This window comes from Pristis pectinata, chromosome X, assembly GCF_009764475.1.
Source record: "Pristis pectinata isolate sPriPec2 chromosome X, sPriPec2.1.pri, whole genome shotgun sequence".
Classification (NCBI taxonomy): domain Eukaryota; kingdom Metazoa; phylum Chordata; class Chondrichthyes; order Rhinopristiformes; family Pristidae; genus Pristis; species Pristis pectinata.
In genome coordinates this window covers 8,252,500-8,324,588 of record NC_067450.1, presented here as the reverse complement: position 1 = coordinate 8,324,588, position 72,089 = coordinate 8,252,500, and the positions used below count along the sequence as shown (strand labels likewise).

General features: G+C 43.6%; 1 protein-coding gene across 1 annotated transcript; it reads left to right on the top strand.

The window, feature by feature from the left end:
* Positions 1-28,685: 28,685 nt before the first annotated feature.
* Positions 28,686-44,558, top strand: LOC127566912 (fidgetin-like). Its single transcript, XM_052009431.1, has 2 exons — positions 28,686-28,771; positions 42,355-44,558. Exon 2 carries the CDS (start codon positions 42,366-42,368, stop codon positions 44,556-44,558), a length of 2,193 nt encoding a protein of 730 aa, XP_051865391.1. The 5' UTR covers positions 28,686-28,771; positions 42,355-42,365.
* Positions 44,559-72,089: the final 27,531 nt, after the last annotated feature.

Sequence of the window (72,089 nt, the reverse complement as noted above, 5' to 3'; positions counted from 1 at the left end):
TAACTATTGAATTAACCCCTTCCATTCATATTGTGAACAGGCAAGAGAGCAGCTTGCAATAAAGGGCTCATAATTGCTGAGCATACAATATTAATCACCAAATCCTGCACTCTTAAAGTTCTAGGGGTTAACATTGACCAGGAACGTATCTGGACCATAAAGTCATAGTCTTAAAGCACGGAAACAGGCCCTTTGGCCCAACTTGTCCATGCCGACTGTATTGCCCAGTGAGTTAGTGCCATCTGCCTGTGTTTGGCCCATAGCCCTCTAAACCCCTCCTATCCATGTACTTATCCAGATAACTTTTAAACTTTACTGATGTGCCCGCCTCACCCACTATTTCTGGCAGCTCATTCCAAATACACACCAGCCTTTGCGTGAAGAAGCTGCCCCTGACGTCCCTTTTAAATCTCTCACCTCTGATCTGAAACCTATGCCCTCTTGTTTTTAGCACCCCCCTCCCTGGGTAAAAGACTGTGTGCTTTCACCCTGTCTATACCCCTCATGATCTTGGATACCTCTATCAGACCAGATACATGAATATTGCTGTTGCAAGATCATGTGCATTCTGCAAGGATTGGCCTTCGCCACTCTTCCCCACAACCCCGGGGGGAAAAAAAGATTAAAATGCAAGAAACAGAAGCAAGTAAAAATTGGATGAACAACTTCTAAATAATGATGGCTTTCAGTCGTATTTGACTGTGGCCATGACTGATGATGGAAGCAGTTTCCACATGTAGGATTCAGGAAGCGTGCAGGCCAAGTGGGTATCTACGTTCCCTGTACAGAACTCTTTCAGGTAGTTGATGGCTGTCCCAGTGTATGACATGACTGACCAAAACCTTGGCCTCTGTACCAGCACAGCTTCCCCTCCTGGCATGGCTGTTGGTCACAGTACTTCACTGTTCATGACTTGTGTCAGACCATTTCATTCCCATTGTGTTACACAGGTGACGTTACTGCAGGCAGTAAAGTTTATAAGACCATAAGACGTAGGAGCAGTATTAGGCCATTAAATCGTGGCTGATTTATTTTTCCCTCTCAACCCCATTCTCCTGCCTCCTCCCCATAACCTTTGACGCCCTCACTAATCAAGAATCTATCAACCTCCGCTTTAAATATATCCAATGACTTGGTCTCCATAGCCGTCTGTGGCAATGAATTCCACAGACTCACCACCCTCATTCCTCCTCGTCTCTATTCTAAAGGGACGTCCTATTCTGAGGCTGTGCCCTCTGGTCCTCGACTCTCCCACTACTGGAAACATCCTCTCCACATCCACTCTATCCAGGCCTTTCAATATTCAGTAGGTTTCAATGAGATCCCCCCCCCCCCTCATCTTTCTAAACCCTCCTCCTTATGAGTTGGTGATGGTAAAGAACACCTATCTCTAAAAAGTATTAGGAGACCAGGAAGTGCAACCACTCTTTAAACTTGCCGTTTTGCCTAAAGATTGACCTTTCCTTCCACTCGTCCATAATTTTTTTCTGTTTGCAGCTGACCAAGAATATAGGCAGCCAGCATTAAGTGAAAGGCACCAGAGAAATGCAAACTTCATTTCCTGTGATTCAGGCCTTAGAGCAAACTTTTTATGCCTGCGATAAGTTCAAACTAGCAGGGGAATTTGGCGAAAAGGACAACAATCCTTCCTCAACATAACGGGACAATCCTTTCTGGTTGCAGTGTATTCTGAGGTGGACTGTGCACTGTCTTGTGGAGCTGATAAGTACCCTCTACAATAGGTAGAGATACCAGGAGCTTCGGAACATGGGTAAAGACTCTTAGCAATGAACACTGCTTGCGTCACTGTTCAATTAATCCCAAAAAGGGCCTCAAATCTTCAGGTAAGCCCTGTTTCGGTGTGAATGCCTTTCTCTCAGTCAAAACATAAGCCAATCTCCACAAATTATGTCAAGGCATGTGTTGCATACACATTGAAGCCACAGCAGATACCCAACAATTAATAGAAATGTCAAGTGTATAGAGGGCCTGGATTGGATATCCGGAAGAGAACTGCATGTGCAGCTTGGTGATCAGTTTTAGATGACATTCATCTGCACAGCACACATAAATGTTGTATTGCATTAAAAGCATTTCCAGCCCGCTGTTGCTAATGATATAATTTCTGTGCTGTAGGGTTTTTTCCTGTCTGAGAGGGAGATGCAGTACCTGTGTTACTATGTGCCCTGATGAAGTTGGGATCTGTTTTAAAAAGTAGTGTGTTGCCAAGAATGGGCCCAGCCCTGTTGCCGTGCAATGTTCCAGTCAGTTGTACAGAGCCGAACTATCTGTCCTTGGTGGAAAGGTTCTTTCAGACAAACACCTTGGACCACAAGTCCACCAGGCAGTGGTCAGCATGGCACTTCCTGCAGGCCCTGTGGGAGAAGGGCACGGTAGATCCAGTGGGATGGTTCCCCAAGCAGACTGTCAGTCACTTGGCAGATTGCCAGAACTTGCCAACAAGCACCGAGACCTCACTTGACTGCCAATGAGAGGAGCCCTCACCATTAGATCCTCCCCATGCAGTCAGAGTCTCGCGCTTGCCTCGTGCTGCCCTCATGGTGTGGATGAGGTGATCATTTACCACCCTTGTGGACTCTGCATCTGATGCAAAGGTCCTTGTCGAGCAGCTGCATAACAGAGAGGACTCTCTGATCTATGGGCTGTTCCTAGGGACACACACTGAGACAGACATCGTATTCTGCTGGGATGTCATCAACTTGGTGAAAGTTTACCTGAAACCTTTTGGTGTTCCAGTATAAGGAGATGCCTGCAAGGGAATGCTGCTGACTGGCACATTCCAGGGTGCAGGAGCACGTGCTGAGGGACGTACTGAAGCTCAGTGCGGCCACTGCAGAGTCTCTTGGGGAAGGACTGCAGTCTAGGGTCTTGCTGTCCCTTGACATTGAGGGACTGGGCCCTGTGGAATCGTCCCTGTGTACCGATTGCATTTACTGTGTATATTTTACAGATAAAATGTATTTAAGTCTAGTCTGGTTTATTGTCATGTGCACAAGTGCGGTGAGGTACAGGTACAATGAAAAACTTGCTTATAGCAGCATCGCAGGGACAGACAACAACACAACATAAATGAACATGGAACATAGAGCATGACGGTGAAGAGAGAGAGAATAAAAAAAACCTTGCAAAAACAAAACCTTAGTGCAAAAAAAAAGACACCGAGACAAGTCCAGGGCAGTGCAAGAGGTGGTCCGTAGTGTTCCGTTGCTGAGGTAGGGTTAGGGTTGTGCAGGTCGGTTCAAGAACCTGATGGTTGAAGGGAAGTAGCTGTTCCTGAACCTGGCGGTGTGGGACTTCAGGCTTCTGTACCTCCTGCCCGACGGTAGCAGCGAGAAGAAAGAGTGCATCAGTGTGGAAACTCTGTGCATTTTAACAAACTTCTCTTTAAGTCAATTTGTGTACCATTTTGGTTGCTATGGAAACTATGCTGGGTTCATGAAAATTTTCATGGAAATATAAGGGTTGGAATTCCAGTACTTTTCAGAAGCTTCAAATTACAACAGATTATGTTTCATTCATTCATCATCGCCAATCTGTATTAAAGAGACAAAGCTACAATAAAGTGTTCACCTGAAAGGAGTCTTGATTGAATGGATCACAGCAAGAGTTAATTTATTGCCCCGAAGACAGGTTAGGAAATCGTGATGTGCTTCTAACCCTTGTTGGTTGCCTAGGGGGTAAGCAGCATACAAAGTTTACTTGAATGCTGTGTATAATTGCGCTGTTGAATGACTGTGTGTCAGCAGTGGGACAATAAAGTACCTTGATTATTTGAAGCCATCAAGACTTTGATTCGCTGGAGGTGAGAGGGGCTCTCCCATTCAGATCCTTTCTGTACAGACAACATATCACCCCCAACACATGCTACCCTCGGGACGGCCGTGGTGGGGAAGAAACAGTCACCCACCTCTTTGCAGACTGTGGATTTGCTAAGAGGGTGTGGAGACAGATGCGAGGTTCTGTGTCCCGGTTCATCCCCAGCAGCTGCACAGCAGAGAATTCTCTGATCTCCGGGCTGTTCCCGGGGACACACACCAAGACAGACATCAAGTGCTGCTGGAAGGTCATTAACTCGGTGAAGGATGCCCTTTGGTCTGCCTGAAGTTTGGTCTCCCAGCACAGCAAGATGCCTTTAAGGGAATGCTGCTGACTGGCACAGTCCAGGGTGCAGGAGTACGTGCTGAGGGATGCACTGAAGCTGGGTGCAGCCAATGCTAAGGCTCTGTGGGGAAGGACCACAGTGTGGGCTCCTTCCACTACTGCACATGGTGGGGCTGAGTCGGGTGGGGAAGCCCCCCGAACAGTGAAAGGGTGTCCCACCCCAGAGAGCTACATAGGTGGCAATGATGCTATGATAAATAAGAGGAGTTAACCACTACCGAATGTATTGACCATATGACATTAAGAATGTAAAAAGATTTGCACTGTTTATTCTTTTGTGTATATTTTTATTATGAATAAAGTTTATTTTTGAAATTAAAAAAAAAATTGAAGCCCTCCCTGCTGGAACTTTTTCTTTGCTGACTTGAGGCACGCAAACGTCACTGGCCATCTGCACCAAAATCGGCCTTAATTGGAGAGTTGAGGCCTTTTTGTGGTGCTACTTAAGGTGATCACCATAAGGTTTTCCCACTCCACCACAGAGCCCAAACCAAGTTGCACCTGACTATGTCCTGAGCACCAGCTGCTCCAACTGCTCTGTGGTCGTGCCGAGGGACCGGGGCTGGAATAAGAGTCCCTTCGTGACTGAAGCTCTCGAATGGCAGATGTCAGTAGGTCCTGGGGTGCCTTCTGGACCTTTGGTCTAAGCTGGAAACCATTGAAAATTGGCACAACATGGTAGAGAGAGAGCAGGTCCTATATCGCTGACAGCTCTCGTGTAGCTCTTAGAGATGTGTTCTATCAACGAAGATAGTAGGAGCAAATAGACACTGAGGTCAATGCCAGGACTCAAGCCCTGAGGATGTGGTTGCATTGGTCAATGATCTCAGATGAGTGGTCAATGTATCTTTGAATCCCATATCCCATAAAAACACCAGTAACATTGGCCGCTGTTCAATGCACCACACGGCCATCAGTTAACGACCGACTCTCAGAACTCTCACCTAACTATCATAGGCTCACCTCTCATTCTCACAATTGGCATGTCCACATCTCTCAGTGGACACAGTGCCAGCTCTGCAACTGGTACATCAGCCAATTGCATTGACTCATTTCCTCTCTTGCAGGATAAGGACAGGTCATCCCATATGTTAACGCCTTGCACTGCCACTGCATCTCCACCGCCGATCCCCCAATGTAGACTGGCGCATGTTCACCCTCCTCCCCCTTCCTGAACTATTGTTTTCATCTCAATTGTTTTGACTGTATCCGGCAATGGGGCTGAAACAATAGAAAATGATGGTACCCTCCCTTGGGCTAATCCACCTCCTCATCCCACAATCTCCTCTGATTTATAAGCTGTCGATGATTTAATAGTCTGCTTTTTACTTTTCACCCCTCCACTCACCACAGCTCTGTTCCTTCTGCCTCTCTCCTTTCCTTGGCCAAGGACTGTGGGTGGAACAGTGGCGCAGTGGGTAGAGCCACTACCTGGCAGCTCCAGAGACCCGGGTTCGATCCTGACCTCTGGTGCTGTCTGTGTGGAGTTTGCATCTTCTCCCTGTGACTGTTCTCCCGTCGTCCCCAAAGGCTTCCTGTCAATATCTTCATAAGTCTCCTCTGCACCTTCGCCAATGCATCTTTCCTGTAATGATATATGCAAATAAAGAATATTCTTTGGGCAAGAGGAATTAAGCAGCTGAAGTTTGCAGCTCATTGTTGGTTGTATATCCAATTGTAATAAACTGCTCAGGAGCCTGATCTGACCTTTAGCTAGTGTCCACAGTGAAAACATCATGACTTGGGTAAATTTGTGCTGTAGTATTAATAATTTTTCTGTTGACCATAAAGGTTCTGTGTGATATGCCCTGTATTTATTGATGAGTTGAGAGTAATTTACAGTGCCTGTATTCAGAATGCATTGTGTACACACCTCAAATTGTTCAATTGGACAGTGTTTAACATTACGTAGTTATTGCTTTCCATGGGACCCTTCCCTCACCACCTTGAGCATTTCAACCCTTTCAATGTAGTTTAAATACAGAAAACACAAATTACAATACCTGGTATAATGCTAACACTCCTTCAATCCCTTTCCCTCAATTTGCTGCCTTGCAGATTATTACTGAGGGATTTAAATGGAATAAGCAGTATCCCACTTTATTAGCACAGGCAAAACATCAAAGTGTTTGAAATGGACAGCTGTTTAAATTGGATCACGACTGTAAGAGCAACTGCGGCAATAAACAAACTGCTGGAGGAACTCAGTGGGTCAGGCAGCATCTGTGGAGAGAGAGGGACAGTCAACGTTTTGGATCAAGACCCTACATCGGGACTTGATTCTGCTTCTGGTCACTCCCATGATCACACTCCCCAAAATTTCTTGACGCCATTCCCTTTTCTATCAAATATAATGTAAGGAAACAATGGCAGGTCCAGTTTGCCCCATCAGAGGTCTTCCTGTTATTATAAACTCCAGCTACATTTTGATCATCCCTAATGCCTTTGCTTCATGCACACACCCAGCATTCTGCACACTCTTCGAGTAAAGTGTTTTCTAATATATGTTAAGTTTAACAAATGTAATTTTTTTGTCTTTACGGTTATGTAATTTGCTGTAGCTTTCTTGATGTGCTGCAAATTTACCACGTTAGCATTGCCATTACCTGGATGAGGAGACCAGGACTCCTCCAGAGAATTGTCCCACTGGACCCTCCAAGTCCATCACACTCGGCAGGGAAGAATTAGAGAGGGGGAAAATTGGCTACAGATGTGGAAAATAAGGTGACTGGCACAGGAGAATTTGTGCTAAATATCAAGAGAGTTTGTTTCTTTTTGCTGAAACAAAGCCTTTATCCTTTATGCAGTAAGCATTTTAAAGTCTTAATATGTTTTTTTATTAACTTTTAAATTTATGTTAATCTGACAAGAAATAATAATTAAATTACAGTGGTTAGTATCTCAAAGTAATCGTATAATGGTGATAAAACATGATAGAGGCTTTTAACGATAAGGGATGTGGCTACATTAAAATGACAAATGCTTTCCACTTATTCTGCTATCTCCTATTGAAAGCTTGCCTAAGATAAACCTTTGTGTCAGAGATTCCTGTAATTTACTCTCAGGTCTAAAACTGCAGTGGTCGAATGAAAAACACCATGATGCTGGAGGAACTCAGCAGGCCAGGAAGCACAGATGCTGCCTGGCCTGCTGAGTTCCTCCAGCATCTGCAGTTCTTTGTTTTTCTGCAGTGGTCAAAGTCTGGACATTACTGAACGAGCCAACTGGTGACCACTAGCAATGCATCCCCACTTCATTTAAGCTCTTACCAAATTAACTTTAGCCTGCAGCTCCATTTCTTCAACTGATGAGTTATACTCTGCTGAGGTGTCTCTGGTTAGATTTGCCCAATTTGTGCAATATGTTTCCAAGTACATCTTGTTCTGATTATTTTTGTTATGTCGGCTGCTTTGCTCAGTTGGTTAACGGCCAAAACGACAAGAAGAGCCAGAACTGGATTGCTGTCGGTTGTGTGACTGTGAGGGAAACAAGGCATCTGGGACCTGAGTGAACAGGGAAAACAAACAGGTCTTTCATTAGCTACGCACAAAAAGTGCTGCAGGAACTCAGCAAGTCAGGCAGCATCCACGGAGGGAAATAAACAGTCGACGTTTTGGGCCGAGACCCTTCACCAGGACTGGAAAGGAAGAGGGCAGAAGCCAGAATAAGGTGGGGGGAGGGGGAGGAGCACATGCAGGCAGGTGGTAGGTGAGTTCAGATAATAGGCAAGTCCAGGTGAGAGGGGGAAGGTAGGTGGGGGGAAGATGTAATAAGCTGAGAGGTGACAGGTAGAAGAGGCAAAGGGCTGAAGAAGAAGGAATCTGGTAGGAGAGGGCAGTGGACCATGGAATAAAGGATGGGGGAGGGGAGGAGAGGAGATGGGCAGGTCATCAAGGCAGGGGAAGGCAGCCACAGGAATAAGGGAAGACAAAGTAGTCGGGGGGGGTGGGGAAGAAAAGAAAGGGTGGGGTTTTCAATAACTAATCAGTGTGAAGAAAGGGATGTGGTAGCAATAGAGAGAGTGCAGAAGAGATTCACCAGGATGTTGCCTGGAATGGAGGGCGGCAGTTTCAAGGAGAGACTGGATAGGCTGGGCTTGGCCTCACGAGTGCAGGAGGCTGAGGAGTGATCTTGTAGCGGATTATATGATTATGAGGGGCATAGATAGGGTAGATCATCAGTCTTTTTCCAAGGGTAGGGGAGTCTAAACCTAGAGGACGTAGGTTTAAGGTGAGAGGGGAAATATTTAAAGGAGATCTAAGGGGCCCACAGAGGGTGGTGGGTATAGAGGTGGTTGAGGCAGGTATAATTACAGCATTTAAAAAGCATTTGGACAGGTACATGGACAGGAAAGGTTTAGAGGAATGTGGACCCAATGCAGGAAAATGGGATTAGTGTATAAAGGCATGTTGGTCGGCATGGAAGAGTTGGGCTGAAGGGCCTGTTTCCGTGCTGTATGAATCTATGAAGCAAACAGTGCAAGGATTGAGAAGGAAGTGTAAATTAGTGGATGAATTCAATGTAAAATAACGAAGGAATGAAAGATTGGATTGAGGTAGAAATAAAAAAAAAACAAAGGAAAAATAAGTTATTGTAATTTAACTTTTAGAAGTGCTACATTATTTTACATTACAAAAATAAATAAATAGTGGAAAAAAAAGGAATAACGAGGTAGTGTTCATGGACCGTTCAGAAATCTGATGGCAGAGGGGAAGAAGCTGTTCCTGAATCATTGAGTGTGGGTCTTCAGGCTCCTGTACCTCCTACCCGATGGTTGTAACAAGAAGAGGGCATGTCCTGGGTGGTGAAGGTCCTTAGTAATGGATGCCGCCTTCTTGAGGCACCGCCTCTTGAAGATGTCCTCGATGTAATCTGGGTGTAAATCCTGGAACTCCTCAGACGGCTGCTCTTTTGGAGCACCTCGAACAGAAGGTGCAGGAAGGAGATTCACCACCTTCTCAAGAATGGGCACGAAAGGCTGGCCTTCCAGTGACATCAACAACCGCCCCCTCCCCCCCCCCCCAAAAAAAAAAAGAACCAAAAGAAACATGAACACATATCCTGTTGCTTACAGGGACTTGACTGGAAATCTGCTCACCTTTCTGTGGTTAAATTTAGTTTGCATCAACTGTACAGACAGAGGTGCAGCACTGCACTACTGAATGGTGAGACAGTCAAAGAGATGCCATTTCTGTGAAGCTGAGAGCAGTGTAATACAATTAGGACAACAATTTCTGAATTTCTAATCGAGTATCTGCCAGTTGCAGTACAGATTGCACTGACCCTCATTGTCATCCTCGGAGTCCGAAATGCTTGGGTTTTGTTAATAACCTTGACAATCTAGTGATTGAAAAAGAACAAGCCTGCATTTTTAATTTTACATTTGCAAGAGGCTGCAGAGGGTTGTAGACTCAGCCAGCTCCATCACGGGCACAACCCTCCCCACCATCGAGGACATCTTCAAGAGGCGGTGCCTCAAGAAGGCAACATCCATCACTAAGGACACTCACATGCCCTCTTCTCTTTACTACCATTGAGGAGGAGGTACAGGAGCCTGAAGAACCACACTCAGCGATTCAGGAACAGCTTCTTCCCCTCCGCCATCAGATTTCTGAACGGTCCATGAACCCATGATCACTACCTCATTATTGCTTTTTTTCCCCACTATATTTATTTATTTTTGTAATTTATAGTAATTTTATGTCTTTGCACTGTTGCCGCAAAATGATAAACTTCACGTCATCTAAGTCAGTGATAATAAATCTGAGATTCAGCCTCTGTATCTCGATGGTGGGGAGGGTTGTGCCCGTGATGGAGCTGGCTGAGTCTACAATCCTCTGCAGCCTCTTTCGTCAAGAGACAAAATATACAGTATGCAGTCCCAAGTACTGACTACTTTTTATATTGACCCATATTTTTGCTAAACTGTCCCCCTGTATTTTTTTTTGACAGGTTTTCATTGGAGGGTTCTACTGCAAATTCTTTTGAGCATTTGACAAATGGTCAAGTACTGTTTATTGTTGCTGTGCTGGCTGTTAAGCTGTCTTTTTCAGCATTTGGCTTTAATCAGCATTGATTAAATTGTCAGTTCTGTGACTGTTAAAAGTTTTATAATCTTTCAAATGTTTTTAAAGACCTCCAAAGAGGAGACCATGAGTGATCTCAAAGAGCAAAAGTAGGCCAGCAAAGATTACACATTCATAGTTGGGTAGGATGGTGAGAGCTCCATTTTCCCAACACAATGGAAGCCCAGAGGCCAGGAGCAAACCTAGTTTCAAAACCTCAAACATGCATTGCTCATAAGATAGACACAGCCATTATCTTGATATGTTAGGTCGTTCAGTGACCCTCCCACAAGTATTGTATACTCTAAATGAAAAACAGCTTTGCAAAATAAATGGCTGATTTGTAAATATTAACAAGGTAAACAGAAGAGTCAGGGCATCTTAGCTGATTCAGTTCCATTTAACGAAGCTTTCATCCTTGCTTAAATATTCCCACAGTGTTTCCTCCAGTATCCAACTAGAAATCCATTCCAGGTTTTGATCACGGTGTATGATGAGCATCAGGCTTAGATTTGCCTATCATCAATTCCAGCCTCCACCCCCAATGCCCCTTTTACAAGGATGCTGCCAGGACTTGAGGGACTGAGTTATAGGGAGAGGTTGGACAAGGCTAGGACTTTATTCCTTAGAGTGTAGGAGACTGAGAGGTGATCTGAAAGTGGTGTATAATATCATAAGGGGCATAGATAGGGCGAACTCACTCGGTCTTTTTCCTAGAGTTGGGGTATCAAGAACTAGAGGGCATAGGTTTAAGGGGAAAGATGTAAGAGGAACATGAAGGGCAACTTTTTTACACAAAGGGTGGCATCCATGTAGAATGAGCTGCCAGAGGAAATGGTTGAGGCAGGTACATTAACAACTTTTAAAGGACACTTGGACAGGTACATGGATAGGAAAGGTTCACAGGGATTTAGGCAAAACGTGGGCAAATGGGACTAGCTTGGATGGGGGCATCTTGGTCGGCATAGACCAGTTGGGCTGAAGGGCCTGCTTCCGTGCTGCATGACTATATGACTCTTGTCATGGTCCTGTGAGCAGTTGAAGTGTTCCACACTTACTTTCTCCATATCACTTGTTGCCCTGTACATTGTCCCCTATTAATTGTCCCCTTTATTTTGAACAGGCCACATGAATGATTTCTGTGATCATCACAATACAAAGCAGGAATGGCTTAAAACACACAGACCTGCTCTAAACCTGCAGCATTGCTCTTCCTTACCCCATCCCCAATGTTCCACTGTTTCATTACAGTTCATCCCATTCACTGAGGAAGTGAAATACAAATGGATTGACAAAGGCACAGCAGGTGGAGTATGAGTGAGGTAAAGTTAGGAGCTGGTTGTCTATTCTTTTGATTGAGTTCATTCCATGACATGTCACCCCACAGAGTTATTCACAGCTCATCACATGAGTGTGGGCGAGCTGAGTTAGCAAGATGGGAAACACGCACTCACCACTTAGAACTTCTGCATCTTTGCTTAGTTCTGGTGAAGGGTCCCAGACCTGAAACATTTACGGTTTCTCTTTCCATAGATACTGCCTGACCTGCTGAGTTTTTCCAGCATTTTCTGTTTTTATTTGAGCATGTTTCAGCCGCTTCATGTTAACACTGATGTTGAATTCTGACCCTGATCCGATCCATGTTTGTGGACTAAAACCTAATTTATTTTTGCGGGTGAGTTGCATAGATAATGGCAGACATGTTGTTTCTCATTCTCTCTCTGAAATTAATGCTATTTTGCATTCAGCCAGAGTACTTAACTAAACTAGTAACTAGTTGAACTGAATGACTTAAAACTCTAGACAGTCCCTGTTCTGTCCCAGCATTAGTCTCTGATAGAAATTCTTCATGTACGGATCAAAGTAAATGCATCTGAGTGATTTGCTGGCCGACATCAGAAGTCAGTCACATTGGTGTGGAACAGGGGTCACATTTGGACAGACTGCCAGGTTTCCTTCCTTAAAGGACATCAGTGAAACAGTTGGAGTTTCAGCAAAGTTCCAACTGATTCAAAGTCCATTTAAAAGTCTATTTTATTTCCATTTTTTTCTTTTAAGTTGAATTCAAATTCTCAAACTGCAATGATGGGATTTGAACTCTGGATTACATGTCCACTATGCTATTGGCAGTTAGTGAATTGTTCCTGGAGGTTATCATTTACTTTTTAGCTATTTTGTCAGTTACTTGTACTAGTTTTAACATGCACACTCTCATTGGTGCTATAATGCAACTAGTCAAGTTTATTGTCATGTGCACAAGTACGGTGAGGTACAGGTACAATGAAAAACTTGCTTGCTGCAGCACCACAGGCACGTAGATACAGACAACAACACAGAACACAAGTTGTACATAAATTGCACGTAAAATTATACCATGCAGTGGGAAAGAAAGGCTGTGCAAAAGCAAGACTGTACTGCAAAAAATAACAAAGGCACAATCAGAGACAAGTCCATGGTAGTGCAAGAGGTGGTCCGTAGTGTTCCATTGCTAGGGTAGGGTTAGGGTTGTGCAAGTCGTTTCAAGAACCTGATGGTTGTAAGAAAGAAGCTGTTCCTGAACCTGGTGGTGTGGGACTTCAGGCTTCTGTACCTCCTGCCTGATGGGACCAGTGAAATTGTGGCGCTGCTTGACACTCAATTGGAAGTTCCTTACAGGAAATAAAATTTTGGGATGTGACAATAAATCTGATTTGGGAGGAGAATGGCTGACTTTAGAAACTCTGCTCCCATAACTCAGCATGATTAGAATGTTTTTATTGCTTTGTATATGGGTTTTTTCCAAGTTAATTGATAAATATTTATTTGGCAACAACTTCATTATCATTGAATTGCGTGACTCCCAGAATGACGGAAGGCAAACTAGATAGACATTAGTCATTTTTCATCTAATTGTTCCTAAATTCCCATAAAAGCAGCACAGTGGGTTATTTATTAGGTGTTCTGCTGCGTCAAAAGCGATCATACGCTTCATAAAACTATACTGCCTTTCACTAACGTCAGAAATGCTAATACAACATTTAGCGAACATAGCTTCATCTCAGTGTTCTTCCTGATGTCTTGTGCTCTCTCTTGCTGAATCCACTCTTTCATTCCCTCTCTTTTGTTCCTTTCATGCTGGTCTTTGGGCATGACATTGGGCATGAAGATGGCACTGGTCTTGCTATGCCCTTAGCAGATCGATGTTCCAGCAACTTGTGGCACAAACATTGGGAGGTGTTGACGAAGAGTGTGAAAGCTCAACTAAAGTCATTTGATGCCACAACCTTGCCACTCGGGCAATTTTTGGCTTCGTCGACAAGAAATGAGAAACCATCGAGATTCTTGTCGGTGGAAATGTTGGTGTATCAGTTTCATAACACAAAAGAGTATTCAGCCTTGAGTTCCATGGTTGAGATATAAGCAGCAGTGACATCAGCAGTTCTGAGTCAACAGGTTTGAATAAAGCAGATTAAAGACCAAACATTCAGTGCAGCTATGCTGTAATAATTGGTCCTAAATTAGCTTACAGTGTACTCAGAATAGGCTGTCCCTCCAGGGAATGTTGCCCACTGCTGACATTGCTGATTCAGATGGTGATCTTCATTATGTAGACTTCTAACTGTCATTGTAACCTATTTGCCATTAGTTAAAGTGAGCATTGATATAATAGAGATTTGCGGTTCAGAATCTGTGAAGATGTATGGTGTCATTTTTTATGATATTGAGAAACCAGTTGAAAGTCTGGGGTAATATTTTTGACACATTGAGGTTCAGGCAGGAAAATGTGTGAATGACATTGTGTTGGGATTGTGTAGCATAGGAGGAGAATGTTTGACTTGTCTGTTTGTGCTGGATCTTTGAAAGAAGTATGATTCCACCATTTTCTCTCTCTCTCTTTCTCGCTCGCTCTCTCTCCCTTGCTCTCTCGCTCTCTCTCTCTTCCTCGCACTGTCTCTCCCCCTCTCTCTCTCAAATTATTCAATTATAGATTCAATTATATAACTAATTGTTAGGAGGGCGAAAAAAGAGGGAAGTTCTGAGGTACAATCATCATGAAAGAGTTGACAAAATAAAGACAGACAATTGCCTGGTTATCCATACCTGCTCAGCGGGGAGGTTCCCTGGTGATGTGCTTTTCACTTTTGCACGTCTACGATTTGTTGCACTGGAGGTGAACAGAGTTCACAACTATGTGAAGTAGCAGACAGCAGAAAGAATGGGGCAGGTAAAACACCTGCCTCTCCTAACTCCACCCCAACGGTGTAGTCATTCCCATCTCCCACCATGGCATCAATGCACACCTTGAGTATTGTCAGACCTGCCAAGTGTCCCACATTGTGGGGAGACTCGGATGTCGATTGTGGCCTTGCGTACATCCACCTCAGGATCACGGTCCCACACCAACATCTGACCTGAAGCACCAGTAATTCTCAGCATTTCTCTTCTCTTCATATTGCTGGACTCCACAAAAACATAGATCACCTGAAAGCGGGGCTATTCTAGCACCTATTGAAGCTACAAAGGGGATCTTATTAAAATAGAAAATACTGGGTAGATGGAGAGGTCCTCATTGAGGGGTCAGCAGTGGAAAGGGTGAACAGCTTCAAGTTCCTAGGCGTCAACATCTCAGACGATCCATCCTGAGCCCAACACATGCAATCACGAAAAAGGCATGCCAGCGGTTCTACTTCATTAGGAGTTTGAAGAGATTTGGTATGTCACCAAAGACTCTTGCAAATTTCTATAGATGTATGGTGGAGAGCATTCTGACTGGTTGCATCACCGCCTGGTATGGAGGGTCCAATGCGCAGGATCGCAAGAGGCTGCAGAGGGTTGTAGACTCAGCCTGCTCCATCACGGGCACAACCCACCCTGCCATCAAGGACATCTTCAAGAGGCGGTGCCTCAAGAAGGCAGCATCCATCACTAAGGACCCTCACCACCCGGGACATGCCCTCTTCTCGTTACTACCATCGGGGAGGAGGTACAGGAGCCTGAAGACACACACTCAATGATTAAGAAGCAGCTTCTTCCCCTCCGCCATCAGATTTCTGAACGATTCATGAACACTACCTCAATGTTTCTTTTTTTTGCACTATTTATTTATTTTGTAATCTATAGTAATTTTACATCTTTGCACTGTATTGTTGCTACAAAAACAACAAATTTCACATCATCTAAGTCAATGATAATAAATCTGATTCTGAGCTATGGCAGGTCAGGAATACAGGGTCCCATAAAGGGTAACCCTGTTCTTCCTTAATTAAACTTGAAAGGTCACCTCCCTGAATGTCAGCGGTAACTTGACTACAAAATGTGAGGCTAATTACTTTGCTCGCTGGTCAAAGGGGTGGATCAAATTTGTTTGTAACAGGGTGATATTGCATGAAAACCTTATTTCTGATAGATGTTGGTTTGGAACTTGAACAGAAAAATCTCAGATTACACAAAGCATGTCCTACATACCGGGTGATAGTGTCAATATAGTCATGCTGAATTTTTAGGAAGCAGCCATATATGTTAGAGTTCAAGACCTTGTGTCTCCTCTTCACCTATGCATGTACTGAACGGACACTTAGTTCTTCGGTGATACCATGAAACAGACATTGGAAAAGCTCCAAAAAAACATAAGGAGTGAACTCAAGAATATTTAAATGATTCAGAAATGTACAAAAATAGCAGAAGTCCTTTAATCTAATTACCATTGAGGGAAAGCTTCTGCTTAGTTCAAACTGACTGAATAATTCCAATTACCGATGGGAGATATTTTGCAGCTGAGGTACCTTGGCTACAGCTGTTGCACTGTGTGTTATGAAGGGACGTTGCCTTCATCCAAAAATGCTTGGTCAATTTTCTTTCTCTGTATTTGTCAAAAGCCACAATAGGATGTGACAAATATTTTTAACTGTACAAAGTTTACTGAGGGATGTTTCACCCGTCTGCAGCTAAGTGGATAGCCCAGGCAAAGACAACAGAGAAGTCCAGAGTTTTATGGATTGGTTGAATTTTAAAAAAAAAATTTATTACCTTTTGAAAGCTTGCATTTCCTACTCCTTGTGAATCTCGAGATGCACCTACATTGCGCTGGTGATGTCATCACGCATGTTGCATGATGGCATATGCACGCAACGTGCCCGATGATGTCACTAGTGAGATGTGCATGCATTCCGGGACGGGTTTTCAGCGCCAAATTTTGGAGGTAAAACGAGCTACGGTAAGTTCATTCCTGGATGTTCAACAAGCTTCTCTCTTTCTGTTGATGTTGGGGACAAGCAGTTGGGGGATGAGGCAAAAATGCATTATCCTTGAGATCATTGTCAGTCAAATGTTGATCAGGGCATGAAGTGTAAGGACCGGAAGGGGTAGGAACATATCATCAGTTATAGAATAGAAGTTGGCTATTTAGCACAACTTGTCCTGCAGGCCACGAGCCTCCACATTGAGTTGTGGCCCAGTGCAGAACACGTTCATTCCAAGTCAGATGGTTCTGGCTTCAGGTCTTGTTTCAGAGTCTTGAACACAAAAATCTAGGCTGGCACTCCAACACCTTGTGGATGGAGTACCACACTGCTGGAGGTGTTGCTTTTTGGATGGGGCCTTATCCACTCTCTCACGAGGGCAGAGAAAAAGTTCCATTGCACAACAAAGCAAGAGCGAGCAAGCTATTCCTGGTGCCCTGGACAATATTTATCCTTCAAACAAGATCATTAAAACTAATTATCTGGTCATTATCATATTACCGTGAGGCAAGCTAACATGAGGAGTATTCATCAGCTCCCTCACGGAAATGAATGACTTTCAGACAATTGGACAAGTTACCAAAAAGTAGGATCCCAAAGTCGAACTTTTCACTGAGAGAGTCAAAAGTGATGAATCTAGCAGTGAATATGAGTTTAAAAAAAGGTAATTGAGGGATTTAGTGTAAATGCAAAGTCAAAGTCAAGTTTATTGTCATATGCCCAAGTCCATGTGTGCACAGGTGCAATGAAAAGCTTACTTGCAGCTGCATCACAGGCACATTGCATCAGATAAGCAGCATTCACAAAAAAAACATAAATTAAACATGAACTAAACACAATTTTTACAAGAAAGAACAATTAGAACAAAAAAAAAACAAAATCCATTGTAGTGCAAGGTGATCCAAATGGCCACTATACTGTTGCTATACTGGGGTTGTGCAGGTTGGTTCAAGAACTGAATGGTTGAAGGGAAGTAGCTGTTCCTGAAGCTGGTAGGTAGAATTGAGAGGGTTTGTTGGGAAGAGTTGATTTGAAGCTTATTTTCAACTTCCTGCTTTTTTTCAGCAGCTTTGTGAAAACTGGGACATTTTAAATGAGCTTCAGTGGATTAAAACCGAGGGGAGAACGGACACTTCCAATGCTAGTAGCTGATATTTCACCCTGACGAAGGTTAAACACAAGTGCATACGCAAATACAGCATAATCCTGGATCTGAGAGAGTTGAGATGTAAACCAGCTTATATTGGAGATCTTGCCCATACAGGTACAGTCCACCAGTGGAAAAAAAGATTTGAATTTCTGCCTGTGGGTTTAATGGATGTAGAGTGACTCAAGTATCTCAGTATATCAATGTTTAAAGATTTGGGCTTTTATTCCTTTCCAGTGCTTTATTTCCAGCTTGTTTGAATTCATTGCCTTAAATTATGTTCAGTGACTTACTGATTGTAATCTGAAAACATGATTCACTTGCAGAGATGATTGCATCAATAAAAGCTCTTTAAGTGGAAGTTTTGACCAAAAAGTAGAATTGTGTACCTCCAAAAAAGCAAGAAGCACTTAGCAATATCACACTTCATCCAGCTTTCCACAGTAACCAGTTACACAGTCTGGCAAAGTTAAGATATATTTTCCAAAAGACCACAAGACATAGGAGCAGAATTAGGCCATTCAGCCCATCGAGTCTGCTCCGCCATTCGATCATGGCTGATTTTTTTTTTCTCAACCCCATTCTCCCGCCTTCTCCGCGTAACCCTTAACTCCCTGACCGATTAAGAACCTATCAAACCTCTGCCTTAAGTACACCCAAAGACTTTCCCTCCACAGCCGTCTGTGGCAACGAATTCCACAGTATTCACCACCCCCTGGCTGAAGAAATTCCTCCTCATCTCAGTTCTAAAGGGACGTCCTTTATTCTGAGGCTGTGCCCTCGGATCCTGGACTCCTGCTACTGATTGGAAATATCCGCTGCACGTCCACTCTATCCAGGCCTTTCAGTATCCGGTGGTTTCAATGAGATCCCCCCCCATCCTTCTGAACTCCATTGAGTACAGGCCTGGAGACATCAGACACTCCTCGTACGTTAACCCTTTCATTCCTGGGATTGTGTGGTTTCCACTGCAAACGACTTCATTTGTTGGCCATTATTCCAAGCAGGTTAGTTATGAAATTAAGCTTTTTAATTGTAACTGAAAGCCTTGTCATTTTGCCAGTGGATTTGTGGTTCAAGTCCCCCTCCAGAGAGTAAGTCCAAAATTCTATGCTGACGCTCCATTGCATTATTGGGGCAGAGCTGCAGTGTGTAGGTGCCATTAGTTGGAGCAGATATTAGACCAAGCTGCCATCTGCTATCTGAAGTGGATATAATGGATCCCATGGCATAATTTTGAAAAAGTGTGGGGGGATATCCCTGGTATCCTGGACTACAGTTATCCCTGAATCAACATCAGTTTAAAGGAAAAGATTATCTGGTCATTATTGCTTTGCTGTTTGTTGAAGCTTGCTGTGTTTAAACTGACCACTGCAATTCCTCCGTTAGAAGTGATTACAATCACAGTACTTCATTGACTGTAAAGCATTTTGGCAGATGCTATAGCCAATACAGGTCCTATGTGTTGTATTTTTAAAACAGTACACTGAGCTAATCCTAGCAATACAGTGTGCTCATTTTTACCCTTTGAACAGTCAGACCCTATTTGACTGATTCTTAAACAAACACGTGCACGACCAGCTCCTTGCAGCACAGGTCACTTTTGAGGCGCACTGCTTTCGGGCTGAGTATGAGATGCGAGCTGTCTTGCCTGTTGTCCCTTGTCATTTTGAAGTGGGACTGCAGTTAATCAACTCAACCTCAGCAGTGCATGTCAAGGGCTTATTTTACTTGAAAGCCTGAACGTTGGCGGTTTCGATCAGAACTGCCATCACAATTCAACCTGTTGTTGCATACTCATAGATGCTGCCTGACCCGCTGAGTTCCTCCAGCATTATCATAATAATCTTGCTGACTGGGAACATTAACCTTGCAGCTGCTGCTACTGGTTTTTGGATTCTCAGCTCAGCAGTGACTCTGTTCAGAAACCTATTCCTTTTTGTCCATTGGCTTCTTTAGGATCCCAGATCCTTCAGGATCCTCCTTTTTCAGGGAGAATATAACCTAATTCTGTCAGGACGGTGGCCATTTGGTCTTTGATTCTGAAACGTGACTGGTCAAGCCTCCAGTCTTAAGGGAATTTAAAAATAGAAGAGGTTCAATTTTACTTCCTGACTTCATCAGGAGGACCCGCTGGTAACCTCTCTGCACGTCTCTGAACTAATGATCTCTCAGGCCTTCAAAAGCCACAGACAATTGGGACCTTCCAGAGGTGACAACTCTCTGAATACAACATTGGTCGATCCCATGCAGCTTGCAACACCCTTACCTGATAGTTTTGAGCTCAGGGCAAACTATCATGAGGTCCTGTAATTGCACCTTGCAAACCAGAGTGTTTCCATTTCCGTGTAATACACGTGCCAATTAACACGGATCTCCCTTCTATGGTGCATTCTGTTCTTCTGTCATGTAAATTTAATGGTAAAGATCTAGGGATGAAGAAGTAACTCAACTTAATTATCCATCTGCCGTGGCCATCTGCAGCTCCCGGTAGCAGCCATTTTAATTCCTGTCCCCATTCCCACACCGACCTGTCTCTCCTCAGCCGCCTCCATTGCCAGGGTGAGGCTAAGCACAAACTAGAGGAACAGCCCCTCATATTCCCCCTGGGGAGTTTACACCCTGATGACATGAACAGGGAATTCTCCAACTTCAGGCAACCTGCTCCCCTCTGTCCCTTTCTCTCTCCTCCTGGTCTACCCAGTTCCTCCCATACCCACCCCCAGCCCCCATCACCCTGTTGTAGGTACCAACGGTATAGGAAAAAAGCAGGATGAGGTCGTACAAGCCAAGTTTAGGGAGCTTAGAAGATAGATAAAAAGTAGGACCTCAAAGGTAATAATCTCAGGATTACTACCTGTGCCACGTGCTAATCAGAGTAGGAATAGCAGCATAGTTAGGATGAATATGTGGCTTGAGCAGTGGTGCAGGAGGGAGGGTTTCAGATTCCTGGAGCATTGGAACTGGTTCTGGGGGAGGTGGGACCAGTACAAATGGACGGTCTACACCTGGGCAGGACCGGGATCAATGACCTAGGGGATTGTTTGCTAGTGCCATTGGGGAGGGTTTAAACTAATGTGGCAGAGGGATAGGAATCCATACAGAAAGACAGAGGGAAGCAAATCAGAGACCAGAGCAAAGGTTAGAAAGAGAAAAGTAAGAGTGGAGTTCAGAAAAGTCAAACGCGAAGGACACAGATGTTACTAGATTCTAAAAGTACAATGAGTGTAAGGGCACTTTATCTGAATGCCTGTAGTATTCAAAACAAGGTCAGTGAACTTGTGGCACAAATCAGTACAGAGGGTATGATTTAGTGGCCATTACAGAAACGTGGTTGCAGGGTGGAGATGATTGGGAATTAAATATCCAAGAGGTATCAGGTAATATGGAAGGATAGGCAGGAAGGGAAGGGAGGTGGGGTAGCGCTCTTAATTAAGGATGAGATCAGGGCTATAGTGGGGACAATATAAGATCTAGGGAGCAGAATGCTGGAGTCCATCTGGGTAGAGATTAGGAATAGTAAAGGGAAAAAGTCACTGGTGGGAGTTGTCTGTAGGCCACCGAATAATAACATTACAGTGGCACAGGCAATAAACCAAGAACTATCTGATGCATGGAATATATAACATATATATATATATATATATAGAATGGAACGGCAGTTGTCATGGGGGACTTAAGTTCCACATAGATTGGGCGAATCAAGTTGTCGAGGTAATCTTGAGAGGACTTTCATAGAACGCATCCACGATAGCTTTCTGAACAGCACGTTAGGGAACCTACTGGGGAAAATGCTGTCTTAGATCTGGTCCCGTGCAATGAGACAGGTAAAATTTAACGATCTTGTAGTTAGGGATCCTCTTGGAAAGAGTGATCATAGCATGATTGAATTTCTCATACAAATGGAAGGTGACCCCCTACCCCCCACTGTCCCATCTGCCCTCCCCACCTCCCTTATTTGGTTTCCATGGTCCCTTCCTCTCCTGTCCAGATCCCACCATCTGCAGCCCTCTGTCACCTTCACCTCTCACCTCCAGCCTCTGTCACTGTCTCCACCCTCCCTCCTCCATCTGCCTATCCCCCTCCTCACCTGGATCCACCTATTGCCTGCCAACTCTATTGCCACACCTCTCCCCATCACATCTATATACTGGCTCTCTCCCCTCTATCTTTCAGCCCAGATGAAGGTCTCGACTCGAAATATTGACTGTCCCATTTCCCTCCACAGATGCTGCCTGACCTGCTGAGTTCCTCCAGCAGATCTGTTTTTTTTGCTCCACATTCCAGCATCTGCTGTCTCTTGTGTCTCAATTATTGACTTATTTATTTGGTTAACAATTAAATTTCAAACTTGTAGTTTTGAATCCAGGAATTTTTGGATGGACGTTTTCCACAATGGATTGAGTTTGTGATGTGCTACTTTGTGAGATACTTAATTGATTTGTTTTAATTGTAGTTGGTTGACTTGTATATCCTTTGATTTCAATTGAGACTGCAGCTCTCAAGGGAAGGGTTACTTTTATCTGGAGAAGCTGTGTGCTGCCATAGTTAGGTAAACGTTTGAAACTACTTTTATCTGTCAAGTGATTCAGTAAACACAAGTTGCTAATTTAGAATGATTGGCAAAAGAACAGAGTGGGACTATAAAAGAGAACTCTCAACAGTGTTATATTGGAGAACATACAATCTGGAGTGATTGAAGTCGATTACATAGGGACTTGCAAACAGCAATTAGACATGTACTTGGAGGAGTAACCTGGATGCAGAGGGGCAGTGGTTACATTGCCAGACTAGCAGTCAAGAGTTTGAATTCCATCGGGGCAGCTGGGGAACTTGAATTCAAGTAATTACATCAGTCTGAAGTCAGTAAAGAAGGTGAACTTCAATCATGGTGACCATGAAACTTGGATTGTTGTATGAATCAATCCAGTTCACTGATGTCCTTCAGGGTATGAAATCTGCCCTCCTCACCCATTTTTGGCCTCTATGTGACTCCAGACCCACCAACGTAGTTGACTTTTAAACACCACCTCCTCAGTTCAGGGGTAATTGGGGATGACCACAAATTCTGGCAATACCAGTGACATCCACATGCCATGAATAGATAAATAATGAAAAATCAGGTTTATGGAGAAAAACTAGGCAAGGTATTAAATTCAACAACCTTCAAAGCTTGTCCAACAGTCAAATGATCCCCATCTGTATTGTAAGGTTATGTGCTTTATGATTCTCTTTGAATTATAAATTATTTAGAACCATCTTATCAATGGGCAGAAAGCAAATAGTGAGTGTGTGAAGTTTATCCTGTCTTTCTGTTGTCAATATTTTATTATTGTGCCTGGACACTTGTCCAGAGCTACACAGGGCAATCTAAACTCAAAGCCACTGACTACCTGAGATGTGGTTGGGAATATCCTTTCATTTTAACTGTATCATCATCTGCCACATGTCTCCTGACCTCCAGAGAAAGGGCCATTCCCCTTTCTCTCTACTACCTTCTCGAAGAAGATACAGGAGTTTTGATAGCTTGGATAACCAGGATCGAGAACAGCTTCTTCCCCACTGCTGTCAGACTTCTGAACCAACCATCCCGTTCACATCCTCTTCCCCGTGGTGCTGCCATGTTCGCAAACCCTTAATCTACCTCTTCCGTTATTGTCACTTTAGCATTCCTTTTTGCACTGTTCAGTTTGCACTACAATCTTTGCACCATTCTGCTGTTTTGCACTCATTGTTGTATTTATGGTTACCATGTATACTCTTTACTCTGTGAGCTTCACGCGAGCAAGGAATTTCATTGCATCCTGGTGTTGTGACAATAACTAATCTGGATCTTTTCACTCATCCGAAAGACAAAGCCATTGTTAAATTCATACATATTGGCTAATCCCAACATAATGAATGCATGTCCTCTACCTGAAACACTGCATCAAATACCAGTACAATCCCACATCCTGCAGCTCTGATTGGTGGGTTTAAAAAGTAAATGTTTCTGTTGTTCATGTTCTTCCAGGTCACTGGCAACTGAAAAATATGAAGTACCTGTTTGGAAGAAAGACGCCTACCTGTCTGATGGCTTCCACAAAACCCCGAAATATCAATGGATCTCTTGTATTTTTACAGGTATGTATCTTAGATTAAAGTACTAGTATCAACAGATGTATTGATAGATAGCATTGACTGCCAGCCAAGCGTAATGGAACAAGATCACATGTGGTAATGCTGTCTTGCATATATTCCATCAGTCCAGAATTTGCATAGCTGACCATAAGTGGGCTCTCTTTGCATGAGTAATGGATGGATATTTGGGCAAATGGGATGTTTCATATTGTGGTGGTCAGTGATCAGTAACATGGTTGCATGGGGTGCACAGATATCTTGTGTGGCAACTGCATCAGGGCGCATATTAGCGTCAATACTGTCTGATACACAAAGTTAAATTGAGTTGGATGATGGTTATTCCTTTAAGATTATTTGGTGATGTAATACATATTGTGAAGTGGAATTAGTTTGAAAGGACTGGGAACTAACACTAACCTGGGTGGGTCAGACGAAACTGGATGTCTGGACATGAGTGTCTGTCTAATTTGACTGATTCATTCACTACATCTTTAGCTCAAGCCCTAGGTCATTCGAAGTAGGAAGAATTATATTGCTTATTTTTTCGTGAGTTGATGCATCCAGGAATTTAACAATAAACAGTGGCCAGAACTTGCCACCAACCTTGTCCCAAAATGTCTCTAACAAAAGGCATGGAAAAGAATAGAAGCAATAATTGTTTTGGGAACCTCTGCAGGAACTGCAGCATGAAATAGAACACGCATCATTGTGAAACCAGAAACTGGTGTGACAATACAGCTTTGGGATATGGACTAGCCACTGTCAGTCTAACCTCACTTGCTACAATTTTTCACTCTTTTCAGCACTTCCTCTTCCAACACTTGAATTTCTGTTTTTGTTTCTCTCTGCCTCCCTCTCTCTTCGTCTCTGTCCACCAAACTGTCAGTTGGTTGCAAAGTGCAGAGAGTTGTGGACACAGCTCAGCACATCACAGAAACCAGCCTCCTCTCCATGGACTCTGTCTACACTTCTCGCTGCCTCGATAAAGCAGCCAACATAATCAAAGACCCCACCCGCCCAGGACAGTCTCTCTTCTCCCCCCTCCCATCGGGCAGGAGATACAAAAGCCTGAAAGCATGTACCACCAGGCTCAAGGACAGCTTCTATTCCACTGCTATAAGACTGTTGAATGGACCTCTTATATGATAAAGGTGGGACTCTTGACCTCACATCTAACCTCATCATGGCCTTGCACCTTATTGTCTGCCTGCACTACTCTTTCTTTGTAACTGGTGACACTTTATTCTGCATTCTGTTATTGTTTTCCCTTGTACTACCTCAATGCACTGTTGTAATGAAATGATCTGTACGGATGGCATGCAAAACAAAGATTTCACTGTACCTCAGTACATGTGACAATAATAAACCAATTTACCAACTTGTCTCTCACTTAATCTCTGTTCTGCCAGGAATCTAAAACAGCTCTTATCCAAGTCAGCTGATACATAATTATTACAAAGAAGGAGGCCATTTGTACATCAGATTCAGGACAGTACCCCAGCAGAGCAATTCTGTCCACCCTCTTTATTTCCTGTAGCCAATTCTCACTCAGATGCCCGTCAACTCCTCGATGATTCTTTTGCCATATGCCTGCACTAGATATGGGAGGAAACTGGAGCACCAAAGGGAAACCAAACAGTCACTGAGAGAACATGCAAACTCAAAACAGAGCTCACCCAATGTTAAGATTAAATCTGGGTCCTTGGAGCTATGAAGCAGCAACGCTAACTGCCGTGCCGCCCTTGTCACAAGTGACGTCCTGCTTTCACTGTGTTCATTAGTGAGCCAGTCTCTCCTCCTCATTAGAGTCATACAGCATGGAAACAGGCCCTTTGGCCCAACTGGTCCATGCCAACCCAGATTCCCATCTAAGCTAGTCCCATTTGCCCACATTTGGTCCATATCCCTCTAAACCTTTCCTATCCATGTACCTGTCCAAGTACTTGTTAAATGTTGTTAATGTACCTGCCTCAACCACTTCCTCTGACAGCTCATTCCATATACTGACAAACCTCTGCGTGAAAAAGTTACCCCTCAAGTTCCTATTAAATCTCTCCCCTCTCACCTTAAACTAATGCTCTCTAGTTCTTGATTCCCCAACCCCGGGGGGAAAAGACTCTGCGCATTCACCCTGTCTATGCTCCTCATTATTTTGTACACCTTTCATTCTCCTTCTCAACTCTGCTCAACCTCTCTCCATAACTCAGTCCCTCGAGTCCCGGCAACATCCTCGTAAACCTCCTCTGCACTCTTTCCAGCTTAATGGCGGCTTTCCTGTACCACGGTGACCAAAACTGAGCACAATATTCCAAATGCAGTCTCACCGATGTCTTCTGCAACTGCAACATAACGTCTGAACTTCCATACTCAGTGCCCTGACTGATGAAGGCCAGCACGCCTCATTCTCCAAAGCCTCTTCTCTGTCAGAGAGATGGGTGGGATTATGTCCAACTGCTTTCATTCTTATCTGTCCAGCTGAAGCCATAGAATCACTTGTGCCTGCAAAGTTGCCTCTAGTGTTTCCCAATTATTTATCCTTGGGTCCCCTCATTTTCTGATCTATATTATTCTGCTTGGCAGCATCATGCAAAATCACGTTGTATTGGAATTGGTTTATTATTGTCACTTGCACCGAGGTACAGTGGAAAAACTTGTCTTGCATACCGATCGTACAGGTCAATTCATTACACAGTGCAGTTACATTGAGTTAGTACAGAGTGCATTGAAGTAGTACAGGTAAAAACAATAACAGTACAGAGTAAAGTGTCACAGCTACAGAGAAAGTGCAGTGCAGGTAGACAATAAGGTGCAAGGTCACGACAAGGTAGATTGTGAGATCAAGAGTCCATCTCATCATATAAGGGAACCGTTCAATAGCCTTATCACAGTGGGGTAGAAGCTGTCCTTGAGCCTGATGGTACGTGCCCTCAGGCTCCTGTATCTTCTGTCTGATAGAAGAGGAGAGAAGACAGAATGACCCGGGTGTGTGGGGTTTTTGATTATGCTGGCTGCTTCACCAAGGCAGCAAGAGGTATAGACAGAGTCCATGGAGGGGAGGCTGGCTTCTGTGACATGCTGAGTCCACAACTCTCTGCAGTTTCTTGTGGTCCTGGGCAGAGCAGTTGCCGTACCAAGCCATGATGCATCCAGATAGGATGCTTTCTATGGTGCATCAATAAAAGTTGGTGAGTGTCAAAGGGGACATATCAAATTTCCTTAGCCTCCTAAGGAAGTAGAGACGCTGGTGAGCTTTCTTGGCCATGGCGTCTACATGGTTGGACCAGGACAGGCTATTGGTGATATTCACTCCTAAGAACTTGAAGCTCTCAACCCTCTTGGCCTCAGTACCATTGATGTAGGCAGGTACATGTACACTGCTCCCTTTCCTGAAGTCAACGAGCAGTTCTTTTGTTTTGCCGACATTGAGGGAAAGGTTGTTGTCATGACACCATGTCACGAAGCTCTCTATCTCCTTCCTGTACGCCGATTCATCGTTATTTGAGATACGGCCTGAGATTTGAGATTCTGTGCTCCATGTACATGCAGATAGCATCCAGCTCCACATCACAACCTCTCTGGACAACCCTCACTCTTTCTGATCTGACACATTGCTAGCCTGACTCCGGTTGTGAATAAATATAACTTTTCTGTAATAAATATTGGGAATACCAACAATAAGAGGCTAAATTAGACTGTATTTGAAAACGGGGAGGGAATTCCCAATGGCCAATTAACTCTTGCCCAATAAATGCAATGCATGGCAACATGATGCCACCAGCTAATTACAATGATTTCAACCAGGCAACCTGCATCAACTGTGCTGTCCATTGGTTAGATGGATCAGAAATGGATTAATGGTACTAGTTACAACTAGCCTGTACTGGTTTAAACAAAGCAGCACCCTTTATATGGGAGATGCATTGTGGCTGGAACAGGTATTGGGAGTTGCACAAGATGTGAATTTGTCCTTGGGGAAAGTAGAAAAAATGGCATAACACGTTGATTATAAATTCTTATGTTTTCAAATATCTCCACAGCCTTCCCTTTCTCTGCGATCTCCATTAGCTCTACAACCCTCTGAGATCTCTGTATAACTCTGGCCTCGTGTGCATCCTTAATTTGAATTCCTTCATCACTGATAGCCTTGCCATTAGCTGCTGAAGCCCAAAGGGATTCTTGTACCTCCACACGACTTCATTTCTACCACCGTTATTCTTTAAGAAATGTCCTTTGGACATCTGTCCTCATGTCCTCTTTGTGGCTTGGAGTCAAATTTTGTTTCATTATAATTCCTGTATAGTGTGATGGGATTTTTGATACGTTGAAGGTGTTCATTCAAATCAAGCTGTTATTTCTTTGCTTTATCTCCATACATCTCTCCCTCTCTCCCTCTCTCCCATTTCTATGTCTCTCTCATATTTCCCTCTCAATCTCTTTCTGTTTCCATTTCTCTGCCGCTCTTTCTCCCTTCCCCTTTTCTCTCTTGCTTATTGCACCCTTCTCTCTCCCTCTTTCTCATTTTGTGATTTTATTGGAATCTCATACTTTACAAAAGTGGGGAAAATAGAAAAGGCAAATCTAATGTCAATCTACAAAACTGCCTTTGGGCAAATGAGCTGAGTTTAAGCAACAAACAATCCACTGGAGGAATTCAGTGGGTCGAGCAGCATCTGTGGGAAGGAAGGAATTGTCAACGTTTCGGGGCGAAACCCTGCATCAGGACGTCCTGCATTAATTCCTTTCCCCCCACAGATGTTGATCGACCCACTGAGTTCTTCCAGCAGATTGTTTGTTGCTCCTGATTCCAGCGTCTGCGGTCTCTTGTGTCTCAAGCTAAGTTTAAGAATGGATGTGTTTAATACCACAGCATGAGTGCAAGGGAGGTTGATTGTTTTGGCACTTGAGGACACGCTCCCTACAAGGCAGATTTACACCATGGCTGGGAGAAGATAGAAGTCATACTGAGCACTATGCACACTCCTTATGAGATCCAGAAACAGATGTGGAGGGATACTCCATACCTTAAGAAACCAGGCAAGGTAAGAATATCCTACAGTAACATTTTTCACACCAAACAACAATGTGTTGGACCAACCCACTGAGTTCCTCCAGCAGATTGTGTGTTGCTCCAGATTTCAGCATCTGCCGTCTCTCGTGTCTCCGTAGTTATTTGGGAGCTTGGAATTTAACAGATTTATTGTCAACACATGGAGACACAGGAGACTGCAGATGCTGGAGCAACACACAAAACGCTGGAGGAACTCAGCAGGTCAGGCAGCACCTGTGGAGGGAAATGGACAGTCAATCTCTCGGGTCGAGACACTTCATCTGGACTGAGAGATGGGGGGAGGTAACCAGTATAAAGAAGTGAGGGGAAGCCGTGGAGCAAGAGCTGGCAGGTGATGGGTGGATTCAGGTGAGGAGGGGGGACAGGCAGATGGAGGAGGGGGAGAGTAGGAATGGCGTCAGAAGCAGGGAGATGATAGGTCAAAGGGCTGAAGATGATGGAATCTGATAGGAGAGGAAGGTGGAGCGCGGGATCACTGGAGGTGGGGTGGGGAGGGGAACTAGTGAGAGGAGTGTGTGACCGGTGGGCAGATGGAGAGTGTGGGGGAGGGGATAGGGATATGGTGACGGGGTTCAGGTTGCTCTGTCCCTTCACCCTCCCCTCACAAAGAACTATATTTATCTTCCAAGGGCATCTCATGCATACCCATATTTCAGCAGGACCCTTTTACAAGTTTCAACTTTGTAATTAAAAGCCTTTTTACATCAAATTGTAACGCAGATGGCTGCAGGACACTTGGCCACTAAATGAAGCACACAACGAGACTGCCTATCCCTGTATCTTCCCCTTCAGTCTGCAACATGTCAATGCCTGTCCTTCGTTTCCGTAACAAGGCTGCACTTCACAAAAGACACACAAATTGGAGGAGGGCTCGGGAAGTGCAAGCTCTTGACTCCTTTTAGGAAGTCAACTAGTCAAGTCCACCCATGGCTGCCTGAGAACACGAGGGGGGTGAGGGGAATGTATCCTGTCAGTATTGACTGACCTACTCTCATCTGTCTTCCCTTTCTGTGGTTTCTGTAATACAGGTACACTGCCAATTTGCATTTAAAGCACAGTTTCAAGTTAAAATTGGTAAATTGGTTTATTATGTCACATGTACCAAGGTACAGTGTGAACTTGTCTTGCATACCATCCATTTCATTACAACAGTGCATCGAGGTAGTACAAGGTAAAACAATAACAGAATGCAGACTAAAGTGTTACAGTTACAGAGAAAGTGCAGTGCAGGCAGACAATAAGGTGCAAGGTCATGACAAGGTAGATTGTGAGGTCAAGAGTCCATCTTATTGTACTAGGGATCCGTTCAATAGTCTTATAACAGCGGGATAGAAGCTGTCCTTGAGCCTGGTGGTACGTGCTTTCGGGCTTTTGTATCTTCTGCCTGATGGGAGAAGGGAGAAGAGAGAATGACCCGGGTGGGTGGGGTCTTTTCTTATGCTGGCTGCTTTACCGAGGCAGCGAGAAGTGTAGACAGAGTTCATGGAGGGGAGACTGGTTTCCATAATGTGCTGAGCTGCGTCCACAACTCTCTGCAGTTTCTTGTGGTTGCGGACAGAGCAGTTGCCGTACCGAGCCCTGATGCATCCAGATAGGATAGGGTGCTTTCTATGGTTGTGTCTTGAAGGCAATATTCTAACATTTATTCCTCTTCTGCCACTGTTCTGGAAGAATAGCCGGCCTGCAACCTTGTGCATATCCTGGAGGGCGTAGTGAGTTTCAAAAGGGAGCTTCAGGTGAGTAACAAGGCATGGGTGAGGAAGAGGAAGTGGTGGTGTCAAGGAGTAGAAGCCTGCTGATCATTGACAATGCTATAGTTTTTTGGCAGCTGTTCAAAGACCTGTTTGAATATTTACAGCATGTTATTATTAAAGGAAAGCAAGAGTTCTCCTGGCATATTGAACCAACAGCATCAAAATGGATTAACTGGACAGTATCTCATTGCTGCTTGTGGGTATCTGTGCGCACAATTTTGCTGCTCTTTTTGCCTAAAAAAAACACCAACCAGTGACTATAAATTGTTCGTGACATGCTCTGGGATGTCTTAAGACTTTAAAGCAACTAACCAAGCGAGTCTATGAGGTGTTTTTCATGTCGCAGTTCTGAAACATAATATTGTCCTGTCATCATGTCAGAACACAGGAAGTGAAGAGCTCTCAACAGCTCCAGCAAGGGACATACTGTAGGTACACAGGGTGAGTGTCTGATCTCAGATATCCTCTGTAGCCACATTACTGCCGAACTTAAAAGAATACTTAATTGTCCTGCACATGTCCAAACAACCTGCAGACAAAATGGAGAATGCACAAGGAGAGATGTCATGAAAATATAATGATCACGTATAAACATGTGCATTGAAATGCTTAATAAAATTAATTAATCTTCATGTCTTCAGTCTGTCATTCTTTCTACAGAAAGCAGGGGGCTGGATTTGGTGTCCCTCCCCCACCCTCGCTTAGAAAATGGCGGGCAAATTTGGCAGTAAGACTCACCCCTGTTGAACTCAGTTCTCTCACCACTGGCCCTGCCCATAAGTGGTGGTGGGGAGATAGGGCATAGCAAGCGCAACGATTTCTCTGCTGTCTCAGCTGACCCCCGTGCAGAAAACAGATGGCACTAGCAGCAGTATATTGCTCTACATAGAACATAGAACAGTACAGCACAGGAACAGGCCCTTCAGCCCACGATATTGTGCCGAACCAATTAAATTAGTAATAAAATGCCCCACTAAACGAATCCCTTCTGCCTACACAACGTCCATATCCTTCCATTTCCTCCATGTGCCTATCTAAGAGCTTCTTGAATGCCCCTATCGTATCTACCTCCACCACCACCACCCCTGGCAGTGCATTCCAGGCACCCACCGCTCTCTGTGTAAAAAAAACTTGCCCCGCACATCTCCTTTGAACTTACCCCCTTTCACCTTAAATGCATGCCCTCTGGTATTAGACATTTCAACCCTGGGGAAAAAGATACCAGCTGTCTACTCTATCTATGCCTCTCATAATCTTATAAACCTCTATCAGGTCTCCCCTCAGCCTCCACTGCTCCAGAGAGAACAAGCCAAGTTTGTCCAACCTCTCCTTATAACACATACCCTCTAATCCAGGCAGCATCCTGGTTGAACCTCTTCTGCACCCTCGACATCCTTCCTATAACGGGGCGACCAGAACTGAATGCAGTGCTCCAGATACGGCCTAACTAAAGTTTTATAAGGCTGCTGCATAACTTCCTGACTCTTGAACTCAATGCCTCGACTAATGAAGGCAAGCATGTCATACGCCACCTTTACCACCCTGTCAACCTGTGTAGCCACTTTCAGGGAGCTATGAACTTGGACCCCCAAGATCCCTCTGTGCGTCAACACTGTTAGGGTCATGCCATTAACTGTGTATTGTCTCTTTACACGGTTAGCATAGTGGTTAGCATAATGCTTTACAGCGCCAGAGACCCGGGTTCAAATCTGGCCACTGTCTGTAAGGAGTTCGTACGTTCTCCTCGTGTCTGTGTGGGTTTCCTCCGGGTGCTCCGGTTTCCTCCCACATTCCAAAGACATACAGGTTAGGAAGTTATGGGCATGCTATGTTGGCGCCGGAAGCGTGGTGACACTTGCGGGCTGCCCCCCAAAATCACTACGCAAAAGATGTATTTCACTGTGTGTTTCGATATACATGTGACTAATAAAGATCTTATCTTTACATTGAATCTCCTAAGGTGCAACACTTCACATTTGGCTGGGTTGAACTCCATCTGCCATTTCTCTACCCATATCTGCAACTGATGAAAGGGAGTGGGTCTGTCTGTGGATTCTGCCTTTATCAGCCTCAGTCTCCTGCTCTCACTCAGAAAAGTACATAGAAAGAAAAGCCTTTATTCATTTTATGGGTTCTTCCACCTTAAGTACTCAGTCACTTGCTGAAGTGTTCTCTCTGTCAATGTTGGCCCTGCAATAATTTTCTGGGGTGCTAACTCCCTCTTGGTATCCGAGAGACCATTCTGTATGCCTGATGTGACCCAGAAACATGGGATGAGGCTATGATGGGGTCACAGCAGCAGGCAAGTGTCCAACCACGAAGAGGAGAAAACAGGTTGAAGTGTGCTGGTCTTTGCAAAACCAAAATATGAACAATACAGATACAATTTGCAGATTGAATATAATTGGAAAGTAATAACGCCCAACTAAAGACCTGCACAAACCTTTCAGAGATTGGTCTCCTTCCCTGCATCCTGGAGTCTACTGTTTGCACTCTCTGGCCTTTTATATCATAAGTGCTTTTTGCGTAAATTCCATGGTAAGACAATTGTCAGCAGTAATGATTGTGCAGCATGCACTTACCACTTTGCAGAATGAGGCCATAATGTTCCGCACCGCCACTCTCGCCCTGCCTCCACAACCACGATCTGGATAGCAATGGCGTCACTTTCACCTCCCCATTTGTCCGCGTGGATGAAGGTTCTGGCCCACAGCTGTGTTGCACTGCAACCGCAGTTATACTCTCTGCACTTGCAACTGTAAAGTACCAGTCACATCCTTCCTCGTCAAAGAGCCACGCCGTGTTTAATTTTCCTCAGAATAAACTACGATGTATATTTCTGGAGAGGCTTGCCTTACGATGCCATCGCCACTGGCTGCGCAAATATGCACGGTTACCCGTCCCTGCAGGTCCTTTTGGCTGTGACTCGCCACCTCCTGCATTGTTGCTCCAAAATAGGTCAGCGATAGTGCAACTGTAAGTCACGTAGCTCTTGTCTCTTCTATGCTCAGGCTATTCCCTCCTGCAATGCAAGGGCTTGCTGCACCCCAAAATCTCCTCGATTGTAATCACTTCTATGACTTCACATGGTGGGCCTGATCCCTGGTGGGGGAGCAGCAGGGTGGGATTTCCACCTGAGCCACCTGCCCCCATAACTCTGATACATTTTCCAAGGTGGGGCTTCATTAGGGTGGATCTCCCAGCTGTGGCCATAACTGAGCCCTGAAGACATCGACACAAAGCGTCTTTAAAGTCAAGTGACCCAAGAGATTTTACAGAAGCAGGATCAGACAAAGATCAGCGCTGTGCCGAAAGAGGAGATGCAAGGCAGGATGACTAAAAGCTTGATGGGTGTGGTAAGTTTTAGAAGAATATATTAATTGAAACAAGGTGGAGATGCAGGAAGACTTGGGGAGGGAATTGGGATTTGGGCAGCAAGAGAGTTGGATGAGCTCGTTGTAGGTGGAGGATGGAAGATGGGAAATGTCAAGGGGAAATTCAAGTCCAGAGGGACTAGACACAAATGATGGTTTCTGCAGTAAATGGGCTGATGCAGAGGTGAAGACAAGCTTATGGAGGTGAAAATAGGCAGCCTTTGTTACAGAGAAGATATGGGTGCAGGACCTTAGCTCAGGATCACATTGCAGGCCTAGCCTGAGACAGTGGTCATGCTTAGTGAAGAGGTTTGTAATGGGAGCAGAAGCAAGTGGCTTCAATTTTTCCAACGTTTAGTTGGAGGAAATCATGGTCGATTCAGGGTTGAATGTAGGGCAGTGTGGAGGCTGTGGAGAGGTGACAGTTAGAGAGTGTTAGGTGTCAGTGTCCATGAGGAAAATCCTGTGTTTTTGGAGGATGTTACCGAGGAGCAGTACATGGGGAAATAGGGGGTCAGTGCTAAATCACTGAGAGTCTCCAGAGCCAATAATGAAGGCATAAGAAGATAAGCTATTGTCGGTGATTTTCTGATTGTAACTGGGTGAGTCAGAGTGGAGACGAGCGAGAAAATCCCCTTGAGTGGACAACAGAGGTGTTGAAAGAGAATGGTGTAGTTAAGTTGAGATAGATCAGAAAGAATGAGAAATGGTCGTGGTCACCTTCACCCACTGCCTGATTTTGACTTTGACCAGAGCCATGTGGCTGGGTGGGGTAACAAGCTGCAGGAGGCAACAACATTTTCAAGACTTTGAAGGAGGTTGGAGATGGTGTGAAGCTTGGAGATGGTGTGGTAGCTTGCAAGGATGGAGTGCTTTTATTTAGGAGGGGGATATTTGCAACATATTACGAGGAATGGTGACGTAGCTGATGAAAGAGTCGTTAACATTGCAATAACGGCCAGCAGGGTGGCTACAAATGGAAATTGGGTAATCAGCTTGCTTGGAGTTGGAAAGTGAGAGTTGAAGGTGTGACTTGGAAAAGGTGAACTCGGAGGGTGCAGAAGATGTATCAAACTTAAAATATTATGTCCTATTAACTTTACTTTTGTCAGTTGATCTGTGGAAATGACTGGTTTTTCAATCATCCCCAGTCACTGTATAATTATGCGTGTATTTTTCATGAAGACCTTACTAAGTATTTTTCAGACTGTTCGCGAAGCTGTTTTGGAGCAGGAAGGATCCTCAGAGAAACAATAAACATGCCTGAAATGTCCAATCCATGCTTCAATTATTTCATTACTGTTTGCGGGAGCTTGCTGTGCGCAAATTGGCTGCTACATTTCCTTCATTGCAACAGTGACTACGCTTCAAAAGTACTTCATTGGCTGCAAAATTGTTTGGGACATCCTGTGGTCGAGAGTGATGCAATATAAATGCAAGTTCTTTCTTTACTATTACTCTTTTTTAACTGATGTTTATTATTTTGCTGATATTATCAATGAGAGGAAAATAAGGTATATCAAATTGACGCCTGTTTGTGATATTCCATTGTCAATCCACTAGATGTTGCTGGCGCCCGTGTTTTGCCTGTTATCAGTGGTTTAAAAAAACACTCCTGATCTCACCTTTCTATCACTTTCACACTCTGAATGTACCGCTTTGTTTCTAAAAACAAAAAATTGCAGAACACAGCTGTTCACACAACCAAATATTTGTGAGCACCTTCACAGTAACACGGCACACTTTCCAGTGTGAAATTAGAAAGTAACTGAATTTAAAAATAAAACAACACTGGGGGAGGTACTGAAAAATGCTACAAAATAACCTGTATTCAAAGTGTGTGAGTGCCAATTTCTGGTTCCTTATTTTCATTATAAGCACAGTTAGTTATCTTAAGGGGGTCACGGTCATAGAACATAGAACAGTACAGCACAGGAACAGGCCTTCCAGGCCATAACGTCTGTGCTAGGCATGATGCCAAATTAAACTAAACCTGCCTGTACGTGATCCATATCCCTCCGTACCCTGCATATTCACGTACCTGTCTAAAAGCCTTTTAAATGCCACTATTGTATCTGTTTCCACCACCCACCCTGGCAGACTGTTCCAGGTACCCACCACTCTCTGTTTTAAAAAAAAACTTGCCCCGCACATCTCCTTTAAACTTTCCCCCTCTCACCTTAAATGCATGTCCTCCAGTATTTGAAATTTCTACCCCGGGAACAAGATTCTGACTGTCTCCCCTATCTATGCCTCTCATAATTTTATGAACTTCTATCGGGTCTCCCCACAACCTCCGACACTCCAGAGAAAACAACCCAAGTTTGTCCAACCTCTCCTTATAGCTCATGCCCTCTAATCCAGGCAGCATCCTGGTGAACCTCTTCTGCATCCTTTCCAAAGCCTCCACATCCTTCCTGTAATGGGGCGACCAGAACTGCACACAACACTCCAAATATGGCCCAACCAAAGTTTTATACAGCTGCAACGTGACTTCCTGACTCTCATACTCAATGCCCTGAACAATGAAGGCAGGCATGCCATACGCCTTCTTAATCACCCTATCTACTTGCATCCCCTAACTGTTCAAGCCACCAAATAAAAGAAAGATAAGACATCTCAACTGGGGCAGTTGTTGTTGTGCTGTAGTTGGAGTGAGCTTCTCTGGACTGGGGGAGTGGATAATCAGAAGATCATAAAGAATTTATGACACAGAGGGAGACTGTTTGGGCCATCACATCTGTGCTGGTTAAAAATAAAGCTCCCCAGTCTAATCCCACCTCCAGCACTGAGTCCATTGTACTGCAGCTCAAGGCTCTTCATTTACTTCTCAAAATGCTGCTAAATGTGATGAGGGTTTCTGCCTCTTCTGCCCCTTCAGACCTCGACCACTGTCTGGGTGAAAAAATAACCTTCCCTCATCTCCCCTCCAATTCTTCCACTAATTGCTTTAGATCTCTGCCCACTAGTTTTTGGCTCCTGTGTTATTGATTCTTCCTATTTATTTGATACAGGAAATTTTATATAAACCTTCCCCAATCTCTTCTGTTCCACAGAAAACAACCTCAGCTTGTCCAATCTGTCCTTTTCTAGTCCCGCCCTACATCCTCATAAATCTTCTCTGCCCCTTCTTTGCTGCAGTCACAGCTTTCCCCTAATGTGGTGACCAGAACTGTACGGAGTGTGGCGACTACTGAACTGAGGCACACAGAAGCTGTAGCTGGGAGATGTAAAAGCTCTTTATTGCAACACAGCAGATCTTCTGGAGAATCGAGTTCTCCTCTCCCAACACAATGTTTCATACTTTTTGAACACAAAGACAGCAATAACTGATTGACTACAGTTTCAATTGCTATAATTACTTACTTAATGTTAACATTTTGAATGTAGACAAGCAAAGGTAACACACACTAACTAGCAGAATCCCTGTGAATATTCAAATACTGGTGGTCAATCTGAACTCCAGACACCCAAAATATACCTCTTTTGTTACAGTGTTGAGGGATGACTCCTTGAACATACAAGTAGCCAGAATATTAAGTGACAAAACAGACCTGTCCTGAATTGTGCATTGAATGGCAGGGATACGCCTTTAACAATGTTTTAACACAGAAGATGGCCACTTAATGGCTGATCTCATCATGAAGGTTTCAATGAGCACCAACTAACATGAATATTCACTTACTGTCTTCGCCTGCCTAGTACAGAATCAGCATGTCCCACACCCAGTGATTGGTTTAGATAGCCTTAAAGTTGAATTGTGAACAGGTTTATTTCCCGAAGACTGGTTCTCATAATTCATACCAGCTATCCATTATAATTTCATAATTCCAGAATAATCCCTAACACAGAGTCCCCAAGCTATGGCCATGTACACAATTCCAACACAGCCTCCTTGCTTCTATGTCCTTTGCCTTGGCTAATGAAGGAAAGCGCCTTGTATGTCTTTTTAACTGGTGTGTCCTGCAACCTTTCGACATACCCTCCGAGATTCCTCTGAACCACTCATTATCCTGCCATTTGATCCATATTCCCTTGTCTTGTTATACATCCAAATACATTCCCACACTTCTTCGGATTAAATTCCATTTGCCATTTTCCTGCCAACTGACCAGACCATCTTTCTCTTTCTGCAGACTAAGGCATTCCTCCTTATGTTAACCACATGGCCAATTTTTGCATCCTCTGAAAACTTTTGTTTAATGCATCCTACATTTAAATGTATATTATTCATATACATTACAGAAGAGCAAAGAACTGAGCACCAATCTCTTTGGAACACCCCTGGTAACAGCCTTCCAATCAGATAAAAGCACATCAACCAGAACCATTTGAGAACAAGAAAACAGGAGTTAGGAGTAAGCCACTTGGCCCCTCCAGCATGCCCCGCCGTTCAATATGATCATGGCTGACCTATGCAGGCCTCAACTCCTCTTCCGTGCCAGTTCCCCATCACCCTCAACTCCTTACTTTCAAATATTTACCTACCTCCACCTTAAATATATCTCATGATCCTTGTTCCTGCCACTGAGCCAATTTCAGGTCCAATTTGCCACTCTTCCTTAGATCCCATGGGATTTATAATTTTTTTGACCAGCCTGTCCTATAGGACCTTGTGAAAAGCTTTGCTAAACTCCATGTAGACTAACACATTGACCTCATAAACTCTCCTTGTGTTATACCCTCAAAAAATTCAATTGTTAGTCAGACTTGACATTCCCATAACAATTCCATGTTGACTGTCACTTTCTAAATGAAGGTTTAGACTATCTTGTAGAAATGAAGTTTACACACCACTGAAGTTAAACTAACTGGCTTGTAATTACTTACTCTCTTTTTTAAATGTTACAATGTTAGCAGAACTTCAATCCTATGGTACCTCCTACATCAAGGAGAATTGCAAACATTGTAGTTAGAGCCTTTGCAATTTCCTTCCTTGCTTCTCATAGCAGTCTGGGATGTGTTCCATCTGGGGCTGGCAACCTATCCGCCTTCAAAGATGCTAAAACCTTTAACATTTCTTCTTCTATGTTTATCCCATCCAATATCTTATGCTAATGCTCAACTATGATGCTGGCATCTTTTGTGAAGGTAGTTGTGAAACATTCATTAAGAACCTTATCCATATCCCCCATCTCCACACATAGTAGGTCCCTAACAGGCCTCACTCCCCTTAGTTATCCTCTTGCTCTTTATGTACGTGAAACATCTTTGACTTGTCAGTGTTTTTTCATGCTCTCTTTACCTTCCGAATTTCCCTTTTCATTTTACTCCTACACTTTATAAAGTCTTGTATACTTTCTGTGGTATTAAGCCCTGGTGCCTTGCGTGGGTTTCATTTCTTTGCCTTGTGTTCCCCTCTCTGCACCTTGTCGCCCAGGGCTCTAGATGTGGCAGTGACGCTCATTTGATCTTGGGAACATGTTTGCACTGGATCCCTTCCATCTCTCTCTTGAACACCTCCCTTTGCTCTGAGACCAATGTATCCACAGTAACTGTTTCCAGTCCACTTTTCCTATATCACTTCTCATTCTAGTCAAATTGTCCTTGCCCCATTTTATATTCCCATGTTACCTTTATCCTTTTCCATAACTATGCTAAGTCTAACCGAATTATTATCACTACCTCAAAAATGATCTCAAACTGATTCTCCTTCCATCTAACCCCAGCTTCATGGCCTAAAACTAATTGTTTGCAAGAGCCTAGATGTCACTTATAAAGGCAACTGTTTAAAAGTAAGACGTCAAATATATTTTTATAAAGAAAAGGAAAGATTGTGTATGCAGAATGGCAAAATACCTATTGCATGATCATTTGAAGAGTTAGTTAATATGTTGCAGTCACAGTAAATTTTTGAGGTTGGATTGTGGTGAATGAATAAACTTGTTTGCTTCCTCTTACATCTTCCTTGGGAAAGGAGAGAGAAAGAAAGAGCATGGGGGCATTGAGATGAGGCATGTCGACTCACTGTTAGGCTGCCACTTAGCAAGAAATGTTTCCAAAGGGTGTCTCGACAACTGGGGTCTTGCACATCTACACTGGAAATCTCAAATCTATTCTACCTGTCGCACATCTTAGTTTCATGCCCACAAAAATACCAATTTTTCTAAGTTATGAAGTGAGAGATCTATCACACCTGGATCCTATTCTGTCCTTGCCTGATGTACTTTGCATTAGGAGCCATTGAGCATTAATCAGAAGGAGAAACGTTTGGCTTTTTTTTTGCTCTCTTAATCAAAGGCATAATGGTCTCAGTTGAGATGAACTAATTCAGTACAGAGCAAAATCAATACCCAATATTTTCCTGGCCCTCATGACTCAATAATACAATCCAACACAAGGTACCTTTTTAAAGGAGGTTTCATGGACCTATTAGGTGTTTTAGGGTCACTTCTGGAACAGGCTGATATGGCAATTATTTTGCCTTACCACCACTGTGGGTGTTGCAGTAAATTGGAACTACAGCAAGTACCTGGGACTTCCAAAATTCAATAAACCAAATTGAGTACTGGACTTTATAACCAAGACATTGGATCTGTTGAATGCTGTACTTTAATTGTATTTCTGGTTAGGCTGATCATTGGTACTTCATCCAGTTCAAGTCACTGAAAACCATGATTCATTCATTGGAGATGATGTGTTGTGAAGCCAAGAGATTGATTTCTTGGACAAAGGAAAAAAAATGTCAGGGAGGTGGGTTTTCACTGCGGGTTTGGGATCTTGCTGTGCCTACATTGGTCGTCAGATATTAAAGCAGTCACTACACTTCAAAAAGACTTGGGGAGATTTTAAGAGGCTTCATATAAATGCAACCTTTTTGTTTATGTAACCTACAAGGTTAAATTACAACTGACAGATGCAGCTGATTTTATTGTACCTTCCCCTTTCAAAAAATCCTGAAATACTTTGTTTGATGCAGGCTATTTGTAACTGCCAACACCATTCCGCCTCTGCTCCTGTAGGTAGGATAATATGGAGAAAAATTAACACTGAATTTGAAAAATCACATGATCGAGGCCCTAAAGTGTATGGAGTCTATTATATTCGACAGTGGTGCATCACGTTTATCAAGAGAAGACTAAATAAAGACTTGTGAGGCTGCCTAAAATTCCATAATGCAATCCCATGTGTTTACAGCAACTTAAATTCTTCTATCATTCCATTGACTTCAGAAACCAAGGGGACATTTTGTGCACCTATAAGATAGATTGGCTATGACACAAAACCCGTGTACGTAAGAAGATTGTTGGCTGTGATTTTCCAGTCTCCATTGGTTGTGAGTTTGTAGAATGGGGCTTTATAAAATTCATCCCAGTGGTCACATGGCTTGCTGACCTCAGTTTCACTTGATCCCTACATTTGGCTCCAGGCAAAAATATTAAGTTAGACCATATGACCATAAGATATTGGAGCAGAATTAGGCCATTCAGCCCATCTAGTCGTCTTGGCCATTCAATCCTGGCTGATTTTTTTTTTAGCCCCATTCTCCCGCCTTCTCACTGTAACCCTTAACCCCTTTACCAATCAAGAACCTCTCAACCTCTGCCTTAAATACACCCAATAACTTGGCCTCCACAGCCGTCTGTGGCAATGAATTCCACAGATTCACCACCCACTGGCTGAAGAAATTCCTCCTCCTCTCAGTTTTAAAGGGACATCCCTTTATTCTGAGGCTGTGCCCTCGGATCCTCGACTCTCCCACTGATGGAAGCATCCTCCCCACATCCACTCTATCCAGGCCTTTCAGTATTTGGCAGGTTTCAAGACTTTTGGGCGATGATGAAGCTTTGAAGTAGAACCTTCAAATAAAAGCACTGGAAGATACAGAAGGAAATTCTGTTGATATATTTAATTATATTATTGAACAGTGTACATTTAAACAAAAAATGGGCAGAAAGTCTGTCCTAGCAATGTCAGACACATTACCAGATGACTATCATTGCATGAACCTTGACTGAAGTTTGGAAGATTATTTTACCACATGCATGGGCAGTGACAGAATTCCATGCACCTGCAGCAAGGTAAGTGACCCTGAGCCCTTTACTTAGAAAGCCAATCAGTCTGAACCTCTGACCAGAATATTTTCCAATGCGTGAACTGCCTTACTCTAAATTTTCAGCGTTAGAGTAGATTCTGCACTTACTGGAAACTTCATGATCTGTCCTTCCATTCACTGCAATCTGACTGCTCTTTACAACTCAAATCTACATGAATTGACTGCTGAACATTGGCGGAACAAGGATATAGGGCTTCTGCACAAGAGCATTTATAACTGTAATAGTATGGTTGTGCAGGTAAATCAACATAGCTAGTCCCATTCAGTTCTGGCAGATGGGTAACTGGATACTTTTTTGATAACCTAGAAAGTCATATTGATTGACTAGTCTTTGAAGATCTAGTTCACAATGCATGTTGTTGCCTTTCAGGCCTGTTGAAGATGCATTGGACTCCAGAGCATGCCCAGGGGACAGAGCAGTATCTCGATATCTCATTTACAATGTCTTCTCTAGCTCACAAAATAGAAGAGAACCATCTCACTCAGCAGCAGTCCCGATATGAGTGGGCAAATGATGACATTTCTGCACTGACGGCCTCTAATTTGCTCAAGAAATATGCGGAGAAGTACTCTGGGATTGTGAACTCTTCATGTGAGAGGCCAGAGCTAAATCCTTACATAGATGCTCCTCTTGGGCCAATTAATGAACAGAAGAATGAAAATGATGCCTGGCAAATGTCCCTTCGTGAGCAGGGAACATTTTCCATGAATTCAATAGACGATGGCCTTGCCGGCAGTAAAGCAAGAACTAATTCTACCCTCCCACCAGGAAGTGGCAGTGTTGGGATCGGAAGTTCCTCTGTGGTGACCAGCAGTCTTTCCGAACCTTGCTATCCAAGTAACACAAGTGGCCCTATCTCTGCCTCACGTATTCAATCCTGCCTTGTACCAATTGGAACATCTCAGGAGTGTTCATCGGGCTACAGTGCAACTTATTCACCCTCAGACTACCTCAACCAAGCGACATCAGCAGTTCCTTCCTCTCTTACTGCATCTTTAAATAGTTCAGGTCTTCTACAGCCAGTACATCCCATGCCCACTATAGTGCCATCTTATAATTCAAGTTTAGCTGGAGTAAACTCAATCTACAACTCCCCCTCAAACCATTACCCTTCTCAGTCAAGCACTGGCCCTGGTTGCTCAGGCGTGCATCTTCCATCTTTGGGTACTCCTATTCATCTTCCATCCTCGTCCCGACATTCTATAGTCCCTAGATATACCTACCGAAGCCACAGCTTGAACAAGGACTCCCTGTCTCCTGTGACCAATGGCTCAAATGGTGCTTTGAAAAGAAAAGCTTTCGATATAACACCAAAAGAGGATGAGGGTATGAGTAGATACAGTTACGGACAGCAAAGGATTGCTTCAGGTTTGTACCAGATGCCAAATGACGTGGCGCTTGATGAGTGTCAAGGTAATCACTTCGGTAGAAATGGTGACACATTGCCTGTAGAATTCAAATCGAGGAAGCAACGTATTGTGAATGACCTTATCGATAAATACAGTGACCATGATAAGAAAAGGGTACCGTCTCCACCATATAATAGTGAACAACTTCTGCGTCAGTCAAGGTCATGCGAAGCTTTTGTGAAGTTCACACCTGCATTATTGGACGGAGAAGTGGTGAGTGAGCAAGACTGCATTCTTCCTCACCAATTGCAGGCTCAGAGAGCTGAGGCAGTTACTGCGAGCAATCAGTTGGAGGAGCAATTGAAAAGCCTGGATTCTCAACTCATAAGCTTAGTAACCAACGAAATTGTTGATTCGAGTCCTCCAGTGCAATGGGGTGATATTGCTGGACTGGATACTGCAAAAGCAGTGATTGAACAACAAGTACTGTGGCCCTTGTTGAGGCCGGAAGCTTATAGTGGTGGAAATGGAGCACCAAAAAGCATTCTGCTCTTTGGACCTCGTGGTGGAGGCAAAACAATGCTCACGAGATGCATTGCCACTCACCTAGGGGCAACTTTCCTGAAGGTCAGTGGGTCTTCCTTCATCTCCAAGTGGAAGGGAGACGGAGAGATGATCCTACAGGCTATGTTTCTCATAGCTCGGTCTCGTCAACCCTCTGTTATCTTTATCAATGAACTTGATGTCATGCTGTCTAACCCTGTGGGTAAAGAAAGCATCCATCTTAATTCTATTAAAGCCAAATTACTGTCTCATGTAGAAGGTGTGGTGAACTCGAGCAGTGACCATATTATAGTCATTGGAGGTACGAGGCACCCAGATGATATTGAGGAGACCATCCACAGGTACTTCATAAAGCGGCTTTATATCTCTCCGCCCGACAGCATTGCAAGACGCCAAATTTTAATCTATACCTTGTCCCAACAAGACCATTGCCTCAGTGATGGGGAAATTAGCTTGATTGTTCAGAATACAGAGGGATATTCAGGGAGCGATCTCATGCAACTATGCCGGGAAGCAGCTTTAGAGCAAGGAGATGGTCAGTTAAAGGCTGCCACCTACAAAGACTTTGAAAATGCTTTTTGCAAAGTCCGTCCCAGTGTTTCCCAAAAGGAGCTAAAGTTGTACACAGAATGGAGCAAGTCGTTTGGGTCTTGTGTCTGACAGAAAAGTTTTGGAGGTATTCAGGGGAGTCCGAGATGCAATATAAGCAAAGAGAGGAACACTATGTTGCATTAAGCGAGTGCCTTTTGTAAATTTCCATTATCTCACTAAAAGCAAATGCGAAACAATCAACTGATAATATTTCCGTAGATAGCTGTAACATTTCTGAAGTTGTTAGTTGCTGAGTAAGCCTTCATGTGTTCCTTAATCAAAATGATAACTTTTTAAATTATCCCAAATCAACTAAATTACCAAGGGTATGCAGTTTCTCTCAGCATGTTTTTCTATTTATTCCTACTGTTGTAAGTGTTTCTGCTCCAGCCGGGGTGAAGAGCGGGCTCTTTTTTTTCTTGCTCTTAATGTTGTGTCATTATAAAATAATCTTTCATCAAATGCTCAGGAAAGCTGTGATTATACTGACTCCAAAGGGATAACATGAACTCTCTTGAACAGGTTCAATGGAAGTTAGCTGTAGCCTGATAGAAACAACCAAGAACCATAAAGTCATGATCTCCGCTGTGGTTGTTTCAATTGACATTGGTTTCTCTTGGCTAGAAAGGTGGAGAAAACGTCTTTTCCCTATCCAGAGATCCCTGCTATAAGTGTAAGTCTATGGATAGTTGATGAGGATAGGATGGGGCTCAGTTGTAATACCTGTCATGAGTGAATGATGTACCAGCATTCGTTATCTAGGCTCCAACATGAAGATGCCCACCTGGATGAACTATTGAAGATCACCTCTGAAATTAAATCAAGAGTCACCATGATCAAGAGGGAGAATTGGAAAAAATGAAGTTCACAGGTCTATTCAATCATCATCTTAAACCAAGGCTTTAATGTTGCATGTTGGACATGTGCATTTACGCAACCAGTATTTCCTATAAAAGGGGGCAGATATCACAGGACAATTTTAGCTATTTCTAAGTAACCTTAAAAGGCTTAGTTAGTTAGTAAACAAGTATTAATAGATACTTACTTAAAAATTCAAGTTGTATTGGTGTTTGAATTTGAATGCAGTCAAGTATTTTTGGTAGTATGGCAAAGAATTGTATTATAATTGCAACATGTAGATGGACTGATGTTTACCTTTTCATCTCCTTCAGTATGCATTCGACTTGTAGAACTTCTTTGAAGCCTTGCCCTTTGGGGCTTGGTTGTTCAGATACACACTGTCAATTTTGGCAATGACGAACTCAACAGTCATTCATTCCTTCAGTATTCAGAATTTTCCAAATAGCTCCTAGATCAATGGAACTTCCAGTGATCCTTAAGAAGGTAACAAAGTGCTCAAAGAATAATACTTTCTATTTCCACTCAGTATATCTTTCAGCACTTCAATTGATACTGCCGATTGTAGGTCAAATCCTCCATCGGTAGAGATGTATGTTGTACTGTATATAATCCACTCTCTCTTCACCAGTGCAAGAAAAGCCAGCAACATCTGTATACTTCTATCATCAGGTATAGTATTAGAAACTGAAACATCAAACAATGCATCATTTCAAGATCTGCACTCAGGAAAGACTTGATATGACATGAAATGCACATTATTTATTGGTTATCTGTGTTAATACGTATTCTTCCAAAGTATGATATTCCAAATTAATTCCTTTCAATCAAATAAATGCACCCTGTGCACCATTAATTTTTTGGCAGGCACGGTAGTGTAACGGTTAGCATAACGCTTTACAGCGCCAGCGACCGGGGTTCAAATCCGGCCGCTATCTGTAAGGAGTTTGTACGTTCTCCCCGTGTCTGCGTGGGTTTCCTCCGGGTGCTCCGGTTTCCTCCCACGTTCCAAAGACGTACGGGTTAGGAAGTTGTGGGCATGCTACGTTGGCACCGGAAGCGTGGTGACACTTGCGGGCTGCCCCCAGAACACTACGCAAAAGATACATTTCACTGTGTGTTTTGATGTACATGTGACTAATAGAGATCTGATCTTATCTTTTGATCAAATCTACTCCTCTTATAATTGTTCTAAGGTTAGGGCTCTACGGAGTTGAACTTCCTGTAGAAATTGGCTGGAACTCAGAGGTCGTTTAACTACTCAGTATAGTTTCCCCAGCTTTCTCTACTACTGCCTCAGTCGTTTACAGATACCAAACAAGTAATTAAAAATAACCTAACTGAATTTAGGGAAAGTGACTTCAATTTCTGTAATAAGTTGGAGTAAAATAGAGCAAAAATGAATTTATTTGGGAAAAGAGCAAAATATTTCCAAGACCTCCCTTCTGGGAATTGGATAAAAGTGCAGCATTCAACCCTGAAGAGCACAACATATTAATAGAATGTATTTGCATAATAATGAATGATGGATCTTGAAAATTAAAAAGAAGTTGTGGAGCTGAAAAACACGATGATGCTGGAGGAACTCAGCAGGCCAGGCAGCATCCGTGGAGAAAAGCAGACAGTCAATGTTTTCGGATCAGGACCGTTCTTCAGGACTGAAGATAGGGAAAGAGGAAGCCCAATATGCAGTATGGGGGGTGGGGGGAAGCAGAGCAGTGATAGGTGGACAAGAGAGGGGAGACGGGTGGGCACAGGGTGGTGATAGGTAGATGCAGGTAAGAGAGGGTGGTAGGTGGATGCCGGGGAGGAGGGGAGAGCAGATCCACCGGGGGATGGGCCAAAGGGAAGGAGAGAAAGGGGGGGAAAAAAAGAGACAGGCTAGGAAAAGGAAGAAGAGGAGAAGCGTGGTGGGGGGGAGGGAGGGGCAGGGGGGATTACTTGAAGTGGAATTCAGCACTGAAGATAGGAAAAGGGGAAGCCCAATATATACGAGGGAAAAGCAGAGCAGTGATAGGTGGACAGAAGAAGGGAGGCAGGGCTTTCTCCACGGATGCTGCCTGGCCTGCTGAGTTCCTCCAGCATCATCGTGTTTTTCATCTCGATTCCAGCATCTGCAGTCCTTTGTTCCTCTAAAGTTGTAAAGCTGTAAGTCGTACAGTAATGAGCCACTATTTTTCAGAAGACTTAAACTATGTAGCATCAGTGAATCACAAACGACTCAATTTTTTCTACTTTATCAAGGGTTTGTAAACCCTTAACAAAGTAGTTAGAAAGAAATGCTATAGCTATCGGGAGGCATGATGAATTTGAAGTGAAGGCAACATGTGAAAATTACTCAGCTGGTTTTAAACCTGCCCATAATGGGCATAATGTGCAGAGTGAGCTGTTACTTGACCAAAGTATTATGAGGCCTGAACTGTTTTCAGGATTGGACCATCATAAGTTTCTGTGTGCTTGCTAACAGGTAGCTCACGACACCATGGGGCAGAAAATCCATTGCTTTATGTTCCTGTTCTTCTTGTGACATATGTTACCCTGATTCTGCGGCAGGTTTCAGATGTCTGGGTTGTTTTGGACAAATGTGATGCTTCCAATGCACTATCTTCATAATCTCCTCCAGCTCTCCATCTCTCTGCCTTTATCCAGTTCTGGCCCCTTGTGTACTCCTGAATTTAGTTGCTACAGCTCACCTTCCGTCTGGGTATTCTGCACCCTTCAATACTGAATTCGCCAACTTTAGGTAACTTGCTTGCTCTGTCTGTATCAGAACTGGTGATTTCATTCATCTGTGATATTGGTTCAGTTTTTTTCACCCCATTAGTACAGCCTGACCTACTGAGCATGTCCCACAGCCCTCCGATAAGCAACATATAACACAGACAAAGGAGTGTAATCACCCTGTAACTGTCTACACTAACACATTTGACCCGGCCTCACTCGATCACAGATATTCCTTTTGTTTCATTTATCCTTCTCACCACCTCCTCTGCAACCTAAAATTACCTCTTGGAATTGGAATTAGAATTGTTTTATTATTGTCACTTGTACCGAGGTACAGTGAAAAACTTGTCTTGCATAACGTTCGTACAGGTCAATTCAGGGCAGTACAAGGTAAAACAATACAGAATTCAGAGTAAAGTGTCACAGCTACAGAGAAAGTGCAGTGCAGGTAGACAATAAGGTGCAAGGTCACAGCAAGGTAGATTGTGAGGTCAAGAGTCCATCTTATCGTACTAGGGAACCGTTCAATACTTGTATAACAGCGGGATAGAAGCTGTCCTTGAGCCTGGTGGTATGTTCTTTCAAGCTTTTGTATCTTCTGCGCGGTGGGAGAGGGGAGAAGAGAGAATGTCCGGGGTGGGTGGGGTCTTTGATTATGCTGGCTGCTTTACGGAGGCAGCAAGAAGTATAGACAGAGTCCATGGAGGGGAGACTGGTTTCCGTGACGCGCTGGGCTGTGTCCACAACTCTCTGCAGTTTCTTGTGGTCCCAGGCAGAGCAGTTGCCGTACCAAGCCGTGATGCATCCAGATAGGATGCTTTCTATGGTCCATCGATAAAAGTTGGTGAGTGCCAAAGGGGACATGACTCTTACTGCATGACACAATGAGCCTTTCAGAGACTAATTGAAACAATAGACCGCACACGTATTTGCATAGCATCAAAAATTTGAAACAGAAGTAGGCCAAATTTCTTTAGCCTCCTGAGGAAGTAGAAGTGCTGGTGAGCTTTCTTGGCTGTAGTGTCTATGTGGTTGGATCAGGACAGGCTATTGGTGATGTTCACTCCTGGGAAATTGAAGCTCTCAACCCTCTCGACCTCAGCACCGTTGATGTAAACGGGACCATGTGCACCGCCCCCTTCCTGAAGTCAATAACCAGCTCTCTTGTTTTGCTGACATTGAGGGAAAGGTTGTTGTCATGATACCATGTCACTAAGCTCTCTATCTGCTGCCTGTACTCTGACTCATCATTATTTGAGATGCAGCCCACTGTGATGGTATTACCTGCAAATTTGTAGATGGAGTTAGAGCAGAATCTGGCCACACAGTTATGAGTGTATAGGGAGTAGAGTAGGGGGCTGAGGACGCAGCCTTGAGGGGCACCAGTGTTGAGGATAACCGTGCCGGAGGTGTTGCTGCCTATCCTCACTGATTGTGGTCTGTTGGTCAGGAAGTCAAGAATCCAGTTGTAAAGGGAGGTGTTGAGTCCCAGATCTTGGAGTTTGGTGATGAGTTTGCTTGGAATTATCGTATTGAAGGTGGAGCTGTGGTCATAAACAATAGTCTAATGTAGGTGTCTTTACTGTCCAGATGCTCCAGAGCTGAGTGTAGGGCCAGGGAGATGGTGTTCACTGTAGACCTGTTTCGGCGATAGGCGAATTGCAGTGGGTTGAGGTTGTCTGGGAGGCTGGAGTTGATGCGTGCCATGACCAGCCTCTCGAAGCACTTCATGATGGTGGATGTCAGAGCCACCAGTCGGTAGTCATTAAGGCACGTTACCTTGTTTTTCTTAGGTACCGGGATGATAGTGGTCTTCTTAAAGCAGGTGGGGACCTCAGATTGAAGCAGGGAGAGGTTAAAAATGTCTGCAAATACCCCCGCCAGCTGATCTGCACAGGATCTGAGGACACAGCCTGGGACACCAAATGGGCCAGATGCTTTCCACGGGTTCACTCTCCGGAAGACTGATCTTACATCCTAAGAAGGATAGACAGGTGGAAAGCCAGGATAATCTGCTGAACAATAGAAGTACAACAAAATTAATAGCAGATACCGGACTAAACGTACTATATTTAAATGCACGTAGCATTAGGAATAAAGTAGATGACCTAGTGGCACAACTACAGGTTAATAAATACGACATTGTGGCAATCACCGAGTCATGGCTTTATGACGGATGTGATTGGGAACTGAATGTCCAGGGGTACACAGTGTATAGGAAGGATGGGCGGGTAGGCAGAGGGGGAGGTGTGGCCATGATGGTTAGTAGTGATATAAAATCAATAGAAAGGAAGGATATTGGGTCAGAGGAGGTGGCATCCTTGTGGGTGGAGCTAAGAAATAGCAAGGGTAAAAGGACAATAGTAGCAGTCATATATAGGCCCCCTAATAGCAGTCAGCAAGTGGACGATAAGTTGCAGTTTGAGATAGAAAAAGCATGCCAGAGTGACAATGTGAAGATAATTATGGGGGATTTTGACATGAAGGTGGACTGGGAAATCCAGAATGGCGGTAGTACTCAGGAGAGGGAGTTTGTGGAATGTCTAAGGAACGTTTTTCTAGAGCAACTTGTTGAAGAGCCCACCAGGGGATGGGCTGTTCTGGATTGGGTGCTGTGTAATGAACCAGAGGTGATTAGGGAACTAAAGGTAAAGGAACCACTGGGAACCAGTGATCACAATATGATTGAGTTCAGTTTCAAGTTTGAGAAGGAGAAGCTGATAACTGGTGTATCGATACTTCAGTGGAACAAAGGAAATTACAATGGTATGAGAGAGGAGTTGGCCCTAATTGATTGGAAGAGTAACCGGCTGGAGGGACGGCAGAGGAGAAATGGAAGGAATTTCTACAGGAAATAAGGAAATTGCAGGATAGATATGTTCCAAGAAAAAAGAAGGTTTTGAATGGAAAAAAGGCACAAATGTGGATAACGAGAGAGGTGAAGGCTAAAATAAAAGCAAAAGGGGCGGCGTACAAAGAAGCAATAATTAGTGGGAAAACAGAAGACTGGGAAGCTTTTAAAAACCTGCAGAGAGAAACTAAGAAGGTCATTAGGAAAGAAAAGATGAATTATGAAAGGAAGTTGGCGGATAACATTCGAAAGGATACTAAGAGTTTTTTTAAATACGTAAGGTGTAAAAGAGAGACACGGGTTGATATAGGACCAATTGATAATGGTGCAGGAGCTATTATAATGGATGATAGAGAGATGGCAGAGGAATTGAATGAATATTTTGCATCAGTCTTCACCGTGGAGGACATCAGCAATGTGCCGGTTAGTCAGGAGTCTCACGAAATGGAACTGAGTTCAGTTAAGATTACTAGGGAGAAGGTGCTAGGAAAACTAAATGGGCTAAAGACTGATAAGTCTCCCCGACCGGATGAAGTGCATCCCCGGGTTCTGAAGGAGGTGGCTTTAGAGATAACGGAGGCATTGGCGATAATTTTCCAGAAATCAATAGATTACGGCGTGGTTCCGGAGGACTGGAGGGTCGCAAATGTAGTTTCTGTTGTATAAGAAAGGTGGGAGGCAGCATAAAGGAATTACAGACCTATTAGTCTGACGTCAGTGGTGGGAAAGTTATTGGAATCTATCCTCAAGGATGGGGTTACGGAATACCTAGAGGCGCAAGGCAAGATAGGTCCTAGCCAACATGGTTTTGTGAAGGGAAGATCCTGCCTGACCAACCTATTGGAGTTTTTTGAAGAAATCACAGGTAGGGTGGATAAGGGAGAAGGCGGTAGATGTTGTGTATTTAGACTTTCAAAAGGCCTTCGATAAGGTGCCTCACAAGAGAATGATTAATAAGATGAGAGGTCATGGAATTATGGTAGGATAAACAGAATGGGTGGAGCATTGGCTGGTTGGCAGGAAGCAAAGAGTGGAAATAAAAGGATCTAGTTCTGGTTGGTTACCGGCTACTAGTGGTGTGCCGCAGGGGTCGGTGTTGGGATCAGTCCCTTCTACCTTGTACATTAACGATTTGGATGATGGAATAAATGGTTTCGTGGCTAAGTTTGCGGATGACACCAAGATAGGGGGAGGAGTAGGGAGTATTGAAGAGGTAGGAAGGTTGCAGAGGGACCTAGACAGTTTAGGAGAATGGGCAAGGCAATGGCAGATGAGATTCAATGTAGAGAAATGTGCAGTTGTACACTTTGGAAGCAGAAATAAGCGGGCAGATTATTATCTAGGAGGAGAGAAAATCCAAAGCACGGAAGTACAAAGGGACTTGGGGGTACTCGTGCAGGATACCTTAAAGGTTAACCACCAGGTCGCATCGGTGGTAAAGAAAGCGAATGCTATGTTGACATTCATTTCGAGAGGTATAGTGTATAAAAGTAAGGAAGTGTTGATGAGGCTCTACGGGGGACTAGTGAGGCCTCATTTGGAATATTGTGCGCAGTTTTGGGCCCCACATCTTTGGAAGGATGTGCTGACGTTGGAGAGGGTTCAGAGGAGATTTACGAGGATGATTCCAGGAATGAAAGGCCTTACGTATGAGGAGCGTTTGTCGGATCTTGGACTGTACTCACTGGAGTACAGAAGAATGAGCGGGGACCTCATAGCAACATTTAAAATATTGATAGGAAAGGACAGAGTAAATGTGGCTAGGCTGTTTCCCTTGGTGGGTGAGTCCAGGACCAGAGGGCACAATCTTAGAATTAGAGGGTACAGTTTCAAAACAGAGATGAGGAAAAATTTCTTTAGCCAGAGGGTGGTGAATTTGTGGAAATCCTTGCCACGTACGGCAGTGGAGGCCAGATCAGTGGGGCGTTCAAGGAGGAGATAGATAGATATCTAAATAGTCAGGATATCAAGGGATATGGGGATAAGGCCGGAAATTTGGGATTAGAATTAGGTTTTTTTTTCTTCTTCTTCTTCTTCCCCCATTCCCCATTTCTCATTTCTATTTCCTTTCCTTGGAGCAGACTCGATGGCCCGAATGGCCTGCTTCTGCTCCCTTGTCTTGTGATCTTGTGAACGGTGTTCCATGGGTTCAGGTGCATTGGAGGCTGTCGGGGTGGGTGGTGACATTCCATTCCCCTTCCGTTCAAAATGTGTATAGAATCAGGAAGGGATGCGCTGTTGTCGGCGATGCTGCCCTGACTTCGTTTTGTAGACCGTTATAGCGTGTAAACCCTGCCACAACTTTTTCTATCTCTTTCCCAGTTCTGACGAAAGGTCTCCAAACTGAAGCATTAACTCAGTTTCTCTCTCCACAGACGCTGTCTGACCTGCTGAGAATTTCCAGTATTTTCTGTATTTATTAAAGAAAAGCAAGGCTGTTACATCCATCCCAGTAAGAAGCCACAGCTTTCTCTTCCCTCCCTTCCCCACACGACATGATCCAACTACAACTGATTCCAAGAGTTTGCTTCACAGCCCTATCTAAAAACTAATTCTGCATGTTTATGGGAGAATCTGGTAATTTGTTTATTTTTGCCACATGTGCCGAGATACAGTGAAAAGCTTTGTTTGTGCGCCATCCAGACAGATCATTCCATACATAAGTACATTGAGGTAGTACTAAAGGAAAAGCAATAACAGAATGCAGAATATAGTGTTACAGTTACAGAGAAAGGGCAGTGCAGGCAGACAATAAGGTGCAAGGGTCATATTGAGGTAGATTGTGAGGTCAAGAGTTCATCTTTATCATACAAGAGGTCCGTTCAAGAGTCTGATAACAGCAGATAGAAGCTGTCCTTGAGCCTGGTGTTACCTGTTCTCAAACTTTTGCATCTTCTGCTGATGGGAGGGGGGGGGGAGAAGAGAGAAAGTCCGGGGTGGGTGGGGTCCTTTGATTATGTTGGCTGCTTTCCCGAGGCAGCGAGAAGTGTAGACAGAGTCCATGGAGGGGAGGCTGGTACGCGTGATAGACTGGCTGTGTCCATACTCTCTGCAATTTCTGGTGGTCTTGGGCAGAGCAGTTGCTGTACCAAGCTGTGAAGCATCTGGATAGGATGCTTTCTGTGATGCATCTGTAAAAATTGGTGAGGGATTTGTTGAAATTTGTCTTTTGCCAGAATGAATCTGCATCCCTTTGCTCCACTGTCACTGATTAATTGCTAACTCTTGGTGTGATACATCAGTGTACTTGGTTCGCTTGTACATTTCCTTCAAGCTATAATTAACTTTTACAAAGTACTGGACAAAAATCTGGCTTGCACTTTTAATAATCCAGTTACATTATTGTGATTCCAGAATGGCTCCTTTAAAATAATACAAATCTTCTAATCTTCCAGTTCTGTGTTGATTATTGGGCTTCACTTTGCAAATATAGCTCCTGCAGTAATTTTATAGGGTTTTCCTTTCTACTTATCTATCTTTCACCCGTTTAAAATGGGAGCAAAGCTGGTGTAGAACCAAGGTTTCTGATCAATTTTGATAGGTCATGATCACCTACTGATTACCAACTAACTTTTAACACACAGAGGAAAATACTCCCACAGATTCCCTTTGGTCTCTGATCAATTTTTTCATCATTGAACAAAACCTTCTGAAGAGCAGCCATTGAGAAGCTACAATTGCTTGCAGTGGGCTGAGTATTCTTGCTGCCTGAAAAAAGCATGACACCTGTCAAAGTCAAGTTTATTGTCATATATGCACAGGTGCAATGAAAAGCTTACTTGTAGCTGTATCACAGGCACAGAGCATCAGATACATAACATTCACAAGAAAAACATGTTAAACATGAATTATGCACAATTTTTACAGGAAAGAACGCAATCACAACAACAAAAAAAATCAACAAAAAAACTAAAAACAAAACACAAAAGAAGTAAAGTCCTTGCAGTGCAAAGTGGTCATAGTGTTGCTGTACTGAAGTAATGATTAGGGTTGTGCAGGTTGGTTCAAGAGCAATTATTAGCTATTCCTGAACCTGGTGGTGTGGGACTTCAGGCTTCTGTACCTCCTGCCCGATGGCAGCTGTGAGAAGATGGCATGGCCCTGATGGTGGGATCTTTGATGATGGATGTTGCCTTCTTGAGGCAGCGCCTCCCGTAGATACTCCCGATGGTAGGGAGGGATGTGCCCGTGATGATTTGGGCTGAGTCCGCTACCCTCTGCAGCTTCTTACGTTCCTGCGCATTTGAATTGCCGTACCAGACCGTGATGCAACCAGTCAGGATACATTCACCAGTACATCTGTAGAAGTTAGAGTGTTTGGTGACGTTGTTGGGTAACCGCTGCTGGTAAATATCCAATGCAGTGAAACTGTGGACTCTAGGACATGACATTGCACAGTTTTGCAAAGTTATTAAGTCTCCATCAGCACCAGATTTCAGAAACAGGTGGGAAGGTTGGTGCTCCCAATTTGTAGGAAGCTTCTGGACAAAATGACTGAAATCTCCAAAGATCAGTGTATCTGGCAGGGCGACCTCCCAATCCATCAGTTAAGTAAGACTCTGCACCAATGTGGAATCTTGTAAAATGGTATAGTTTGGGCTGCTTTCTTTCTAAAATGGAACAGTTCTGCTAAGATTGAGTTAGACTGAATTGCAGTTGACAGTTCAGTCTGGTGTTGTTTTTTGTTCAGCTTAGTGAGTGCTGAGGAATTTGCTGCACCTTTTCTATATTAGCAGAAGGTCGCACAGTTTTTCAGTGACCTAAACTGAAGAGACCCAGACTGAAGTAAAGGATGGGACTCTAATTTGAAAAATCGGGGAAAAAAGAAGGAAGATGGTAGGACCATCATGGCCATTAATAAATCCATCAAGTCACATGCTAGCAAAAAATATCCCAATGAGTCACTCTTGGCCATTTACCTTTTGCCTTTCCTCCCTCTTCCATGCCTCTACGTGGCTTAAAACCTGCTGAAGTTCTTACGGTTCTGATGAAAGGTCTTTCACTCTGTCCCTCTCCTAACCTCCTGAACATTTTCAGCACATTGTTTTTATTTGAGAAATCTCTAAGTTATTGTAGTTTGCTGTTACTTCAGTTACATCACCTACCATTGAATTCTAAGGATTTTTTTTTTGTTTGATATTATTTCCAGAATTCCTTTTCTTTTTCCCAATAACTTGCTTACTGTCCGCTTATTGGGCCAAATGGGAACACTACAAAGGGTTAAATTCTTCATTTAGTATTGGGGTTAATCAGCTGCACACTTTGTAAAAAACCAGTTCTGTCGGTCTCACATTTCAATTAAATAACTTTTTAAAATTGATGTCAAATCTTGAATAATGTTTTCAACAATTCAATTGTTAAAGGTTTCAAATGTAAAGGGTTTTATTTTCCTTCAGGGGATAAAGTCGAGGTTATTGCCACATGCAAAAGTACATGTGTGCGCAGGTGCAATGAAAAACTTACTTGCAGCATCACAGGCACATAGCATCAGATAAGAAGCATCATTCACAAGAAAAACATGAATAAAACATAAATCGTACACAATTTTTACAAGAAAGGACACAATTAAAACAAAAAAAAGTCCATTTTAGTGCAAAGTGGTACCTGAGTATATTTATCTTCGGATCTTGATTGACAGGTGTGAATTGTGAACCAAACATAAAAATAGGCTCATTCATTGAAGTGTTTACTAATGTCAAATACAAACCAACCATTGGATTATTAGGAAGTGTAGAGTGGTGAAAGCATATCGGGCAAAAACCTGCCGCTGTTATAAATTGCCAACAATTGTCTTGGACTGAGTAATTTCTTATCTTACTGCACACTGTGGTGTGATGAAAGATTTTCATCTTTAGACAATACCTGTTGCATAACAAGCAATCTGTTTGCTCTTTATTAGAGAATTGAATGTATATATGGGGATAAAAGATGCTCATGTATTCATTCCCAGAATGGTATTACTTTCAAAAGCATTCTTCTCATTGTAAGCTTTACATTATCTATAACAATTTCTACCTCACTGCAATGCTTTCTATATAAAATATTTATTTCATGTCTTTTGAATGCTAGCTTTTTTAAAAAATGTTCTTGATCTGCAATGGTCAATTTCAAAGAAAATGGATGTATTTCAAAGCATTGTTACACAGTATTAAAAAAATACATGAAAGTGAAATTGATATTGCTTCGCTCTTTAATCAGTTGTGTCTCTCTTCAACCTGTTGCCCAAAACTAGTGAACTACCTCAGACTTCTCATTTGGCCTTTATGTTATCACCCCTTGGATTCAAATGAGGGCTGAGCCTCAAAATCGTTGTGTCCTTTTTACAGGTCAACGTCTAGCAAGCACACTCCACTAATCAGCTGCCCAGAAGTTAGAAGCTTCCCATGTAGCTCAAAGCGAGGAATGGGGCTTATATTCCTCACTTTTCCAGGAACTAATGCTGCCTGAAGAACACTCTAAGAGAACCATAAACTTAAGCTAAATATGGAATCAGATAGAAGGGATAAACAAGTTAATAGCCAACTTGTACAGAAATAAAAGCTAGAAATGCCAGTGCTTAGTAGTATGCACTTCTAGGTCAAAACTGCTCCTTGTGATGGGACTGCTTCTACCGCCATATTGCCTCAGGTAATTGGGTGAAAATGGAATCAGTTGGCTGGGTAATTGGTAGAGGAAAGAAGCACTGTGATTCAGAACAGTATAGTTGAATAGCATTGTCCTCTGTTTTAAATAATGGTTATAGATAGCCATTGTCTATAACTGTCATGGTTATAAATATTATTGTTCTTACTGTGAAGTTTATTTAAACATGTACTGTTTAATTGAAGATGTTTTTGAAAGTGAAGAAGAGTCATTTAGTGGAGACAAGAGACTTCAGATACTGGAATCTGGAGCAACACACAAAATGCTGGAGGAACTCAGCGGGTCAGGCGGCATCCATGGAGGGAAATGGATAGTTGACGTTTCAGGTCTGGACTAGAAAGAAAGAGGGGAGAGAGCTGGTGTAAAAAGGTGGGGGGATAGGGTGAAGCAAGAGCCAGCAGGTGACAGGTGGATCCAGAGTCAAGATACGAGGAGACGAGTTTCATTGGGCAAGAGCAGGCAGAAATAATGGGCCTACCAGGGCAGTTTGGTTTGTGGATCTTGAGTAGGGAGTAGAAATGAGCAGTGCGGGGTTGGGGAACAATGAAGAGTTAAGACGAGCTCGGTAGGGCAGGAACAGGCAGATACAATGGGTCTTCAGTAATCTTTTGTTATGCTTTGGTTTAACATTATGTAAAGGAGTAGCGTTTAACAATTTCACTTAGGTCAAAGATTTGGCCTCGGATTCCAACTGTGGGGATCTCTAATGCGGTAAAGATTTTCAACTGGCCTGCAAATGCTTCTTGTCTATGCATTCTTTTGGCCCTGAGGCCATTTGCATTGCCAGAAATGGTCTCACTAGCCCCTGCCAGATAGCCTTTCCAGAATCATGGAAGAATTAGTTGTGCTAGCTCATCGAGCCCTGCCCTGCCAGGGGAATGTTGTCACCTCCAGACTTAGAGAAGAACTTACCTTGTGCCACTCAGTGGGATTGTGGAAGGGACTGCTTGCAGGACCATGGCACAGACACGTCCCTGCAAGCAATATCCTTTCCACCCCAAGTTGTGTAGGACAGGGCCATGGTGGTTGAGGCTTAGGTGTTGAGAATTATGGAAAACATAACTGCATGGTGCAGCGGCAGTAGATAGGGGGTCAAGAGTGAGGGCACTTGGCTAGCCTGAGGCAACCAATATACCATCATTTCCAATTTTGACCCCTTATTCCAGTCTGCTTACTTGTATTACAAAGGATCTAACATCTTTGCATAAGTGTGAGGTGTTGGATTTTGTGAAAACAAACCAGGGTAGGACTTTCACAGTGAATGATAGGACAGAGGGTAGGATAGAACGGTGTGTTGTAGAACAGAGGGACTTTGGGGTTCAAGTACATGGTTCCCTGAAAGTGGTGTCGCAGGTAGACAGGGTGGTGAAGACACCATCTTTTGGCACGTTGGCCTTCATCAGTCAGGGCACTGAGAATAGAAGTTAGGATGTTGCGTTGCAATTGTATAGGACATTGGTGAGGCCGCATTTGGAATATTCTGTACCCTGCAACAGGATAGATGCCATTAAACTGGAAAGAGTGCAGAGGAGATTTACAAGGATGTTGCTGGGACTCGAGGGACCGAGTTATGGAGAGAGGTTGAGCAGGTTGGGACTTTACTCACTGGAGTGTCGGAGAATGAAGGGTGATTTTATAGAGGTGTATAAAATCATGAGGGGCATAGATAGGGTGAATACACTCAGTCTTTTTCCCCCAGGGTTGGGGAATCAAGAACTAGAGGACATAGGTTCAGGGTGAGAGGGGAGAGATTTAATAGGAATTAGAGGGGCAAATTTTTCACCCAGAGGGTGGTGGGTATATGGAACGAGCTGCCAGAGGAAGTGGTTGAGGCAGGTACATTAACAACATTTATAAGACACTTGGACAGGTACATGGATAGGAATGGTTTAGGAATGGGATATGGGCCAAACGTGGGCCAATGGGACTAGCTTAGATGGGAATCTTGGTTGGCATGAACGAGTTGGGCCAAAGGGCCTGTTTCCCTGCTGTATGACTCTATGGCTCAAAACTGTGTCAGATGTAAATGAAAGATGCCTCTTGTTTGTCCTTATACTGAAGTCTATAATATGGCAGGTGACACGCATCAGAAAAGAAGTTGGCACGTCCCTCTTTCCTGCCATTTTAAGGGCTTGGGATGTTGTCTGATTCAGCAAGCTCAGAGTCGCTCACAACATCCCCGAATAAGGAAGGCACAATGAACTGCATTTTCACGATTGTTTGATGCTCAGATAGTGAGTCCACTTGTACAGCGGCCACTGCATGCAACCCACTGCTTGCACTCTTAAACGTCTCTTCTGAATGCACATGCACACACACCTGCTCCTACGTATACTTTTTACCTTTCAGGAAGCAAAGGGAAAACTTGTGCTTTGATTCGCTGGGAGTCAATCCAATGGCATTCTTCCCACACATTACTGTTGCTCTGGCAACCACTGCCCTTCACCTTGTCATCGAGTTGCTCGACCTCCTCAGCCCACCAATCAGAAGCAGTGTAGGAGCATCTCTTGTCTTTGATTGGAACATGCTAAATGTAGGGTAAATGTGCCATATTTAAGTGCCCTAATTTCCTGCTCAAGTCCCCAGGAACTTTTATAGATACTAGATTCTGAGAAAAATCTGGAGGATTTCCAAGGTAAACTCATTCCTCTCCTCTCCATCCACTCCATCCATTAGAATAATTATTTGCTTCCTAAATAATTCTATGGTTAATAATTCAAGCATTTCTGTTCCCATATGTTCACATATGTTTCTTTCATTCTTTATGTGATTAACTTGCTATCCTAATTTGAACCATTTCTCACTTGTTTCTTCACCGAAAGTTCAACATAAAATAATATTCTGGGTTTTATTATCCTACGTCCCGAATATTTGTTCACGTTTGACTGGATAATAATTTTGATGAGTTGAAGCATAATTTTCTTTCGCAGACTAATGAATTTTACCGTCAATAGCTTCCTTTTGTAACATCTCCACTTAGCTTACCTGCGGTCAATGTTGTTGTACAAGACCCCAGAAACTACAATAACAAAGAAAGGGACATCCGAAAGTAATAGAATGTTCCTTGAGCCTGTTTTTAAGAATTGATACTTTAATAGTAAGTTTTTTACGCAGAGAGTGGTGGGTGTGTGGAATGCACTGCCAGCTGAGGTTGTGGGGGCAGATACATTAGGGACATTTAAGAGACTCTTAGACACATGAATGATAGAGAAATAGGAGGCTATGTGGAAGGGAAGGGTTAGATAGATCTTAGAGCAGGATAAAATGTCGGCACGAGATTGTGGGCCGAAGGGCCCGTACTGTGCTGTAGTGTTCTGTGTTCTTTGTTCTAATATTCATCTGTCCTGCAACGGTTCGCTGATTTTTAAACCAACAACAACCTGAATGTGCATAGCAATTTGTAGAATACCCCAAGAACTTTCACAGATGTATCATCAGAAAAAAATGGCAATGAGCTAAAGGAGATAATAAGGAGGAGAACGTGACCAAAAGTTTAGTAAAAGTGGTTTGTCTTAAAATAAGTGTTAAAGCAGGTGGATGTGTTAAGAATCGCAAGAGTTCCATATCAGAGTTTGAAGGAGGCTAATAGAATTGGACAAGGTTAGAAGTAAGAAGCACTGAGGCTATGATGGCATTTAAACAAAAGGTTGAGCACCTTAAGTTTGATTTTGGGGATGGGAACCAGTGTACATCAGAGAGGACAGGTTTAATGAATATGTGTGATATGATGCAGATCAGAGTCCAGGCAGCAGAGCTGTGGATGAGCTGACACTTATGGAGAGTGGAAGAGTGAAGCTTGGTGATGGCTGAACTGGAAGTGACAAAGGGATGGATGAAAAGTATTGCATGAAGCAGTGGGGATAAATTGGATGGCGCTGGAAAGGAGGCACTACAGTTTTGATGTGTGGTTAAGCTGTGTCAATTTGACCTGATGACAGCTTTAAAGTTTCCAGCCAGTGCTAAACTTCACTGAGCAAATTACCATTGGAGTCTAGAGACAGAGACACAAGTCTAGGTCTTGCTGCAAAGAAGCCTGAACTGCTTAACTTACTGAGCAGCTGCAAGTGGCATTGAACATTGTCCAATTGTCGGTGAACATCACCTTATGGTGAAAGGAAGTCATTAATAGACCAGCTTAAGGTGGCCTAGGACACTAACCTGAGGAACTCCTGCAGTGATGTCCTAGGGTTAGGAGAGATAAGTACGAGAGGACATGGCTTTAGGGTGAAAGGGGAAAGGTTTAGGGGGAACATTAGGGGCAACTTCTTCACTCAGAGAGTGGTGGGAGTGTGGAACGGGCTGCCATCTGACGTGGTAAATGCGGGGCTCACTCTTAAGTTTTAAGAATAAATTGGATAGATACACGGATGGGAGAGGTCTGGAGGGTTGTGGACTGGGTGCAGGTCAATGGGACTAGCGGAGTAAAGTTTTGGCACAGACTAGAAGGGCTGAATGGCCTGTTTTCTGTGCTGTAGTGTTCTATGGTTCTATGGTTGAGGTGATTGATCTTCAACAACCACAAGCATCTGTCTTTGTGTGAAGTAGACTCCCAACATTGTAGTGACTTCAGTTTTACCAGGGTTCCTTAATGCCACCCTGGGCCAATCACTGCCTTGATGTCGAGGGTGGTTACTTACATCTCACCTCTGGAATTCAGCTCTTTGGTCCCAATTTGGACCAAGGCTGTGACGAGATCTGCAGCCAAGTTGTCCTGGTGAAATCAAACTGGACATCAGTGATCACGTTATTGGGAAGTGCAGCTTGATTGCCCTGTTGTTGGCACCTTTCGCCACCTTGCTGATGATTGAGAGCAGACTGACTCTGCGGTAATTAGCCAAACTGGATTTTCCCTGCTGTTTGTGAACAGGACATACCTGGGTAAGTTTCCACATGTCAGGTAGATACCAGTGTTGTGACTGCACTGGAACAGCTTGGCTCGAAGCACAGCCAGTTCTGGAGTTCAGGTTTTCAGCACTACAGCTGGGATGGAGTCTGGACCCAGAGCCATTGCTGTATCCGGTGCTCTCAGCTGCTTCTTGATATCACCTGGAGTGAATCGAATTGTCTGGAGACTGGTTTCTGTGTCAGTGGGGATCTCAGGAGGGAGCTGAGACGGATCATCCGCTCGGCACGTCTGACTGAACACAGGTGTGAATCCCGCTGCCCTGTCCCCAGTACCCACACACTGGGTCCCACCGTCACTGAGGACAGGGATGTTCTTGGATCCTCCTCCTCCTCCCGGTTAATTGTCCACCACCGTTCACGACTGGATGTGGGAGGACTGCAGAGCTTTGATCTGACCCATTGGCCGTGGGATTGCTTCGCTCTGCCGACTGAATGCTGGTTTTGCTCCATAGCACACGTGTGGTCCTGTGTTGCAGTTCCACGATGCCGGCGCCTCATTTTGAAGTGTGCCCGGTGCTGCCCCCAGCGTGTCCTCCTGCCCTCCTCATTGACGCAGGGTCAGACCCCTGGCCTGACAGGGATGGTGGAGTCAGGGGTATGAGGTTACAGGAGGTGGGGGTGGACATTTCTGCTCCTGATGGTCCACAGTGCCTCATGGAGGCTCAGGTTTGAGCTGCCAGATCTGTCCTGAGTCTATCCCTTTGAGCACGATGTAGTGCCACACCACACGGTGGTGGGTGTCCTCGGAACGAAGACAGGGCTTTGTCTCCACAAGGACTGCGCAGTGGTTACTTCTACCAACGGTATCATGGACGGATGTATTTGCCACAGTAGACTGGTGAGGACGAGGTCAGGTAGGTTTAATCCCTTGTGTCGGTTCACTCACCACTTGCTACAGACCCAGTTTGGCGGCTGTGTCCGTCAGGACTTGGTCGGTGCTGATGTTACCAAACCCTCTTGATGATGGACAGTGAAGTTCCCACCCAGAGGACATTCAGTGCCCCTGCTACTTCCAATGTTGTGTCCAAGTGTTGTACGACACAGCGGAGTACTCACTCACCAGCTGAGGGTGGACGGTAGGTGGGAACCAGGCAGACGTTTCCCTGCCCATGTTTGGCCCTTTTGCTGGGAGTTGTCATGGGGTTTGGGGTCAATGTTGAGGACTCCCAGGGCTACTCCCTCCCACCTGTCCGTCACTGTGCCGACCCCTCTGGTGGGTCTGCCCTGCCAGTGGGAGAGGGATTGGGAAGGAGGAGTCCGGCACAGTGTCTGTCAGGTCTGGTTCTGTGAGTACGACTGTGCCGGGCTGCTGCTTGACCAGTCTGTGGGATGGCTCTCCCTGCTTAGACACCAGTCCCCAGGGGTACGTGAGGGGCACTGGGTGGGAGTGACTTTGCCGTGTCTGAATTCGGTGCCTCGGTTGCTACCAGGTGGTCTGTCTGGTTTTATTCTTTCTGTGTTAGAACGGAGCAGCAACGGGACAACTGGTGGTGTGTTTTGGCCAGTTCTGAGGGTAATCAAGAGTCAACCAACACGAGGTGGGTCTGGAGTCACGTAGTGACCGGACTGGGTGTGGATGGCAGATTTCACTCCCCGAAGGACACTCACAAACTGAAGGACTGGAAAATTATGCCACGCCATGTTTCAACCCTCAACAAACTGAGATGTTGCCCGTCAGGACCTGATGACCCCCAACTGCCCACTCTTGCGATCCCTCCCCACCAACTACCCACATGACCCCCGCCAACACAAAGTTAAAGTTGAGTTTATTGTCATGTGCACAAGGGCATGTGCGGACAGATGCAGTGAAAAACTTAATTGCAGCAACATCACAGGCACACAGCATCGCTCGTGGTCACATAGCAGGTCAACTGGCCACTTGTGTGATTTCTCTCTCTCCACCAACTGATTTTCTTGATTGTTTCAGCTGTGGATTGCTTGCGTGCCCGATCTTCGAGTGCAGTAAACTCTTGTTTGTCTGATATTTGTGCATCTGGAATTCGCATCCAACTGGCAAAAAGCCTAAATCTCCTCAGTCTTTGAGTTTGATTCGCAAAAGTTCTGTTGAGCCCGATGAAACATCCAGAACACAGCAAATAAATTGTGCTGCCCTTTAGACTTTTAGAATGAAGTGGTTTTAGTTCCAGTGATCACCTTTCCCAGGTTAGAGTAGGATCATCTGCATGAGATTGTTTTGTTTTCATGAAAATAAGTTCAAACGGTGAATTTTATTTCAAGTGTTATCCAAAATAAGTGTAAAGAGACATTTTTAGTACATTCACGTTTGTACATAAGGGACGTGCAGTTGTCAGTTGATTTGCAGCAACATCCTGTTTGAAGATCTGACACTTCATGTGATGGTGCGGACAGTCATCCATTTGATTTATTTCTGCTGTATTTTGTATTAATACTGTGTAGCCCTAAAATATAGAATTACAGTGTAAATCATTGTTATTTTCAAGGTAATGACATATAGTACGATAATTTATTTATAGGTTTATTGATAGAATACTAGTTGTGATGTACAATAATGTTTTTTTATGAGTAATCCTCATGGAACTGACACCCTCCCATTCCCCATGGCTGAGAGTTTACTGTACCATTTAGTATGCTTTGTCACCACCATCTGGAATGTCTGTACCATGACAACATTTTTGAGTTAAATTTGAAGGGCTTTTTTTAAAAAAAAGTCTCACAGAAATGAGATGATATTATGAAGTGTGTCATAACCAAACGTGACATTCTTTTATCTAATCAAGGCGTTAACCAACTTATTTCAGCAGCATTTTCTTTGTTAGAACATAGCTTCATTGAAATGCAAAGTAAAACTCTGAGACGCTGGAAATCTGAAATAAAAACAGGGAATGCTGGAAACACTCAGGCAGCATCTGTGGAGAGAGAAACAGAGTTAACATTTGAGGTCAAAGACCCTTCATCAAAACACATGAAATGATACACTTATTGCTGATGACTTGTGGCACAATTTTAAAATGAAGCGGTTCATGCCTGCATGCATCAAGACCCAGATAATATTCAAGGTGAGTTTTTGGTTAGTCACTGGACCAGCTTCTGTTTTGTAAAAGGTAACTGGAAATGTAAGGGTTAATGGTGTGCTGCTATTATTTCTTCCACCATGGCGTGATATTGCTTCAACCATGGTGTGACTAGAGTTATGACTGCAAGAGGTGCAGGTGCTTGTGAGAAACTTGTGAGAAACAACGAAGTGCTCAAGGCATATCTTATTTTGCTAAAAGTTTGCTGTAAGCAACTGCCCTAGTATGTGCAGTTTCCCACTTAGGCTTCTTTAGATTAAGTATAAAAGGAGGGACACTAACCTGTAAATCACTGAGTGGGGATCAGTACAGAGCTCGGGTTATACTGTTTACTCTTTCTCTGTATCCCTCACTCCTGCTAGCATTAAAATAATAAAGCATTAATTGTACGCTCCTTGGTTCTGCTGTTGTCTGCTTTATTACAGCGCGGGTCGACTTTCACAGTTTGATGGGAGCAAACTTAGCAATGGTAGCGCCACTGAATGCCAAGGTGGCCACTTATTGGAGATGGTCGTTGCTTGATACTTGTTTGGTGTGAATATTACTGCCTACTTATCAGCCCATGCTTGAATGTTTTCTCTGTCTTCATACATGCAGCAATGGACTGCTTCATTTTCTGAGCAGTGGTGAATAGAACTGGGCATGAAGCAATCATCACTTTTGACATGATGAAATGAAGGTTATTGATGAAGCAGCTGGGCCTAAAACATTGCCCTGGGAAATTTCTGCAGCAATGTCCTCAGTCAGTGATGGTGCTCCCAGGCCATTCTTGGTGATGGGCACTTAGAGTACACTCTTTGCTCTTGTTGGTGCTTCTTCCAAATGATGTTCAATATGGAAGAGTACTGACCATCAGCTACGGGAGGGTGGTCAGTGGTAATCAAGAGAAGGTTTCCTTGCCTGTGTTTGACTTAATACTATGATACTTCGTGGACTCTGAAGTCAATGAGGATTCCTAAGGCCATCTTTCTTGCTTCTGATTGGTCTATCTTGCCAGTGGGACAGAATATAATTGCTAATTGTTTTATTATTGTCACAGTGAAAAATTTTGTTTTGCATGCAATACAGACAGATCATTTCACAACATCAGTACATTGAGGTAGAACAAGGGAAAAGCAATAGCCAAACGCAGAATAATGTATTACAGTTACAGAGAAAGTGCAGTGCAGGCAGACAATAATGTGCAAGGGCCACGACGAGGCAGATTGTGAGGTCAAGAGTCCATCTTATCGTACAAGAGGTCCGTTCAAGAGTCTGATAGCAGTGGGATAGAAGCTGTCCTTGAGCCTGGTGGTATATGCTTTCAGGCTTTTGTACCTTCTGCCTGATGGGAGGGGGGAGAAGAGAGAATGTCCGGGGTGGGTGGGGTCTTTGATTATGTTGGCTGCTTTATAGAGGCAGCGAGAAGTGTAGACAGAGTGCATGGAGGGGAGGCTGGCTTCCGTGATGTTCTGAGCCGTGTCCACAATTCTCTGCAGGTTCTTGCGGTCACAGGCAGAGCAGTTGCCATACCAAGTCGTGATGCATCCAGATAAGATGCTTTCTATGGTGCATCTGTAAAAATTGGTGAGGGTCAAAGGGGACATGCCGAATTTCCTTAGTCTTCTGAGGAAGCAGAGGCGCTGGTGAGCTTCCTTGGCCATAGCGTCTATGTGGTTGGACCAAGACAGGCTATTGGTGATGTTCACTCCTAGGAACTTGAAGCTCTCAACCCTCTCGACCTCAGCACCGTTGATGTAAACAGGGACGTGTGCTCCACCCCATTTCCTGAGGTCAATGAGCAGTTCTTTTGTTTTGCTGACATTGAGGGAAAGGTTGTTGTCATAACACCATGTCACTAAGCTCTCTATCTCTTTCCTGTATTCTGACTTGTTGTTATTTGAGATCCGGCCCACTGTGGTGGTATCATCTGCAAACTTGTAGATGGAGTTAGAGCAAAATCTGGCCACACAGTCATGAGTGTATAAGGAGTAAAATAGGGGCTGAGGACACAGCCTTGTGGGGCACCAGTGTTGAGGATATTCCCAGGAATTAAGATGGAGGAGTTTGACATATTGGCAATAAGGTCTGATTCTGCGAGTGTGACTGTGTTCGGCTGATATTTGACAAGTCTGTGGGACAGCTCTCTCAAATTCAACCCCAGGCTATAGTTACTTGCAATGAGATGTTTGAAAGATTGACTGGGCTGGATGTGAATTGGCCGTGTTCAAATCTGTTGCCAAGGTTGATGCCAAGTGTTCTGACTAGCATCATTATCTTTGTATTTCAATCTTGCAGTTTTCATAGAAATAAATGGCTTGCTGGACAACGTCCGGGGATGGTGGTTCAGGGTGAACTATCCTGCTGTGGGTCAGGTGTCACACAAAGGCCAGACTGGGTAAGGACAGTAGTTTTTCGTAGTTGTACAGCTTTAATAAATGAGGTAGGGTTTTATGACAACCTGTTCGTTTTATGATCAATATTCATGGCTAAGTTCATCAATTAATTATCTGTAGAATAAGTATAATAGAAGAAATAATGGTATTATTTCTCCTTCTTCAACGCTGTGTGAAAAATCCCAAATTACAATCGGCAGTGGGAATGGAAAAGAATCCATTCACGGATATCGGCTTACATTTTGTGTCGCTAGATGGTGCCATTGATATCAAGGAGAGAATTTCAATACCTTTGAGAAGTCGCTTTGAATATTCTTGGGTAGCCATCCAAAGCTTTCAAAGAACATAAAAAAGAAACTAGAACTCGACAGAAAAAGAGTGTTTAAATAAGACAAAGTTGCAACAACTATCAGTGCGCCCAATTTGTAATGTGAACATATTTGTTAAAGAAAACCCAAAATGGATTTCCTGAGAAGGGGAAGAGGATTTTATGCAGGGTCATGATGTGATGATATTGAGTGTACCCATTCTAGAGTACTAAACTGAAGTCAAGACTTAAGTTCTATCTGTTCTATATGTTATAATTGTCTCTTAGTATCCTCACTTTAGGGAGATTATGCTGTTTCAAAGATTAGTTCAGTAGTCAAGATGAAGGGTCTCAACCTGAAATGTTGACTGTCCATTTCCCTCCATAGACGCTGCCTGACCCGCTGAGTTCCTCCAGCATTTTGCGTGTTGCATTAGTTTACTTAACTACTTTAGTCCCTTTTCTGAAGGGGTTTAGCTGTCAATATTCACTATTTCGAGCAGTGGGTCCCCACTCCCAACCAAAGAAGAGAAGCTTTCAGCTAACGAAGCAGGTTAATCACAGTTATTTTATTTTAAATGGAGCACATTTTATTTTAAAGAGTAAGTTCTAACAGAGATTATCATTTTACAAAGTATTTCCAAAACAATTTTTACAAACGATCATAAAACATACTGCTAGGTTGCAGCCGACCAAGTCATCAACAACGGATAGAGGTCTCTGGGAAGCGAACTTCCTGGACTGATACTGAGAAGTAAATTCTTCTCAGTAACTCTAACCAACTCCTACTGCATTCTAACTTTTATACTTTTTCTATATTTGTCTTTACCTGTCATCTTGTAATGACATCGTCTGTATGTGATGTTTTGCAACTGCTGCTGTGTTTTCATGGAATCGTTAGTCTTAATCAGGTCAACATGGATAGTGTTGTTTCTCTTAATTATATCAAGTGGATGGGTAAAGGTTACTGACTGGAAGTTTAAACAGTCTTTCTACTGTTCTGCAATCAGCATTTTGGACCTTGGACTTTTTTTTGTTGCTGCGCTTAAAAGCTGAGGTCAGCAATAAGCGTTTTGGCCCTTGATAATGAATATCCACCATAATGGAGAACTGGAGAACAAAGCTGCAACTCATCTATTGTGTCTTCATCATTCCTTACCCTGGGATCTGTACTTACTGGCTCTGATAATACTTTCTGTTAATGTCAAAAAGTTCCGTCGTCTTCACAAAGTTACAGCAGCTCCTACATGCATGAATGCAGACACCGTTCATAACACAATGATGGCTAGTTATGCAGAGGTTAAGGACATGACTTCATTTATTTTTTATGGCATTAGTTTGGAAGCCACTACAGGCTGTCAATGTCAATTGCAGGAGGTACAGAAGCCTGAACTGCCACACCACCAGGTTCAGGAACAGCTGGAGACACAAGAGACTGCAGATGCTGGAACATGGAGCAACAAACAGTCTGCTGGAGGAACTCAGCGGGTCGAGCAGCATCTGTGGGGGGAAAGGAATCGTCAACATTTCAGGTCGAGACTCTGCATCAGGAACAGCTACTTCCTTTCAACCAATTGGTTCTTGAACCAACCTGCACAACCCCAATCACTACCTCAGTACAGCAACACTATGACCACTTTGACTACGATGGACGGTGGCTTTTTTTGTTCTAATTGTGTTCTTTCTTATATAATTCTGTGTAATTTATTTTTATTTTATGCTTTTCTTTTGAATGTTGTGTATATGGTGCTATGTGCCTGTGATGCTGCTGCAAGTAAGTTTATCATTGCACCTGTGCATACATCAAAGTCAAAGTCGAGTTTATTGTCAGATGCACAAGTCCATGTGTGCACAGGAGCAATGAAAAACTTCTTTGCAGCAGCATCACAGGCACATAGCATTAGAGACACAACGTTCACAAGAAAAATATAAATTATATATTATGTTTATATATAATTATAAATTATATATAAACATAATTAAACATAAATTATACACAACTATTACAAGAAAGAACACAATTAGAACAAAAAAGGTACATTTTAGTGTGGAGTGATCAAAGTGGTCACAGTGCTGCTAAACTGTAGTGATTAGGGTTGTGCATGTTAGTTGAAGAAGCGAATGGTTGAAGGGAAGTAGCCGTTCCTGAACCTGGTGGTGTGGGACTTCAGGCTTCTGTACCTCCTGCCCGATGGTAGCAGTGAGAAGATGGCATGGCCCTGATGGTGAGGATCTTTGATGATGGATGTTGCCTTCTTGAGGCAGCGTCTCCTGCAGATACTACCGATGGTGGCGAGCGATGTACCCTTGATGTATTGGGCTGAATCCATTGAGCATTCCTAATTGCCCTTGAACTAGGAAGGCAGTTAAGAGACAACTACTTTGGTGGGTAGCAGTTTCCCTGAAGGGCATTAGTGAAACAAAGGGATTTCTAGGACAAAGCTAATGGTTTCATACTTTTAATTCCAGATATATTTAAATACAGGTGCCACATTTCAATGGCACAGAACTTGAGCTTGTGGTCACTTAACCAACTTACAACCAAACTGTCACAGTGTCCACCACAGAATTTCTTTTCTGTGGATTTTATTCTCAAACTTCCTTCAACATCTGCTGGATCTATTTCCACCACCACTGCCCCTCTCCCCCATCACCCCACACACTCCCGCCCTCAGCATGACTCGAAATTCTTCCCTTTCTCTGCCAATGGTTTTCACCTTAACCCAACTTTCTGGCATTTAGTTCTGGCCTGCTTGATACAAGCCCTTCCTTGCCTCAGATTAAGACTGTTACCTATTCCGTCTATTCTCTGTTATCCCAATCCAACTCAGAATTACTCTCATGCCTATTTGGCTCCCATTCCAGACCTAGTCCCATTCCACATATTTTCCTTTCCTTAACCATTCTTGGGCCTTGTTTAATCCTTCTTCAACTCATGCACGCTCTTGTGCTCTCACCTTTCATATCCCACTCACCATGACCCCCTCCCTGTCATTCCACTTTTTACCACTGTCCATTACCACACCACAGCCAAACTAGTGTCTTCTTATTATTGCAGACGCAAATTCCCCATCAAACCCTCCCACTGCAACTTCCTTATTTTCTGATGGATACACCATGGCATCCCACCCATCTCTGCCACCTTAAGAGCAGCAACCCCACCCTCTCTTAAGGACCCCCTAATAGCTACTTAATCCTGGTACTTGGCAGCTACTTTGCGTGTAGATTCATTAATCAATTCATGAAAGCTTAGCTGACTCAGGACTGCTGGGTCTTAACTTACAAGACCGAGACTAGGCACAGTTCTTTTCAATATTGTAACTTCCACAGACATCGGTGGTTGTTTTGTATGTTTGGTAAACAGTTGTATCCACAATTTATGGTAATGTCAATTCACCAAGGTCTCCGACCATTTCAGCGATGCTCATTTTTTTCGTTCTTTTTGCAACCAGAGCAGAGTAACGGGCTCTAATTTTGGAAGTGTGTGTGAGAAAAAAATGCTTCTTGCAATATGTATTAGTTTGTAACAATCTATTTTTACTAAGGCAGATGCATACACATTGGCATTTGTGTAAATCTGGAGCTTTTATTGGATTCAACAGTCACTTATGCCCTGGCTCTACCACTGTTGAAACCCAATCTCACGCCATTCGTACCTCAGAACAATTTATGCAATGCTGCCCAGCTCCAGTTGTTGCATACTTGAGCCTTGAGCCAATCGGAACATAAATAACATTCTTTCCACCTTGTCCCCACCCCACCCCTCCATCCTCCTCCCACAGTTCCACTGGTAACTCTTCGAGCGTGTATCTATAACTGCTTGGATTTTAACGTAATGCGTATGAAGTGCATAAAATCATGAGGGGCATAGTTAGGGTGAACGCA

Excerpts from the sequence above, each read along its gene's own strand:
- LOC127566912 (XM_052009431.1), top strand. The coding sequence starts at position 42,366 with ATGCATTGGACTCCAGAGCATGCCCAGGGGACAGAGCAGTATCTCGAT.